The sequence below is a fragment of the Bos javanicus genome, chromosome 25 (genome assembly GCF_032452875.1).
Source record: "Bos javanicus breed banteng chromosome 25, ARS-OSU_banteng_1.0, whole genome shotgun sequence".
Classification (NCBI taxonomy): Eukaryota; Metazoa; Chordata; class Mammalia; order Artiodactyla; family Bovidae; genus Bos; species Bos javanicus.
The window spans coordinates 16,850,455-16,918,222 of NC_083892.1; the positions used below are offsets into that span (position 1 = coordinate 16,850,455).

General features: G+C 44.6%; 2 protein-coding genes across 5 annotated transcripts; both read right to left on the reverse strand.

Annotated features, from left to right (window-relative positions):
• Nucleotides 1-1,653: 1,653 nt before the first annotated feature.
• ITPRIPL2 (ITPRIP like 2) lies at nt 1,654-8,610 on the reverse strand. Its single transcript, XM_061401256.1, has one exon. It carries the CDS (start codon nt 7,869-7,871, stop codon nt 6,273-6,275), a length of 1,599 nt encoding a protein of 532 aa, XP_061257240.1. The 5' UTR covers nt 7,872-8,610; the 3' UTR covers nt 1,654-6,272.
• A 35,378-nt stretch (nt 8,611-43,988) lies between these two features.
• On the reverse strand, nt 43,989-57,653 carry COQ7 (coenzyme Q7, hydroxylase). Of its 4 annotated transcripts, none has more exons than XM_061401257.1 (6): nt 57,509-57,653; nt 50,468-50,646; nt 49,224-49,338; nt 48,245-48,384; nt 47,519-47,587; nt 43,989-44,209 (listed from the first exon to the last, which is right to left on the reverse strand). In XM_061401257.1, the coding sequence occupies exons 1-6, from the start codon at nt 57,579-57,581 to the stop codon at nt 44,132-44,134; spliced, it is 654 nt and encodes a 217-aa protein (XP_061257241.1). In that variant the 5' UTR covers nt 57,582-57,653; the 3' UTR covers nt 43,989-44,131. The 4 variants fall into 4 exon arrangements, with proteins under 4 accessions (XP_061257241.1, XP_061257242.1, XP_061257244.1 ...); XM_061401258.1 differs by lacking the exon at nt 57,509-57,653 and adding an exon at nt 57,317-57,415; XM_061401260.1 differs by lacking the exon at nt 57,509-57,653 and adding an exon at nt 57,224-57,415.
• Nucleotides 57,654-67,768: the final 10,115 nt, after the last annotated feature.

Genomic DNA, 67,768 nt, shown 5'->3' on the forward strand with positions numbered 1-67,768 from the left:
GTTCTATTACTAATACCATTTTACAGATGAGGGAATTGAGGTTCAGACAGGATTGGATAACTTGCAGACACACAGAGGAGAAGAACAAGACGCAAGACTTGAAGACAGGCCTCTTGAAGATAAAGCCCTGGCCTGAACGTGACACTGGTCTGTCTTCAGAATAACTTGTGTCTCTGTCCCCACCCTTCTGCCTGGCTTGGACCGCTGCAGCATCGGATGACTTCCAGCCAGCGTTTTTTGTAAGAGGCCAGAGAGTGATTCTTTTCAGTGCTGTGCTGCAATTACTCAACCCTGCTGATGGAGAATGGAAGCAGCCAGAGACGGTATGTACATGAATGTGTATGGCCGTGTTCCCATAAAACTTATTTATAAAAACGGATGAATTGCCACCCTCTTCATTCTCTGCCTTGCAATTCAGAGTGAGTCAAACTCAAATGTGACCCTGCCATTCCTTCCTAAGGTGGATTGCCAGTATCTTGGGGGTCAGTCCAGACTTTCAGTGTGGTTTCCGACCTTGCAATCAAAGTGCAGTGCCTGCATCAGCAGCTTAGCCATCATCTGTGAGGAAAGTGGGCTTTCAGGTTGCACCCAGACCTGTGGAATTAAGAACTTACATTCAAACAAGATGCTCAGGTGGTTTGCACAATGCAGTTTGAGAAGCTCAGGCTTCCGGAGCCCCTGTGCCCTGGTGCCTTCCTACCTCTCCCACCTCATCCTTTGCCCCTGGAGCCCCCTTGCTCCCACCCACCCTCACTTTCCAGCCAAACTGACTGCTCCTGTCACCTCTGTGTCTGAAGCTTTGCTCTCCAGCCCAACTCCCTTTAATCAGCGAATTCCTGTCTATCTTTGGATCTCAACTGCAAATCGCTTCGTTCAAGCAGCCCTCCCTGAAACTTCTTCTGTGCACCCAGGCCCTCCTCCCACCTAGCACCCACCACACTGCATGGAAATGACTTCTTTAAGTGACTGCCTCTCACGGCGTCTTGTGAATTCATGAGAGAGACCCTGTTACCTCTGTATGTCCTCACCCCCTGGGGACAGGAGCCACCCAAGAACTAACTGCTGAAAACTAATCAAAACACACCCCTTTCCCTTAGGCAAGTGTTCTACACAACCACTGTTTAACTAGCCAACTTCCACCTGGTTCTAAAGACTTTGAAGAGTCCTAGTGGCCTCTGAGATTCCATCTCTCACAAAGCCTGGTGGTTTTTCTTATTAGCTAATGTTTACCATTTGGAGAGGGCCTGGGGTGGGGTGGGGGGGCGCTAAGAAATTTCTGGGCAAAATTCTTAAGCTACAAATTAGCCACAGGCCAAGACTTGAGTTGTGTTTGGTGTGTGAGAGGCGAACTGAGGGTAGAGGCGGGTGGAGGTGGGAGGCAGAGAGGAGGGACAGGGCCAGAAGCTTCTTGCTAAAAAAGTTACTTGAAGGCCAGACCCCACGCTGCCCACAGAGCCATGAACTGGCATCCTTCCCCACCTGTGCACGATGTCAATTCTGTACAATGTCCCAGCTTTGCTATGTGGAAAAGCGTCCCATACACCCACTCGCTGAAAGCAGGTGGCCTGTGTAAGGAATCACAAGCCATTATAGCCACACGCTACCCTCCCGGAATATGAGAACTCTCTCTAAATCTGATATTCAGTCCAGAGGTTTCTATAAGTTCCTTTATTAATAAAGCAAAGTATGAAAGAACAAGGTCCCCAATGACCCATATGATTAAAAGTGCAAATTTACTTCAACCTGAAATAGAAAACAAATGGCTGGCCTCGACTGTTTGGACCATGGGAATTTGGTGTGATTAAAGCACCTTTTAATCACACAACTGTAGCAGCTGAACCATATTTGATCACCTCTTTGGTCTCTGTTATTGGAACAAAACATATGCTATGACCGCAGCCGATAGACAGCATCATAATACACAGTTTAGGGTCAAAATCCACACTAAAAATAACAATAAAATAAGAGGAATGTTTTAAAGTCAAGTGACTGAATCAAGGCACTTAAAAAAAAAAGTAAACGGTGCTCACAATATTCCTGAATATCTGATACTTAAAAAACGAGATTACATGTGATTTAGCTGCACGTTTTAGTCCATTCTCTCTGTACAGATGATCACATATATCTTCATCCTCTCCCAACGTATACTTGCTCTATTCCCACTGAATCATGTGCTATGAAAGTATAAAAAAAATTAACAGTAGTGTCTAGGAAACAGACAAGCAATTAAAAAAAAAAAATTAACAAATGCCACAATGATAACACTGAACTTTTTTCCCTCCCAAGGGATAATGGAAATGTCCACGAAGTTTATTTTTTCCACCACTGGGGAGGGATAATAATAATCTTCCTCCCCATGTATATGATCAATTAAATCATCATCAAGGTCAAAAGCCACATTTTATAGAAAAAGTGACTGACTTCTTGAGGCTAAAGGAAACACTTTGGAAAGCTATTAGTTTAATTCCTCCAGCTAGGATGTCACTTTTAGTGGGAGCCATTGAGTCCGAAAGAGATAGGAACATCTGATCAGAACAGTGCTCTTAACAGTGGGGCTGGTAACAAGCCTAAGAAGCTTGGCAGGGAGGCCCTGGCATGCTTCTCTGGTGTTCACTGCCACCAACTATCATCCCAAAGGCTAGGAAACGACTAAAAAACAAAACTTAAAAATAAGAATAACACACAAATAAAGAAGAAACAAGTTATTCTACAATCCTTCCTGATTACTCATCTGCAGACTCTGATAGAGCCAAGGAATTCAGGCCCAACTCACCACGAAGGAAATGCCAAGAGCTGGTCCCCAGGGGCCTGATATCCAGTCTGACTCTTTCGGCTCTAGGATGGAGAATCCTCCTGGGAATTTTAAGTTAAGTGTTACCTGTGGCAGTGTTAATTTGGGGGATTTGTTTCTACAATAAAGCTTAGTTCTGAGAGAGAAAGTAGACTTGAAATATCACCCCCAACCACATAGTACAACATCATACCCATAACAATAAATATAACCTTATTCATACTTGAGGGGTTAACTGTGTAAGGCAGGGATCGCAAACTGGTAGCCCCCAGGCTCATCCAAATGTATTTTTGGCCCACATGTGTTTTGGATTTTTTAAAATTATGTTGTTTAAAAATCAGAAAGCTTCCTTTTTAAAAAACAATCCTGACTTTTTTTATTTCCAGCCGCACCCTACCCTCTTCCCTGCATAGAACTGAGCAATGTGCCCCATGAAGATGGGCAGAGTACCCCCCCACCCCTCCCCTATTTACCTCCCTGTCTTGCTTCTGCAGGCTGCTGAGTTTGCGACCCCTGGTTTGAAATAGCACATATCTAAACAACATGTTTCCTAACCCAAACCTCTCTCACACCCTCATGTGATTTCACCCCATGGAGTGAATTCTTCTGCCCAGCTCTTCCTTTCACATCCATCTTAAGTCCTCCTTCCTGAAATCTTCAGATTTCTCTTCGTTCGCTCACATTTTCCCTTCTTTCAGCTTCAGTTTCATTTTGCAAAAAAAAAAAAAATCTCCGTCTCTCAGCCCACAAGCGTTTCGACATGGCTCCCAAGACTGGTCAGTGGGAGTTACTAAAGTGTGTCTTACGGCAAAAAGGCTGAGTCATCTCCCCAAAATATTTTCTTCAGACACTGGCTGGACAGTTAATCTTTTTTTTCAGAGCATGAACAATTTTGAGCCTTCTGGAATGAGAATATTTGCATTTATGAATCTCCAGTACCAAGTATACACCAAAAATGTATATATTTCAGATCAAGGACATGATGGAGCCCTAATAAAATAGAGAATTGAGCTTAATTTAAGTGCCATGGGCAACCATCACACCTGGCTAACATGCCATATTATTTCGTTTGTACACAGTACATGTTTTGGATTACTAAACATTGATCAAAATTGATCGAAACCTCCAAGTTTTTGGTTACCATGTACAGAGAACAATTGTTCAGCATGGCATTTAAATAAAACATTAATAGTTTAAAAATTCACAAACACAATGCCCCATTAATTAAAAAAAATAAAATTTAAAAATCTTGAGGATGGATGAGGCTTTGGGTAATTAACCTAAAAAAAAAAAACAAAACAAAGAAACTACAAGAACAGTAAGTGTGTTACTAGATTCAAACATCAAAATGCTATTCAAAAAAGGAACCTATCAACTTAACTAGAAATATTTGGAAAATTCAGCTTTTAAAGCTTTATAATACCCCCCCCCAATAGCCTCGCTTTCCCCTATTCCAACTACAGGGGAAATTGTAGCTGAGTATGGAAACATTATAAATATATATTTATATAAAGATCTACTTACTCTTGAAATTTATTTAAAAAGTAATTAAAAAAAAAAAAAAAACACTGTGCAGTTTATATCTTTGCAGGAAGTTGGTAGACTGATTCCTTTGCTAAATGCAGTACCTTACGACCTAACACTGACCTCAAAAACTAGGAATGACTTTGTGGTATCCAGGGGAAATGTCCCCAGCGCAACCCCAAAGAGACAGCACAACATTTGCAACTGTTTCTCTTGTAGTCCAAGGTTGCAAAGGACTAAGAAATCTCTGCAGTTCTGATGAGAAGGATTCCCTATAAGTCATCTATTCACAACGATTTCCCCACAGTGGCCAAGTAGGGCCCCTAAAAAGTTTTAAAAGTTCCCTCCAAATAGCTCAGAAATTAAACAATGGCCCAATTCACGTGACTACTTCTGTCTTCCAAGTTTTACGTTTAAAAGTCTCTGTTAAATAAAGAAAAAGTTAAAAAACCTAAAGTGTATCACTGGAACTGGTTGTATTTTCTATTCAGCAGATGATGGCCCATTCTAAACGTCAAGTGAGTTTCACGTTGACTGATGCAATTGAGAGCTATTAGAAAATTGGGAGGACAGAGGGATTTCAGAATGGACGGCCTGCAAAATACACTCAGCCTGGTGATGTTTATGCTCAAAGAGAAGAAAGAGGGTACAGCTGACAAGGGCTGTCTCCCTCCATCTCCCCTTAGCTTGCCCTCCCCTGCTGTCTTTCTCCTGTTGACGGACTGAGAAATAACTGATCTTCAAGCACAGAGCCCAGAGATGCTGAACTCTAAGTGAAATGCATCGCAAGACCTGTGCTGAACCAACTGCTTCTCAAAGGTGGCCTTTGGGCCGCTAAAAGGCTGCTTAGGCAATCAGAGCAAAACGTCCCAACCACGAAGGATCACTGAGATTGGCTGAGAGCAGGCACTGCCTCTTCACTATCTCATTAAACTCAGAAAGAAAAGGAGTTTGCTAAAAAGACTTTAAAACAAAAATGAACAAACAAAAACAGGTTTCTCCCTCTAGCCAGCAGCAAGCCCTGGCGAGTCACCTTGCTAGGCAGAGTGAACTTCATCTTTTTCGAGACTCAACATGTTTTCTGCCCTCACCAGTGCTGTCTGAAGCATTGTCACTCCGCCCTGAGCATGGCTCACAGCAGGGGCTGATGAGCGCTCATCCCAGCGCCTGCCTGGAGCTGTGTTGAGCAAGCCTGCTTTTCAAGACTGCACCTCCCTTCATAGCAAATGTAACTGGCCTCCCTTTCCAATGCCACACGTGGCACTAGCAATTACCCCAAAATGAAAGAACTGATCGATAAAGTGCTGTTTGCTCTGAAAGTTTCGCTAACCAGCTCTTGACTTCGGCTCAACACCTGTGACTTAATCCTTCACAATCCTGTCAAACACCCTTGATGGAACCCTTTAAAAAGACCTTAATATTTATCTGAACAGTGGAAACTACCTCAGAACATGAATTACAGTTCCAGTTGTAGAGAAAGGTCCAGATTTTTAAAAAGACAACCAGGAAACCAGGACCTACCAAGTAGTTATGTAAAAAACAAAACAAAAACAAAAACCATTAGCTTCTTTAAACTGGGGGGCAAGAGAGATCTTCTAAATAACTGGCAGAGGGAACTTTTTCTGCAGCTAGTTCTTGCTTTATTGAACCTCCCTTAAAGCTAAATCCTTCTACAGAATCATTCCACACAAACCAACATTTGGACCAACTCTCAGTTGCGGATGGTGGCTGTCTTTCCATAGCTCGTCCAGGACACTCTGGTGGGTGTGAAGATGCCATGATTATCTGGATGGTGGAGCCGGGGTGATGTTTAAGCTGCCAGATGCCACTGCTCTGAATATTCCAACCCCTTCTGCAGGTCATCTTCCTTGACTTAAACAGGCTTCACTGCCATCCCCGCCCCACCTGTGGAGTGGGGCTGCAGGAGCACTGGGCCAGGTGGGGGCTCTAACAGGGTTTATGGTTCATCTTCAGGGAACCCTTGGGTGCGCTGACTCCGGGGTGGCGGACACCTGACGAGGTAGCGGGGACCGCCATAAGCGCGGAGAAGCTGGGGCAGCCTTCGCCACGTGGACAGCAACCGCGCCGCTGCGAGTTCCCGAACCTGCCGGTCGAAAGCCGCCAGGAGGTCAACTGGGGCAGCTTCACGCAGTACCTTGGGTAGCGGGCCCACCTCGGTGGCCGCCCCTCCAGGGCCCAGGACGCAGTGGAAGAGCGTCCGGCGTCGCAGCAGGCAGTCCCTGAGGAACTGCACTAATTCCTCCAGGCGGTCGCCCAGGTGCGCCTCGTCCCAGCCTGGTGCCGGAGCCCCCTCGCGCTGCAGCACCGCCAGCAGCGCCGACTTGAGCACGTATGAGGAGAGGATGCGTCCCCACTGCGCGGCGGCCGTCGGGTCCAGCCCGCGGGCGCCCAGGTCTCGCAGAGCTTTAAGCAACTGCAGGCACTTGAGGTAGCAGGCACCTGGAGGGGCCCTTTCCTGCAGCCAACTCAGCAGCTTCTGCTCCTGGCGCGCTGTGTTCAGCCCCCACAGGGCATCGGCACGCAGGCCTTCCGGGAGCTCCGACAGGGGCCCGGCAGGTGAGGGTGGCGGTGGTGGCGCCACCAGGAAGACGCTGTCGCCCAAATGGACGGCAGGGATGAGTCGCACGGCCATGGAAAGGCGGCAGCAGCCGTAATCGGTGCGGCAGGGCAAGATGTGTAGGGTGGGCGGCTGCTCCAGACCGCCCGGGGTCAGGCTGACCCGACAACGCCCCTCCAGGCTGTAGCGCACGGTGGCCAGGGAGCGCTGCAGGTGCGCCTGGAACCAGCGCAGTACCAGCGTGGCCGAGAGGAGGCGCCGCCCGCGGACATCCACGCAGAAGCCGTCGGAGAAGGGTTTGCAGTCCCGGAGCCAGTGTCCGCCGGAAGCCCCTGGCGGCGCCTTGAGTGCACACACGAAGCAGCCGTGGAAGGCTGGAGCCAGCTCGGGCTCTGAGCCCAGGCTCCGAGGCTCCAGCGCCACCAGGGGAGGGAGGCGCAGCGGCACGAGCACGTCGAAGCCGTCGGGCCGGCGGATTTTATGCTGCTCGTAGGCGCTCCCTACCTGGATGAAGTCTCCGCGGAAGGCCAAGGCCAGCGCTCCCCCAGGTATGGGGCCTGGGGACCCTCGGGCACGGCCAGCCCGCACCAACTCGCCCACAATGCGGCTCACGTGTGCCTTGCTGTGGCCCAGCACGTGCGGCGACAGGCGCACCTCGTGTTCGTAGTAACTCTCCAGCAAGATGTCTAGGCTGGGCTCGGGGAAGTGTTTAGCCGAGAAGGTGGAGTGGCCCCCCATGCGGGGAGGCCCGGGCAGAAAGCGCTGTCGGACAGCGTGGCGACAGCGCAGGAGGATGTAGCCAAGGAGGAGGAGGACCGCCACCTTGAGCAGCGGGAAGCCGCCGTCCGCGCCGTCTGGGGGCTCGGTTCGGGCACCCGCGTTTCCCCGCAGAACATGGTAGAGGCACACAAGGGCGGTGCACAGGCCGGTCACCAGGGGCCAGAAGACGCGCAGATTGAGGGTGTAGTGCACCGACATGCCGGGCGCGGGGGGCAGCGACGGCGGAGCAGCCCAGGGCGCGAGCCCCGGCGGCGCCCCCGGCCCAGCATGCGCGCAGCGCCCGGGCAACCCCACTGTCCCGGTCTCCTTCGCCTCCGCGGCGGCTCCCCCGTCGCCGGGCCGGGGAAAGCCGCCCTCCAGCTCGGCCTCCTCTCCCAGCTCAAGCGCTCCTTCCAGCAGCGGCCGGCCCCGCCCGCCCCGGCTCCCGGCCGCGCCCTGTGCCGACTGTGCGCGGCGTCCGGCCCGGCGGCCCTCCCCGCCCCGCCCGCGGCCAGCTTCTGGTCCCGCCGCGCTCGCCGCCTACCCGGGGCTGCCCGCCCGGAGCTGCGGGGCACCGGCTCAGAGGTCCCTCGCCGCTCCCCTCCGCGCTCGTTCCCGTTACTCGGCCCCAGGAGTTTCCTCTTCCGAGGGGAGGCGAGACCACGCCAGCTAGCGGGGAGGAAATGCCGGAGTCTGGAAACCGCGCGCCGAGCCGGCGGGCGGGGTCGGCCCCCTCCGGGGCCTCCGCCTTCAAGCGACGCGGGACGGCGGGAGGGACTTCGGGACGCGCTGGCGGCTGGCCTCCCCAGTCCTCCCTGCCCGAAGGCAGATAGGAAGGCTCTGATTGCGGGGCGGTCGCCTGTCCGGGGAGCTTTCTGGAGTTGTGTTCACACAGAGTTGCACTGAGACGTTGAAAGGAAGGAGGTGGAGACGGCGCAGAGGAGCCCGTCCACCCCCCGCCCTCCCCCCGAAACCGCCCCCCTCACCCCAGCAAGCTGCGGCGGCGGGGTGTTGGTGGCGTGGCAGGTCCTGGAGCGGAAGCGGCCCCTGCCAGCGTGCCGCCGTCCTTTATTCAAACCGGTACCTCCTGAGCACCTACTGTGTGCCCGGCAGACCAGGGGCTGGTGAAACAGCAGTTGGCGAAATAGATTAGGCTAATGATGCCCTTCCTAAAGCTTAACGGCCTTTTTTTAAAGAGGAAAACAAAAAAAAAAAAAAAAAAGGAGGCGTCCCACAGCAGAAAAATGCTCTGAAAAGGAATAAAACTGTGTGAGGGAGTGACAAGGTGGGGGCTGCCCCGCGGAAGCTGGAGGCTCTCTGTGGGGGGTGACGGTGGGTTCCCCAGAGCCGGAATTGAGGAGGAGCCAGCCTTGGAGGGACAATCACAGCCTTTACACAGGTCACACACGCTGGCTCCTCATGTCCTCCTGTGAAAGGGGCACTATTATTTCCCGCATTTTTCAGATGAGGAAACTAGGGCACAGACAAAGTTCAGCCCTTGCCCAGGGTCACACAGCTTTTAGCAGAGCTGTGCTTTGAATATCAGCACCTGGCTCCAGGGAAGCAGGACCTGGGAGGCCGTGCCTTCCTGAGAAGAGTCCTTTGTCAGGGCCTACGCTGGCCCCCCAGCCCAGGAATCCTTCTTTTGTTTCATAACAGGGAGCACTCCCTGAAGTTATCAGCATTTATTTAATTATCTGAACTTATAATTTTTAAACAACTTATTTACACTCATTGCACCTTCCTTGTTTCCACCACCAGTAAAGGAGAGCAAGGGTAGATATATTAAAAATGTCAGAACTCAAAAGTCATCTGGGAATCAGGACTCAGAGGATGGCTCCTGACTTAAGCCCCAAGATTCCTCCCAGGAAAGCCTCTCAGAGCTAAGCAGAACTGTACTCAGATACCTGTCTCCACCTCCTATTAACTTTAACCATGAGATCAAAGTCTATTAAGTCAGGAGTCTTTGAGTTGCAAGTGACAGACATGCAGCTTTAAAAGCATTTATTGTCAGGTTAATTGAGACGTCCTTTAAGATCCTAGAATACTTCAGTATGGCTGGATCTAGGTTTTCTCAAACCACTCCTTAGCTCTGCTTTCTTCTAAGTGGGCTGCACTCTCTGCCAATCTGTCTGGAGAGGCCCCTGGCTGCTCTAATTTGACCTTTTCCTCATCGCAAAGGAAAAGAAGATTTTGGTTGCCTGAAAGTTGCAGCAAATGTCATGCCTAGGGAATAACCCTGAGTCCCATGCTAGAAGTGACCAAGCAAGAGAATGCAGTGGTAAAGAATCCGCCTGCCAAGGAGATGCCAGAGATGCAGGTTCAATCTCTTGGACCGGAAGACCCCCTGGAGGAGGAAATGGCAACCCAGTCCAGTATTCTTGCCTGGAAACGTCCATGGACAGAGGAGCCTGGTGGGCTGCAGTCCATGAGGTTGCTAGAGTCAGACACCACTGTGCGATTGTGCACACGCACAGAAGAGAATGCAATGATTAACCTGGACTGGGGTGGTGCCATAGACTGAAATGTGTGTCCTCAAAATTCACGTGTTGAAGCCCCTTTGTCCCTAAATTAAGTGCATATTCACAGGTTTCAGGGTTAGGATGTGGACAAGTCTTTTGGGGGAGCCACCCTCAGTAAATGATGTACTGTATTACTCTGTGTGTGTGTGTGTTAAGTTACTTGGTCATGTCTGACTCCTTGTGACCCTATAGACTGTAGCCCACCAGGGTCCTTGGTCCATGGGATTTAACTGGAGTGGGTTTCCATTTCCTCCTCCAGGGGATCTTCCCACATACAGAGATTGAACCCATGTCTCCCTCGTCTCCTGCGTTGTAGAATATTACCATTACTATCATCTTTTCTGCCTATAATCAGTTTCCATAGCTCATTTCCTCCAGAGAGTTCAAGGTACAGACTTCGGAAATTTGCCCTTGGAAAAATCTACTGCATGTTTCAGATCAAATACAAATTCATTTTTTCCTTAATTTATTACCCAACATACAATGTGCCAGGCAGAAGGGGACATGCAGTAAAAGAGTAGGGGCTCTCTACTTACGGACTAATGCTACATGGTGTGGGTAGATTCAGAAAACTGCCACTGTTTCATCAACTTTTGACCATTATTTCATTAAAAATCTTTAATGTTTAATTTTTGACAAAGGCCGCTCTTTTTTTTTTTCTAATGCTCAGCAAATATATATACACAGCCCTCCCAACATTTCTGATTCCCTAGAGGTGTGTCCTGTGAAGAAAGAATGGCAGTGACTCACTTCCCAGGGAGGGCCCAGGGAAGGCGCCTGGAGTGGGGAGGAGGGTGACACCCCATCAGGCTTTGGTGGCTGGGAAAGGACAGTGTGTTTGATAATATGTCTGGTGTTTCTGCTGCAGACATTTTCACTGCATACCTAATTGGCCTTCAGGCAATGTTGCTGAAAAAGATAAAATAGTGAAAAATAAAAAAGGGGCATTAAAGGAAATAATGAAACATGAGAAATAAATAACAAAATTTAAAAGACTTTATGGCAAAATACAAATGTATTTGAATACATTTAAAATGTGTGTCAATTTATGGCAATACTTCACAGATAATTGATTCTATTTTGTAGATTGTACCTAAAATCACTGCAGATGGTGACTGCAGCCATGAAATTAAACGACACTTGCTCCTTGGAAGAAAAGTTATGACCAACCTAGACAGCATATTAAAAAGTAGACACATTACTTTGCTAACAAAGGTCCATCTAGTCAAAGCTATGGTTTTTCCAGTAGTCATGTATGGATGTGAGAGTTGGACTATAAAGAAAGCTGAGCACCGAAGAATTGATGCTTTTGAACTGTGGTGTTGGAGAAGACTCTTGAGAGTCCCCTGGACAGCAAGGAGATCAACCCAGTCAATCCTAAAGGAAATCAATTTGAATATTCATTGGAAGGACTAATGCTGAAGCTGAAACTCCAAAAATTTGGTCATCTGATGTGAAGAACTGACTCATTTGAAAAGAGCCTGATGCTGGGAAAGATTAAAGGTGGGAGGGGAAAGGGATGACGGAGGATGAGATGGTTGGATGGCATCACCAACTCAATGGACATGAGTTTGAATAAACCCTGGGAGTTGGTGATAGACAGGGAGGCCTGGCATGCTGCAGTCCATGGGGTCGCAAAGAGTCGGACATGACTGAGTGACTGAACTGAGCTGAAGCATGTGTCCTCCAAGTCTTTTGTTCTTAGTATTTTAAAGGTTTCTTTTGCTTTTGTCTCACCTGCCTGTTCAGCTTTGCTTTTTCTCTAAAATTTCTTTTGTCTTTAAGAGAGGCATCAGCTTCCAAATACTAGGATGCATATTTGTACCTGAGCTTTGTGTTGTGTTAGGAAAGCTGTTTGTTATTGGCAGGTTGTCACATGTCCCCTGATAGATGTTCCAAAGTTCTGCGGAAGGTGTGGGTTCAACTCTGTGTCTTCAAATCACCAAAGGATCTGCAGACTGACATGTTATCATGTTCTAGTGCAGTCTGGTGGTTTAGTCGCTAAGTCGTGTCCGACTCTTGAGACCCCATGGACTGTAGCCTGCCAGGCTCCTCTGTCCATGGGATTTCCCAGACAAGATTATAAGAGTGGGTTGCCATTTCCTTCAGGGGATCTTCCCAGGGATCGAACCTGGGTCTCCTACATTGCAGGCCAAGTCTTTACCAACTGAGCCATACAGTACATGCTCTGACTTACTCTCTTACTTCACACTTGCAGTAAATTTTATCACCATATTTTCTATCAAGTCCATATACATAGTTGTCATCATCCTCTATTTTAAGACCGCCACGCCTGCTCGTCCCTGTACAGATCATCATGAGGGCTGAGATTGACGGGATGGAAGGACAGTTCTGTGTCAATGGAGAAATGAAACCAAACTGTCAACCAGTTGAAAGCCGCCAGTCAAACCCAACTGTCAACCAGTTATTTTATCTTTTACAGCAAGATTGCCTCATGACCAATTAATTTTGCAGTGAAAATGCTTGTGGAAAAGATGTCTATGCAAAGATGCTTGAGGTTCGAGTACCCAGAGCCCTTCGATAAATACCATGTGCCTCCTGGACTCGGCTCTTGCCCTGTGGTTTCTGCAGAGAAGCTCAGAACCAGCCCAGCTATCAATGCCATTTCACATATGGGCAGAGCAAGGCAGCGACAGGATAAGAAAGTCACACCACTGGTAAGGCTGACTCTGGAGCTGGACTCTGAACCCCTCTGCTTCACTCCCTTTCACATTACAAAAGGTTTTATAGGCACACCTTTTATGGCACTTTGCTTTACTTTGCCTCATGGATATTGGGGGTTTTTTTGTTTTTTTAAACAAATTGAATGTTTATGGTCACTCTGTGAGCAAGTTTATCAGTGCCTTTTTTTTTCAACAGCATTTCCTCACTTGGTATCTCTGTCACATGTTGGTAATTATCTTAATATCTCAAGCTGTATTATTACTGTTATATTTGTTATGGTGATCTGTGATCCTAAATTTGATGTTACTCCTTTGACTTACTGAAGGCTAGGATCATGATCAGCAATAAAGTATTTTTAAGTTACGGTGTATACATTGTTTATTTAGACCTAATGTCATCGCACACTTAATAGGCTACAGTATAGTGTGAACATAACTTTTATGTGCACTGGGAAAGCAAAAATAGTTTTGTGACTCACTTTATTGTGATATTTGCTTTATTGCAGTGGGTTGGAACTGAGCCTGCAATATCTCTCGGGTGTGTCTGTGTAGCACAGAAAGGGCACATTCTGGGAAGGCAGGTTAATTTATGGTTGTCTCCAGTTGCCAAGTGCTGACCAGGTTCTGCTGTGTGGCTTCAAAACCTTTTCTGGAAGTTGAGCTCAGAGCCCTTTCCTGCAACTTTTCCAGTGATTCTCAGAGTATCTGTGATAAATGATCTATTGTTGTTTTTCTAAAGCGCTCCTGGGGGTTCTCCCGGGTACTGGACACAGCTCACGGCACACAGCTCAGAATACCCACACGAGAGAGAGACACCTATCAGTCACTTTGGTGAACATCACAGCAAAGTCAAGTTGATGCAAATGTGTCTGAACACTTACTCTCAAGTGACTGGGCCAGGGCAGCCGTAACATGGGGGCCTGACACCCAGCTTTGCCAACAGTGTCCCCCCCAGTACTTGATGGTGACCCAGGGACCCAAACCTATCTTCTCTCTTGGGGAGTCTGAATGGGACACAGAAGCCATGAGGAAGCAGAGTTCAGAATTAAGCTGAAGCCATGTGTAAGTGGGCTTCCCTTGTGGCTCAGCTGGTAAAGAATCGCCTGCAATATGGGAGACCTGGGTTTGACCCGTGGGTTGGGAAGATCCCCTGGAGAAGGGAAAGGCTACCCACTCCAGTATTCTGGCCTGGAGAATTCCATGGACCATATAGTCCATGGGGTAGCAAAAAGTCGGACATGACTGAGCGACATTCACTTCACTTCACTTTGTGTATAAGCAGAAGGATGGAACAGGCAGAGGCCTTAAGGAAACAGAAACCATTTCAGTTCCGAGGAGGGTAAGAAGAAGTCAGGAGAGAGTGCAGCTGACCCAAGAATGGTGGGTATCAGAGTTGATACAGGGGAATTAGAGCTGCCCAGATAAAATTCCAGGCCCCCTTCCTGTTTTAGGAGCAGCTGCCTCAGTTCCCATGAGTCTGATAATACTCCCCACTTGTGAAATACTTGCTATCCCCACTGGGCTCTGAGATCATATGAGTGTGTCTGTTCCCTGCAACCCAGACTCAGGGGTGGAGAGGAGTTTTACCCTGGTTCCCTGAAAAACAGAATCTAAGAGTATAGCTTGCATATGAATGTGTTACTGGGAGTGCAAAACCTAGGAAGCAAGAGTGAGGGCAAAGGGGAAGTGAAGCAGGGAAGGAAGGGGAACAGAGTACGAGGCATACAGAGCTGGTCACAGCACTGCTGCAAACACAACAGGCTCCTCAGCCACCAACGAGGCTGCACAGAGCCCCTTCACAATATCTTCAGTTCAGTTCAGTCCAGTCGCTCAGTCATGTCCGACTCTTTGTGACCCCGGGGACTGCAGCACACCAGGCCTCCCTGTCCATCGCCAACTCCCAGAGTTTACTCAAACTCATGTCCATTGAGTTGGTGATGCCATCTAACTATCTCATCCTCTGTTGTCCCCTTCTCCTCCTGCCTTCAATCTTTCCCAGCATCAGGGTCTTTTCAAACGAGTCAGTTCTTCACATCAGGTGGCCAAAGTATTAGAGTTTCAGCTTCAGCATCAGTCCTTCCAATAAATATTCAGGACTGATGGACTGGTTGGATCTCCTTGGGAGGAAAAAGTCAGACAATTGAAGGGATGGCTCCTTCCCATTACCTGCCCCTCATCTGTGAGAGTATGCCCGTGGGGCACTAGCCACACTTCCCCACCGTGTCATGGGGCTGTTAGGGCAGCCAGGGTCTCTGTGGGTCTTGCCTAATCTGAGCACAGGTGGGCAGTCTTTCCTCAGTCGGCACCGTGCAAAGGAAGTCCGTGGTTGGTGGCAGTGACAGGAACCAGTTCTTTCCAACAGTGAGGATGGAGTGAGTCGTGGCAAGGGCTGTTCTGGGCAAGAAGCGAGGCTGAGGCCCAGGTGTGCAGACAGGGCTGAATGAATCTGGGGAAACTGGGGTCTAGTAAGAAGTCTCCTTGGGGGAAGCATCTGCTAAGCTGATTCTGGAGGATGAATTGATCATTGCCTGATAAAGGGATGGAGGAAGCCAACGGCGCAGAAGTCCCTTCATGTATGGAATCCTGCAGAAATGAAAGCAGGATTTTGATTCCACTAAGTCTGAAGTTTGGGGCTGAGAAGAGAAATGTTGAGAGATAAGACTGGAGAGCTGGTCACAGCCTTGTGTACCAGCCTATTTGGTTAAAATGTCCTTGGTTACTGGTAACAGAAGACCCCAATTCAGTTGATTTATTCATAAATATCTAGGGAGAAAAGGGGGCAGACAATTGAAGGGATGGCTCTTTCCCATCTCTTGCCCCTCTTCTGTGAGAGTGTGCCCACAGGGCACTACCTGGCCACACTTCCCCACTGGCTGATAGAGCGTTGGGTCCCCATGGGTTGGCAAGGACGTGTTACCCCCTCACAAACTGGAAGTCTGAAGGTGGAATGGCTCTAGGCTCACGTAGTTTACTGACTCAGTCATGCCATCAGATTCCTTCCAGCTACAGGCTAGCTCTCCTCCTGGTTACTAAATAACTGCCACAGATCCAAGAATCATAACCAGATACAATAGCATCCATCAAAAGACGGACCTAACACCCTGCCTGGTACTTTATAGAGGTGGCCGTCTCCCTTGGATCTCTATTTTAGAACAAGGAAAATTTCACAGAAATCCCCCAGGAGAACTTTTGGCAATTTACATGGCCTAGAATTGCATCTTGTCAAGGCCAAGAATTACATCTTGTCCAGGCCCATTGCCCTGATTGGTTTATATTAACAAGGATTTACCTCTGAGTTAGGGGTACAGTCATCTGTGTTAAGAGTTGATACTTGAATAAATTTGGGGCTCTCTTAATAAGGAAGAAGGGGACTGGGTGATAGATCAATGTATTAGGATGTAAGTTCTGCTGGTGTCACAGAAAAACCTGAAATGACCGTGCCTGAAGCAAAATAGCAGTTTGTCTCTCCTGAAACAGTCACGGGGTTGGGAGCCAGACTGCCTCCATCTCACTGACCCACCGCACCCAGGCGCTACCCTGACTGCTCTGTGCACCCCCGCCTGTATTCCAGCCCACGGGAAAGAGCAGAAGGACAAAGAGAGGGCATGCTCTTCCTTTTAAGAGCATGACATAAAATTGCACGTGCTGCTTCTGCACATTACCTTGGCCAGGACTTAGACACATGTGTGATATTGTGACTTAGAATAAGAAATATATATTTGGGCTTCATCTCTGGCACAGAGCTCCTAAAATCCTTGGAATATCCTAAGTGATGGAAGCGGCAAAGGTGTCCCGTGTTGTCAGTGAGGCGACTTTTAGAAGCACCTGAGTATGGGAGCTGGTTGCCAGAACCGACCACCTGGTTAGAGCCATGGAACGTTTGGTCCCCCCCCCTTGACCTCCACGGAAAGGAGGGGGCTGGAGATTGAGCTCAACCACTAGCGGCCAATGATTCAATCAATTGTGCCTATGTAATGGTTCAGTTCAGTTCAGTCACTCAGTCATGTCTGACTCTTTGCAGTCCCATGGACTGCAGCACACCAGGTCTCCCTGTCCATCACCAACTCCCAGAGCCTACTCAAACTCATGTCCATTGAGTCGGTGATGCCATCCAACCATCTCATCCTCTGTCGTCCCCTTCTTCTCCCGCCTTCAATCTTTCCCAGCACCAGGGCCTGTGTAATCAGGTCTTCATAAAAACTCAAAAGGATGGGGTTTAGAGTTTCCAGCTGAGGAACACATGGAGGTGCAGAGAGCATGGTGTGCTGGGAGGGGGCATGGGAGCTCCGGCCCACACACCCTGCCCTGTGCATCCCTTCCATCTAGCTGTCCTAGAGTTACCGCCTTTTAAATAAGGCACTTGTGGTGAGTAAAAGCTTTCTCTGAGTTCCATGAATTGCTCTAGGAAGCTGACCAAACCCAAAATGGGGATGGGAGTTGTTGGAACATCCGATCTATAGCCAGTCAGTCAGAAGCACAGGTGATAACTTGGACTTGCAACTGGTATCTGATGGGGGAGAAGCAGGGGAAAACTGAGTCCTTAACCTGTGGGATCCAACACTGTCTCCAGGCAGGTGTCAGAACTGAGTTGAATTGTAGGACACCCAACTGGTGTCTCAAAATTTCTTACAAGTGTGTGTGTCGGGGGGGAAGTCCCTCCACACATTGAAATTGGTCCCAGGAAATTCACTGGTGGTCCAGTGGCTAAGACTCCAAGCTCCCAATGCAGGGGACCCAGGTTCGATCCCTGGTCAGGGAACAAATCCTGCATGCCATAACTAAGACCTGGTGCAGCCAAATAAATAAATATTTTTAAAAAAATAAATTAGTTCCAGAATTGTACATGGCCACATATAGCAGCAGAGGAGGCTGGGAAATGTTGTCATTATCATAGAAAGCATCTTGCTAAAAATAAATGTTTCATTATTATGGAAAAGAAAGACTAAATGCTCCGAGACAGTCATCAGACTTTGCCATAGTAGGCAAGCAACAGTATCTGATCAATGGGCTCCATCCTAATTGTGATTCACTATTTGTGTGATTACGCATTACATGTTTATATTTCTAAATATATCCTGAGGTTTTTTTGTGAGCAGGTACTACATCTGTCCAGTTCACTGCCCAGTACTGACACTGAAAACAAGTCAATCTATTTCAGAAGTGCGGCAAAGGAATTCCATACTGATAAAAAGCTTTTCACCAGAAAATGTTCTTTCCTGATCTCCATTTTCAAAGCCTCTGTTGATATAAGAGTCGTGAATAATGAAACCAACATCCATCAAAGGGAAGCTTCCGTCTTGCAGAGATGAAGGGCTAGGAGAGAGCTATTGAGTGTGTAATACAATTTGGTGCCAATAAAATGGTGCAATATTAAATTCAAGGCCGTCGGATTTACACTATAAATCCCACCCAATTAGAGAGCAAGCAACCAACCCCCACCTGCCACAGTTCCTCTAGTTTGAGTCATTTTACGAACACAGACTTCCCTGGACATTGCCTGGTGATGTCATAGAGAGAATTTTGACAGTCATTACATTTCTGGCTGGAGGGCCAAGGAGGCCAAGGAGACTCGGAGCTGAGTGGAACATAAAATGACTGGGTTCAAAAGGCACAAAGTCAATTGTCTATAAAGTTAATGAGTTGGCTGCAGGCCTCTCGTCCCTGCTGCCTGCTTGCAGGGTGGTGATGAGGGTCAGCCTGTCCTGAGAGTTCACCCTGCAGCAGGGGATGTTCTCATTAGGACTTTGCATGATTTAACCCCATTCAGCCTCCACCACACAGAACAACCTGATGAGAGACGGTCTATTTTTACCCACAGTCCCTGGGGAAACTGAGGCCTAGCCATAGGATACATACTTTGCCCAAGGTCATAGAGCTGCTGCTGCTGCTGCTAAGTCGCTTCAGTCGTGTCCGACTCTGTGCGACCCCATAGATGGCAGCCCACCAGGCTCCCCCATCCCTGGGATTCTCCAGGCAAGAACACTGGAGTGGGTTGCCATTTCCTTCTCCAATGCATCAAAGTGAAAAGTGAAAGTGAAGTCGCTTAGTCGTGTCCGACTCTTAGCGACCCCACGGACTGCAGCCCACCAGGCTCTTCCGTCCATGGGATTTTCCAGCCGAGAGTACTGGAGTGGGCTGCCATAGGTCATAGAGCTAGAAAGTAGCAAAGATGAGATTCAAACCCACGCTTCCTGTGCTGGTATTTTTGCCCACCCTACCACCCCCATATGCAAACTGCCTCTTGTTTTCAAATGGGCATGTTTTCCTGGGTCTGGGGCAACAGAGCAAAATAAGACATATGGAGGGAATTTTTCATAAAGCTCAATTCACAGGGGACTCTCAACTCACAGGGTAGGGACATTTGAAAATCAGCACACGGCAAAAGAAAGTCAAATTTAGTTCAAAGTAGATCGGCATAGGGGCTCGGATCACACTTGCATCAAAATTCATTAAGTGATCCTCTTCAAATTTGGGCATTTCGCTGTATCTAAATTTTGCCTCCAAGAAATCACATACACACACATCAGATTCTAGTAAGTGATACACCTGCTGAAGTGTGCTGCCTCAGCAATTGCCTTTGAAATGTAACAAAAATAAGACGGGGACCTCCCCGGCAGTCCAGTGGTTGATACTCCGAGCCTCCAATGCAAGGGGCACGCATGGCTTCGGTTCCTGATTGGGGACTACGGTCCCCCATGCTGGGTGGTACAGCACCCAATTTTTTTTCTCAAAAAGCTGAAAAAAATAAGATAGATGGAGAGAGGGATGGAGGAATATACAAATGTGAGGAAGCCATCAAGCTAAACAGTAATGGTAGGACAGAAAAACGGAGAAGGCAATGGCACCCCACTCCAGTACCCTTGCCTGGAAAATCCATGGATGGAGGAGCCTGGTAGGCTGCAGTCCGTGGGGTCGCTAAGAGTCAGACACAACTGAGCAACTTCACTTTCACTTTTCACTTTCATGCACTGGAGAAGGAAATGGCAACCCACTCCAGTGTTCTTGCCTGGAGAATCCCAGGGACAGGGGAGCCTGGTAGGGTCGCTAAGAATCAGACATGACTGAAGTGACTTAGCAGCAGCAGCAGCAGAACAGAAGAAGTGGGTATATCAGTGTTCTTTGTACAGTTCTCTCAATTTCTCTATGTATTTGAAGATATTTTTAGTATAATATTTTTAATATAATGTTGAGAGAGAAAAGGAATATTTGAAAATCTGTTAGGAGGTTGCTGTTGTGGAAACTGATACTCTGTCCCGTGTTGGCCATCACAGTCAGAGTTTTCTCCAGCATTAAAAACCAAATTTTAGTGGTTGAGCAACTGATTAAGCGGTTGGTTTGAGTTTATGGGCCAAGTTGTGGCAATCATATGTATCTTTGGGCACTCGGCTTGAAGTAAAGTGATGAACAGGACAGTCCATGCTATTTAAAGAACTTTCTGCCACACCCTGAAGCATTTTTACGTAGCTGTGAACTAAAATTCATATTGTACTGCAAGACAGGAAAAACTTAACATAAAAGTTTTCTCTGCCCTTTGGCCTCCTCTCTGCCCGCACTGTGCATTGTATATCTGCGTTATTCATCGACCAAACCTCCCCATTGGCAGAAACACCTACTCAGTTCTAAAGAGCAGTATTCTCCCAACATCAACAGGACAACTCCCGAGGAGATAACTTCCCTTCTTGATCCTGTAAGGCGCCATGATGACCCAAGACCCACTACTGTACTGCTAAATTGTGAAGCTGTTGTTATCATTGAAGGTACTTCCCTCTGTCTCAAAAACTTTTATAACCGTGCTTGACCTCCAACCAAGAGAACAATTCTTGGAGTTTTCTGAGAGGCTGTTCCTAGGTTATAATCCTCAATCTGGCTCAAATAAAACTTTCCATTTCTTTTTTTTTCTTTTTAATTATTGTCTTTATTTTTTTAAATATAAATTCATTTATTTTAATTGGAGGCTAATTACTTTACAATATTGTATGTTTTCCCATACATCAACATGAATCCACCACAGGTGTACACATGTTCCCCATCCTGAACCAGCCCCCCACCTCCCCCCCCCCCTCCTCTGGGTCATCCCAGTGCACCAGCCCTGAGCATCCTGTATCATGCATTGAACCTGGACTGGCAATTCATTTCACATATGATTTTATACATGTTTCAATTTCTTTCTTATATCAGCTGATTGATTTTTTTGGTCATAGCTGAATCCCAACAATTTAAATTTTCATATGATATGGTTCTAATACATTTAAAAAGTCTGTCCTTTAAGAGTATGTCCTTCCACTCTGTTCCAGGTTTAAGTAGCCATTTTCTTCTGAGGAGAAATGGATAGAAATGATATTCACAAGAAGGATTTCTTTCTTGAAGTGCTAAGAGCAAAGTGAAAACTCAGCGATCCCAGGCCTCTCAAATGTGGGCACGGCTTTTATCTGCTTCATGCCCCGTTATCTTCCCAGTGCCTGGCACAAGAATCACTCACTGAATAAATATTTGTTGAATTCACTTCACAGGCCTGTGAAATCTGAAGGGCTGGGGAGAATAAAAGCCTGCAGCAAGATACGAGAAGTCCTTACTGACCCCATGGACTGCATGGTACCCGGCCCCAAACAGGTGTCCTGTGATCATCTGCTCAGGACACAGTTGTCAAGGCATTCCCACCAACAGGAGCTGATGGCAACCTGGCAGGGATGCCCCAGGGTCATCCCCCGCTCCGTAAACTTCACTTGGGACATCTTCCCCACAAGGACGGAAAGCATGTGATGCCCCTCGAAAGCCAAGAGGACCTGTGTGTTTTGACCCCCAAGGGAGGGACGCTGTGGATTTGCATCTCTGTTGGATGAGGAAAAAAAGACACCAAAAAGAAACAAAGCAGAGAGGAGCCCAGAACTGCCAAGGGTACAGGGTCTTTCAGAAAAAACATCAAGGGTGCTGTAGCTACTGACTTAATGATGAGCCGGTCTGGTGGAACCTTCTGACCTGGAAAAGATGCCCGGTTTTGAATACTGGTCTCTTTTTGGTGGTATCTTAACCCCTCCACAGGCATCCAAATCTCTACCATTTAGTTTTCTTATCAGAGTTGAACAGCAAAGCCCCATCCCTAAACTGAACCTCACAAGGCTTAGAATTTGGCCATTTGTACCTCTAAGATGGTTCAGGAGAATGTACTTGGAAATGAAGTTAGGATATATGGAAATGGGTGGAAACTGTTCAGATCTGGAATACAGTTGGAGTGTTTTTAATTTATGTGAATTTTGCAGTTAACCTGCCCATCTATGCTTGAGTCTGGAGTACATGCCCCCATCTTGGTGCGTATGAGATGGAAGCTGGTAATCTGCTGTCCCCTTCAACATGGCCCCAAGAAACAACCCCTTACAGTGCTCAACCAGAGAACACAGTGGTGGGATCCAGCTTTGGAAAAAATAAGCTAGGTGTACAGAGAGACTGTACAGGCTTCTCAGGTGGCTCAGTGGTAAAGAATCCGCCTGCAATGCAGGAGACACAGGAGACGCAGGTTCGATCCCTGGGTGGGAAGATCCCTTGGAGGAGGAAATGGCAACCAACTCTAGTGTTCTTGCCTGGGAAATCCCACGGACAGAGGAACCCCAGACGGCCACAGTCCATGGGTTTGCAAAGAGTCAGACACAACTTACTGACTGAGCACATGCAGACAATACAGTGCTGTATATTCCAGGAATTTAAGAAACTAGTCCAAAGGTATCTTTGCCAGTACGTGGATTTCATCGTTCCTGCTGATGCCGGAACCTGCCCTATTGCATCCCCACACGGGAAAGGATGGGGAGAATGAACACACAGCCCATTTTCTGTGAAACTTGCAGCAACTCTCATCCTCTGGGACGTTTTGGTCAATTGCAGCTTGGGGTGCTCTTGTTGGTGGGTCTGGTGGTCTTTGTCTGACCCTGTGAACACACCATAGGCGTACATGTGATTTCTGAGTCTTTGAAAGCTGGCATCACCAGTGACCTTGGGAGCAGCCTTCCCAAATGCCTCCTCGGCTCAGTCTGCTGGTGCCGGGGATGGGCATGAAAGGATGCCCCCCGTACTTCCCGCTGTCGGGCCCTCCCCGACCACACCGGGCTGCCCTGAGCCTGGGCAGCAGCTTGTTTGTGGCAGGGCACTCTGGCCATCAGCTTCACAAAATGCCGAGCTGCTTTTGTGCTCCTTCCACAGAAACAGAGGCCCTTCACTTTCCTCCTTTGTTAAAGGCGCCTGGAGAGGAAAGCAACAGTGAATTAGGCCATCTTTTTATAGCCTCTCCAAAGGTCAGGCTTTCTTCTGTGGCTGAAAGTGGCCCATGACACACTGCGGGCATCAAAGGGATGGATTATCAGCCTGGCCTTCATGTCAGGGCTGTGCTGAGCACATACTCTACCTCGCTTTTCTTTGGCCAAGCCACCCAGGGCTCAGTTTGATGTGTTTCATTTCTGCTCCTGCGTGACACAGCCCACCAACACCCCCAGCCTGTAGGAGGCCTTGAACAATACTCACGCCCTTCCTCTGGGGCGAGCCATCAGGACCATGCCAGATGTGAAGTGGGTGATTCAGTCCCATGAATCAGGTCCCAAATCCAAACTGGGTCCAGCTTGTCACAGCACAGAGAGGGACCAAGAGCCCGGCATCCATGCATGTCCAGTCATTTTACAGGACAGTCCTCATGCTGCTGTGTGGCTTTTGATCACGTGCAGGTGGGTTACTGATGATTCACTTACCATCCATTGACTCAGAACAGACTTATTGACCACCTACTATGTGCCATGCTCTTCTGTAAGTGCCAGAGATGCACTCAGTGGACAAAACACAGATCTCAGCCATCCTGGGCTGACATTGTAGAGAAGATCCTGGAATTTATTGACTCAGACACTCTTGAGGGAAAATGTTGCCACAGATAAGTAGGCAGGGCAACAGGCACTGACCAGGGCATCCTGGCAAACCACAGGGGACATATGCGGTGTTATAAGAGCTTGCTTGTAGTGGACACAGTCAGGTGCTCCTATAGTGGGAAGAACAGGCATTCTGGAGGTAAGCCGTGCTGGGTTTCAGTCCCCACTCGGCGACTTTCTCACTGGGTCTCATCAACTCTGTGTCTCTTGTTTTCTGGTCTTCAGGTTCCCTGGGTAGTAGGATTAAGTGAAGAAACACATGGAGGGCACTTTGCACATGGGTTGGAGTTTAGAATCTATTGGTTTCCCCTAACTCAATTCAATGCCACCCACCCCCCAAACACACACACAACACACCTACACACACGTATAAATCTAATAAGTTACTCTTGAAAACCTAAAGTAGTTTACTTAGATTTGCATGAAACTTTGTTTCTGCTAGAGGAAAAGGAGGATAAGATCAGTGAGAAAATCATAATAAGCACTATATTCATTGAAGGTTTTCTACAAATGCTAAGTCGTTTTCATGTTCATTGTGTTTCATAATCCTTACAATCTCTGTGAAGCAGGTCATGTTTTTGTTGACCCATTTTAAAGATAAGGACAGTAAGGTCTACATCAGGGGTCAGCAAATATTTTCTGTAAAGGGCCAGCCAGAGAGTTAAGTATTTTGGGTTTTGAGGGTCCAACTATTCATTTTGCATGGTACCAAGAAAGCAGTCATGTTTAACTTATATGCAGAGTACATCATGAGAAATGCTGGGCTGGATGAGGCACAAGATGAAATCGAGATTTCCGGGAAATATCAATAACCTCAGATGTGCAGATGACACCACCCTTACAGCAGAAAGTGAAGAAGAACTAAAGAGCCTCTTGATGAAAGTGAAAGAGGAGAGTGGAAAAGTTGGCTTAAAACTCAACATTCAGAAAACTAAGATCATGGTACCTGGTCCCATCACTTCATGGCAAATAGATGGGAAAGCAAGGGAAACAAAATCACTGAAGATGGTGACTGCAGCCATGAAATTAAAAGACACTTGCTCCTTGGAATAAAAGTTATGACCAACCTAGACCGCATATTAAAAAGCAGAGACATTACCTTGCTAACAAAGGTCCATCTAGTCAAAGCTTTGGTTTTTCCAGTAGTCATGTATGGATGTGAGAGTTGGACTATAAAGAAAGCTGAGCACTGAAGAATTGGTGCTTTTGAACTGTGGTGTTGGAGAAGACTCTTGAGAGTCTCTTGGACTGCAAGGAGATCTAACCAGTCCATCCTAAAGGAAATCAGTCCTGAATATTCATTGGAAGAACTGATGTTGAAGATGAAACTCCAGTACTTTGGCCACCTGATGTGAATAACTGACTCATTGGAAAAGACCCTGATGCTGGGAAAGATTGAAGGCAGGAGAAGGGGACAACAGAGGATGAGATGGTTGGGTGGCATCACCAACTCAATGGACGTGAAATTGAGTGAACTCCGGGAGCTGGTGATGGACAGGGAGGCCTCCATGGGTTTGCAAAGAGTCAGACACGACTGAGCGACTGAACTGAACTGAACTGAACTGAAGCAAAAGGTGTGACTGGACTGTGATCCAATAAAACTTTATTTATAACAACAGCTACTCCAGCTCAAGATGGCGGTATAGAAGGATGTGGGCTCATCTCCTCCTGCAAGAGCACAAAAATTGCAGCTAGCTATTGAACAACCATCGACAGGAGGATGCTGGAACCCACCAGAAAAAGATACCGCACATCCAAAGACAAAGAAGAAGCTGCAGCAAGATGGTAGGAGGGGTGCAATCATGATAAAATCAAATCCTATACCCACCAGGTGGGTGACCTGCAGACTGAAGAACAATAATACCAAAGAAATTCTCACACTATTGTGAAGGTTCTGAACCCCATGTCAGGCTTCCCAGCCTGGAGATTTGACAAAGAGACTGGGATTCTCCAGGGAATCTGGCCTTGAGGGCCAGGGGGATTTGATTGTAGGACTTCCAGAAGACTGGGGGAAACAGAGAGTTTTGTCTTGGAGGGTGCAAACAAAATTTTGCACACACCAAGACCCAGAGAAGAAGAGCAGTGACCTCACAGAAGACTGAATCAAAACTACCTGCTAGTGTTGGAGGGCTTCCTGCTGAGGCATGGGTGGGCAGGGGCTCACCACAGAGACAGGCACTTGGCATAAACCCTCTTGGAGTTCACCATTAACCCTACTATAGAGCCTGTAGACCCTAGGGCTGGGTTGCCTCAGGCCAAACAACTACCAGGGAGGGAGAGCAACCCCACTCATCAGCAGATAATTGGATTAAAGCTTTACTGAGCAAGGACCTGCCCACCAGAGCAAGACCCAGTTTTCCCCAGTTACTCCCACTGGGCTTCCCCAGTGGCTCAGCGGTAAAGAATCTGCCTGCAGTGTAGGAGATGCAGTAGAATCAGGTTCGATCCCTGGGTTGGGAAGATCCCTAGAGAAGGAAATGGCAACCTACTCCAGTATTCTTGCCTGGAAAATCCCATGGACAGAGGAGCCTGGTGGGCTACAGTCCATAGGGTGGCGAAGAGTCGGACATGACTGAAGCGACTTAGCATGCACGCATGCAGTCACTCCCATCAAGAACCTTACACAAGCCTCTTAGCCTCAGCCGTCAGAGGGCATACAGAAGGAGCAAAGAGAAGCATAGTCTCACAACGGCTAAAACAAAAACCATATTACAGAAAGTTAATCACGATGAAAAGCAGAAAGTTATATCCCAGATGAAAGGACAAGATAAAACCCCAGAAAAACAACTAAATGTGGTGATAGGCAATCTTCCAGAAAAGGAGTTCAGAATAATGATAGTGAAGATGATCCAGGATCTCAGGAAAAGAATGGAGGCAAAGACTGAGAAGATGCAAGAAATGTTTACCAAAGACTTACAAGAACTAAAGAACGAACAAACAGAGATGAATAATACACTAGAAGATATCAATAGCAGAATAACTGAGGCAGAAGAACAGATAAATGACCTGGAGGATAGAATGGTGGGAATCACTGCTGCAGAACAGAATATAGAAAAAAGAATTAAAAGAAATGAAGACAGCCTAAGAGACCTCTGGGACAACATTAAATACACCAACATTTGCATTATAGGGGTCCCAGAAGGAGAAGAGAGAGAGACAACCTGAGAAAATATTCAAAGAGATAATAGCCGAAAACTTCCCTATCATGGGAAAGGAAATAGTCAACCAAGTCTAGGAAGCACAGAGAGTGCCAGGCAGGATAAAGCCAAGGAGGAACACACTGAGACACATAGTAATCAAACTAACAAAAATTAAAGACAAAGATAAAATGTTAAAAGCATCAAGGGAAGAAGGACAAATAACACAAGGGAACTCCTGTTAGGCTGTTCAGAGGATTTATCAACAGAAATGCTACAAGGCAGAAGGCATTGGCATGAAATATTTAAAGTGATGAAAGGGAAGAACCTGCAACCAAGAACACTCTACTCAGAAAGACTCCCCTTAAGATTTGATAGAGAAATCAAAAGCTTTCCAGACAAGCAAAAATAAAGAGAATTCAGCACCACCAAACTAGCTTTACAGAAAATGCTAAAGGGACTTCTCTAGGTGGAAACACAAGAGAAAGAAAAGACCTACAGAAAATAAACCCAAAAAAATTATGAAAACAAATGGTAATAGGATCATACATATCAATCACTATTTTAAATGTAAATGGATTAAATGCACCTATCAAAATACACAGACTGCCTGAGTGGGTGAAAATTTGTGCATGTATGCACTTCCACTTACCACATCACTCTGCCTAAACCCCCAAATTGTATGTAATTATTTTATATTTTAAGTCAATCATGTTCCCATTATGGCTTGCAATTATAAATATATTTTTTAAGTTTATATTTATATATTTATATTTTATTTTTATTTTATATTTATATTTTATACTTTTGATTGTAAAAACTGATAAACATCTTTTACTATTGTGATTATAGAGCTATTACTCACTTAATACCATTGTATCATGACTGGTCAACAGAAAAATAATAGAATTCCATATCACCAAAACTAGGATCTAATAGAAAAACCTGCAATCATTTCTTAAAATCCAGATGTATATCATAATTATCTTAGAATCTTTTGAGAAATACAAATGCCCAGGTATTGTTTTTTTTTTCTCCAGCACTCCAGTATGTTTCTAATGAACAGTCATGTTGAGAAACAACTGGACTATATGATGATCTTTTATTTTTATCTAGTTTGTTTCTCTTTTTCTATTTCATATTCAGTGCTCCCATTTCATTTAGGTCATGTTCAATTTCTCCATCTCTTCCTTTTTTTATTTTTGATGTTCTTCCTCAAGGTTTATCAAGCATTGTAGAAAAGCTTCTGTATACATATATATATATATATATATATATAATACATTTTACAAAACATGAATTTTTGCCTAACTAAAAAAATTATGACATTTGGATTCTATTTGTTTGACAGTATGAATAGAATGCTGCTGCTGCTAAGTCGCTTCAGTCGTGCCTGACTCTGTGTGACCCCAGAGACGGAAGCCCACCAGGTTCCCCCGTCCCTGGGATTCTCCAGGCAAGAACACTGAAGTGCGTTGCCATCTCCTTCTCCAATGCATGAAAGTGAAAAATGAAAGGGAAGTCGTTCAGTCGTGTCCGACTCTTAGCGACCCCATGGACCACAGCCTACCAGGCTCCTCCATCCATGGGATTTTCCAGGCAAGAGTACTGGAGTGGGGTGCCATTGCCTTCTCTGGGACAGAATGCTAGATTTCTAATTAAAAATAGATATGCAACAAGCAACAATGGTTTACTGTATAGCATAGGGAACTACATTCAATATCTTGTAATAACTTATGATGGAAAATAATTTCAAAAATAATATATGTGTATTTGTATAACTGAATTACCTTGCTGTGTACTTGAAGCATTGTAAGTCAACTATACTTCAATAAATTACATATATATTAAAAAAAAAAAGCTAGATCTGGCTTTTTGGCCATAGTTTGTGGAAACCTTTGACCTACAGATGTGACTTCCAGCTCAAGCTCGTCAGGCTGGTGGAGGATGAACAACATTGATACACACTGTTCTGCGTCTTGGTTTTGCTCCACTACTGTGTTTTTTGGGATATGTTTCCATATCACATTAAACAGCCATCTCATTCTTTTTAATTGCTGCAGAGCAATCCCTGGCAGTTAAATCATGGTTTGTTTAGTTGATCCTCTTCTAATCAATGGATGAAGTTCTACCTTCTGGTCTGGAGGTAGGTTACATTTTTTGCTAACACAAATATGATGACACAAATCTTTCACAAAGTCATTTTGCTCCAGGGGAACTGTATCTTCAGAGTAGATTTCTAGGAGGGGGATTGGGGCTTCCAGCTTCTAAGACATGTTGCAGGAAACTAGACTCTTGTGAAGAAGCCGTGTGAAGACGGGCGATCCAAGAACTGTAGAACCTTCCTTCATCCCATGCTTAGCTTGCTGAGCTCCCATGCTGGCAAGCACCAAACACCATGATTAGCCTCCAGATAAAGGTAACTCTAGGAGTCAATGATTTACTAAATTACTATACTGGGACAGGTGAACTTTTATCAATTCTGCCTTCTTGATCTTGAAACTAATTTCTTCACAAATGGCAACCCACTCCAGTATTTTGCCTGGAGAATCCCATGGACAGAGGAGCCTGGCGGGCTACAGTCCACAGGGTCACAAAGAGTTGGACACGACTGAGTGACTTCACACACACACATTCATCTAAAGCAGAAATCTAAACTGTGAGCTTCCTGAGAAAAGAGACTGTCTTAGTCCACAGTGAGTGCCTGATTCATCCATTCATTCACAGATATGTATCAAGTACCCACAATGGGTCCTATGCTGTGCTAGATCAGGGACTACAGTGATAACAGGAGAGACAAGGTCCCTGGTCTTGGGAGGCTAAAGCCTGGTGGGGCTTGGAGACAAGGCTGTGATAAGCGCTTTGACATAGGACAGATAGAGCATTACAGGAACCCATAGAAGGGAATTCAGGTGGAGGGTTGGCAATCAGAGAAAGCCTTCTTGAAAAAGGAGGTCTACCCTAAGACTTGAAGCCATTCACTAAAAGTGTCAGTTAGGGTTGATAACTTTTGGCTGCTATTAGCAGAAACCAAAAGTAACAATGGCTTAAACATGATAAGCCATGTTTATAAGCCTGAAAGTCCACCTTTCAGGTCAGAAGGTGGACTGTCCAGAAATGGTGGTGGCAGTATTGTGGTCACCGGGGATCTAGAAGTCTTCTATCTTTTGGGGTTGTCATCCTTAGCCAGGGCTTTCATCCCCAACAATGCCTCATAGTTCACAATAACTTCTGGAGTAAGCCATCATATCCATATTCCAGGCTGGAAGCAAGAGTTAGGAGCAGGTAAAAAGGACCAGGTCCAGCTGTCTGCTCCATTCCTAAGGAGCTTTCTGAAAGTCTCACCTAAGAACTTCTGTTTATATTTCACTGACCTCTGCATAGACCCTGGGCACATCCAGGTGCACTGTAGAGAGAGACAACATCCTTTGCGTTGAGCCCATCAAAGAGACAGTGACATCAGGTAAGAGATGATGGTGGCCACTCCTTGTGAAGAGGTGATGGTGGTGCAGAGAAAATGGAATGGTTTTGCATTTTTTAAAACCTGATAAAACTTCCAGATAATCTCCAGCTTTGCTCAAGTCTACTTAGGAATCAATACCAAAGGCAGAGTCTCCTTTTTAGAGTGATTAATTCCCTCCCTTATCTCTGTTTAGAAGACAAAGAAGGAAATGGAGAAGAGGAAGACAAGACTTCCTGCCACTGGAGAATGGATGACCCCAATCGCTGACCCAAGGTGATTTAACAGTCTGAATGCCCCCCCGGGCTCCTAGGGATGGGTAAACATGATGCTCTACGGAACTGCAAGGAGGCAACCATGGCCCAAGTTGTCCCTTCTTCGAGTGGCTTTCTTAAGATCCCCTTCCCTCAGATGGGAATAAAACATGAGGTAGGGAGTGACCCTTAGGAGTCAGGACTCAGCCTTAGCTGATTCCAGGATGGGTGTCTTTTTCTCCCTGTCTGAAGAGGCTTTCTCTCCCCTTCCCATCTTTTCTATACTTTAGGCCCTGCTTTGCTTAATGGCATTATACTGGAAAATGTAGATAATTTTCCCTTGAATACTATCTTATCCTCCCCAATAAACACTTAACACTGTTAGTATTTAGCACCCTTATCCCCTTGACTTGCTTGGGACTGCAAAAATACTTTATGTCGTACACCTTGATCAATACCAATAACTTTCTATTTTCTAATTTCATATACAGTAACTCTTCAAATACCTCAAATATTTCCATGGTCCTCCTGAACCTTAAATCGTTATTAAATGTCGTGGATTTTAAAAAGATGGGTGAAAGTGAAGCTGAAAGTGTTAGTTGTTCAGTCGTGTCCAACTCTTTGTGACCCCATGGACTGTAGCCGGCCAGGCTCCTCTGTCCATATAATCCTCCAGGCAAGAGTACTGGAGCAGGGTGCCACGCCCTTCTCCAGGGAACCTCCTTGACCCAGGGATGGAACCTGTGTCTCCTGTGGTTCCCGCATTGGCAGGCAGGTTCTTTACCATCGAGAACCACCAGGGGATGGTGATTCCAATGAGAGGCCTCTCCACCTGCCAAGGAAAGGGAGCCAAGAGCAATTTGAGGAGGTTAAATTATACATCTTGAGATTCATTCCATGCTGAGGCTGAGGCTGAAGACAGAGGCAAGGACAGATTTGGCCTCTGATTTTGGCAACTGGTGGAGCTTTTAATCTCCAACAACTGTCACTTTATCTGGCACAGGGCAGACGCTGAATTCGTATTTGTGAATGAAAGAAAACTTCACAAACCAGTCTCTTCCTTGATTTGATTTCCTTATTTTTGTCCTATATTCTGATTGGTTTCCTAGTCATCCAGCCCGAAACTCCCCACTGACTTATCTTTCTTTTCGGTTCTGTGTTAGTCAGGGTTCTCCAGGGAAGCAGAACCAAGAGGACACATAGCGAGACAGGAAGAGACTCATGTGATTGGGGAGGCTGACGAGGGCCAGGATCTGCAGATAGCAAGTCAGAGACCCAGGAGAGCCAATGGCGCGGTTCTCTGTCGAGTCTGATGACCCCAGACCCAAGAAGGGCCAGTGTTTCCATCTGAGTCCAAAGGCAGAAGGTTGCTGTCCCAGCTCAGCAGCCAGGCAGGAGGAGTCTCCTCCTTCATTTGGGAGGGTCAGCCTGTTGTTCTAATCAGGCTTTCAGCTGATTGGATGAAGCCCACACACAGGAGGGTGGGCACCTGCTTCACTCATCCAAGCGTTAATCTCAACCAAAAGACCCCTCACAGACACACCCAGAATCACATCTGACCAAATGTCTGGGCACCCCGAGACCCAGTCAAGTGGGCACATAAAGTTGACCATCAAGAATCCTTTCTGATTAGCCAACAAGTCCTGCCCTTCTTCTTTCCACGCCGTCAGTATCCTGCCAGGAAAGAGAGGCACACATATCGGTGGGGTGACAGAAGGGACTGAACGACGGGACTGTTCAGAAAAGTGAGGACCAGACGAAGGGAATTCAGGATGGTGATGCGCCAGGGACCCGGGAGCGTCAGAGTTGCCATGACCTCTGGGATTGTGCCGGTAGAGCAGGTGTGACTGGAACTGCTCAAAACATGTGACACGTATTATCTTTAAAAACCTCCATGGTTGCTTTTATTCACATACCATACAATTCACAGATAAAAGATGTACAATTCACTGCCTTTTGGTAGACTCACAGTTGTACAACCATCACCATGATCAATTTTAGAATATTTTCATTACCCGCACTCCCCCCAGCCCCAAGCAATCATGAATCTACCTTCTGTCTTTGTAAACACGCCTATTCTGGACATTTCATGTAAGTGGATCCCATATTCTGTGGCCTTTGCGATTGGTTCCTTCCACTTAGCATATTGTTTTCGTATTTATCCATGATACCCCCAGTGCCATCTTTTACAAGGGGGAAATTAAGGCCCAGAGAGGTTAGGTAACACTTGGTAAGTGGCAGAGCCAGAATTCAGACCCGGGTGGTGCAGACCAGCTTTCTAGGCCACCTGGCACCCCAGAGCCCTGACCCAGGTCCTCGTTCACCGTCAAGGGGAGGTTATCATGTCCCCTGGGTCTCAGCCTTCCACCGCATCTGGAACCCTCTGCCCCACTTGCATCCACTCAAGACCTGTCTCCATCACAACTTCCTGGGCTCAGGGGACATGAGGCCTTTTTGTCTGCCCATATCTGTTCTCCCTTCTGGTGAGGGGACTCTGGTTTCCTTTGGGGGAACCACCTTACCCACTCTTGACCCACGTGGCTTGGCTGGAATTGTCGCCACTCCACTTGCTGCAGGAGCAAGCGTGTAACCAGGCATGGCCAATGAGATTAGTCACAATCCCCCAGGCCAGGTTGAGGGCCAGGAATGTGATCTGATTGGAGAGAAATGAAGCTAGAGGTGGGGGAGGGCTATGCTTTAGATTCTGGGAAAACAAAAATTTCTCCCTCTTCTGCAGAAGCTAGAGGAACAGACCCTCATCCTTCTTTTGGATCGAAAAGTGTTAGGAGGTGATGTATGAAAGTGCTCATGATAACAATGTGATCATACTTGAAGAAGACCCCAGGGGCTGCTCTGTCTAATGTCAACACTGTGGAAGCAGAGACAGGAGAGAGAGAAGACAAGTACTTGGTTTGAGCTCCTGGATCAAACCATACCTGAACAAAACATGCTATGGATTTTCCATTTAGCAGAACAAACAACTTCCTACTAAAGCAAATGTGAGATGTTTTGTGTCTCTTCTAAATAATATAAAAACGGAGTATGAATTTCATATCCTAAATTTAGGATATTCCACAGCACTTAGAATAATATGCTACCTTAAAGTATCCAGATAACTGAGATAATTATTCTTTTTAATGCCCATGTTGTCTTATTTAAACGCACATACAGAGAGCGTCAGGAGGTCAGTGTAACAGGTGGCATCTCCATGCAATTTTTTCAGACTGTTTCAATAAAGCCAGCTGGGAGTTAGACATGGAAAATACCACACAAATGCCACTCACCCAGCAGAACAGGGAGCACGGCTGCTCAGCATTGTTCCCACCTGATGAGGACAACTTGATCTAGAATGTGTTTCCAACTGTCATGGCACTGAATGGGCTGGAGAATACTGCAATTACAAGTCACATCTTAGCAGAAGGCAGTGCAGGAGAAGTGGGACAGAGTAGAAATCCTGAAGCAGCCCAGAAAAGGAGGATGGAAAACGCAGGGAAAGCCCCCTTTGGAGGCAGGTTTAAAATAAAGTCCTTGTGGAATCAAACCACTGATCCTTAACCACGGCTGAGAATCAGAGCCCCTGTATGAATTTTAAAATTATATTTCTCCCTTAGGCCCTTGGAGTGGAAAGTGACAACCCACTCTGGTGTTCTGGTCTAGAAAGTCCCATGGACAGAGGAGCCTGGTCGGCTCTAGTCCACAGGGTCACAGTCAGACGTGACTGAGCACACACACATTTAGGCCCAGCCCAGAAGTTTCTGCTTCAGCCCAGTTTTCTGCTTCTGGGCAGAGCAGGAACATTTGTAGATTTTTTTTTTTTTTAATCTCAAGAGTTTATTCTGATGCACATGCCCAGTTAAAAACTCCAGGATTAAGAAGTAGGAAATTCTGTACAACCTTGGAAATATTGGAGTTGAACCAAAGGGAAAAAAAAAAGGAAAAATATATAAATGTATCATGAAAAGGACTCCTCAAAAAAAAAAAAAAAAAAAAAGACAGAGGAATGTATAAAAAGCATTTCAAAAGAGTAGAGACATGGTCACGCATTAAATGTTTGCCAGGTTTTGGGGTGCAGATGGACAAGAATACTGACAAAAGGGCACTCACTCATAAGCTTGGCCCTCCCTCCCTGTTTCACACTTTCATCCAGAAGTTTCTAGGTGTGTGCATATTGAGATCAGGAGGCTCATTTGTCAATCCTTGTAATTGCTTTTGTTCCATTCCATATGCTTGTTAAAGTTTAGATTAGCTTATCAAAAACATTGACTGAGGGCAAGCTAAACTTCAGGTGTTGGGGTAGCCCTTGACTTTGGGGAGCTCGTGCCAGCTTGGAGAGATGGTAGGGAAGCATTAACGCTGGGGTGCAAGAAGCTGAGGGGCTGGGATGGGAGAGGCCCTGAGGGATGATTTCACCTACGAGATGCAGATGCGGGTTTAGAAGGGCAAACAGCCTTCATCAGGGAAAGCGCTGAGCGTGTGGACCGAAGGGAGGCTTGCGTCCAGCAAGCAGCACTAACTAATGAATAAATAGTCATGACACCCCTGGGACATTGCTTGACGCTTGAAGCCGGTTTCATCGTGTGTTTCCCCTAGAGAGAGGATAATCGACCACCCCTGTGTTTTCCTCTCTCTCTTTTCTGAAACAGAAATTGCATCCTCCTGGTTAAGGACGCTCCCCTCGCAGACCGCAGTGGCCAGGTGTGTCAGCCCACACCTCGCAGTGTGTGAAAGAGACGTGCCACTCCCGTCTGACAGCGGAGTTCACGAGGCCGGATTATCACCATCCGTAGCAAAGACCTGGGAAAGACTGAAGGCAGGAGGAGAAGGGACGACAGAGGATGAGATGGCTGGATGGCATCACCGACTCGATGGACCTGGATTTGAGTAAGCTCCGGGAGTTGGTGATGGACAGGGAGGCCTGGTGTGCTGCAGTCCTTGAGGTCGCAAAGAGTTGGACACGACTGAGCGACTGAGCTGAACTGTGGCAATGACCTGGCCTTGCCCGCCGGGCGTGTCCCGAGACTTCAGGCAGGGCCCGGCGGGCTGGCGGACTCGGATCGCCGGGGCGAGGGCGCCCTCTGGCGGCGGCAGGTGGCGCGCGCCCTTGCTCGCCCTTGGCGCGCCCAGCGGATCGTCCTCGGCGATCCGGATCAAAGGACCCGTGGCTCAGGCAGAGCCCTGCAGGGCTGCCATTTCGGGAACTGGAGTGGGAGGGATCACGTCCTCGAAGGCAAAAGGAGCCTTTTAAACCTTTGGAAACATTCAGTAGAAAAGTGCTTTGTGTTCCCGTAGAGCCGGAAAGAACGATTTTTGAGGGAAGGTTTCTTTTGTTCCTCGCGATGGGGAAAGGTCATGTTTTCTCAAATCACCCGGATTGACAGGCCTAAAGGAGGCACAGGGGTGAGGGTCCAGAGCTTTTATCATCTTGGCAAAGAAGTCTGGGGTCTCCAGAAGGCTTAAGGACGCCAAGGTCCCTCCTCTGGAAATTCCAGAGACTTGTGTTCAGGGGTGGTCCCCGCAGGAAAAGTCCCCCAATTCTGTGTTAATAACCCAGATGCCCCCCGCTGGCGGAAGCTAGGACCTAAGAGGTCTCGGGGAAGAGAGAACAGAAGAGACCTAAGTGGTTAAGTTCCAGCCTCCCCTGCACGGAGCGTCTCCTCCTCTGCTGAGCGGGGATGCGGAGCGTAGTGCAGGCTGCAGGGCGCGTGGTGGCGGTGGCCCTGCTGGGAACTAGCAGCCAGCTGGAGGGATGAGGTGGACCCGTAGGCTGGATCCACAGATTGGAAAGGCAGATATCCCTCACGAAGTCAAAAATGTACACATCAGATCAGGATGCACAGTTTATTATTCCGTTTGAGGAACAACAAACCCCAAGCTGTACAAATATGGATAGATTTTTTGAGTCTGGAAATGAAGGCAGTGAACCAGTAACAGTGGTTACTTTTAGGTAATGGAGCGCTTCCCTGGTGGCTCAGACTATAAAGAATCTGCCTGCAATGGTGAACACGTGGTTTCACTCCCTGGCTCAGGAAAATCACCTGGAGAAGGAAATGGCTACCCACTCCAGGATTCTTGCCTGGAGAACTCCATGGACAGATGAGACTGGCGGGCTATATAGTCCATGGGGTTGCAGAGATTAAGACATGACTGAGCATGTATTATCCTTCATAGTTGCTGAGAGTCGGGTGTGACTCAGCCCGGTGGTTCTGGCTCTCAGCCTCTCATGAGGTTGCAGTCAGGATGTTGGCTTGACTGAGACTGAGGATTCCCTTTAGAGATGTTTCACAACATGACTGTTGGCAGGGGCCTCAGTTCTTGGCCATGTAACCCACTCCACAGGTTAACTGTTCTCACCACAAGGCAGCTGGCTTCCTGGAGAGGGAGAGAGCGATCCTAGAGAGAAACGTGGAGCCTGCAAGGTCTTTTATGACTTAGCAGCCTTGCAGGTCACACTTCACCACTTCTGCCACACTATTTGTTATAAAAAAGTCACTAAGGACAGCCCATACTCAAGACAAGGAGAATTAGGCTCCACCAAACAGAGAAATGGGCTTCCCTGGTAGCTTAGCTGGTAAAGAATCCTCGTGCAATGCAGGAGACCCTGGTTTGATTCCTGGGTTGGGAAGATCTCCTGGAGAAAGGAATGGCAACCCACTCCAGTAGTCTGGCCTGGAGAATTCCACGGACTGTATATAGTCCATGGGGTCGCAAGGAGTTGGACAGGACTGAGTGACTTTCACTTTCACTTTTCAAATGAACACTTGGACTTTCCAGGTGGCTCAGTGGTAAAGAATCCGCCTGCCAGTGTAGGAGCTGAGGGTTTAATCCCTGGGTCAGGAAGATCCCCTGGAGAGGGAAATGGCAACCCACTCCAGTGTTCTTGCCTGGAAAATCCCATGGACAGAGGAGCCTGATGGGCTACAGTCCAAGGGGTCACAAAGAGTTGGACAAACTGAGCGACTAAAACAACCAACAACAAAACAGAGAAATATCAAGGAATCTGCAGACATACTTTAAAACCACCAAATCTTGTTAAAATGCAGATTCTGATTAGGCAGGTCCTGGGAGGATTCCCCAAATTCTGCATTTCTAACAAGTTCGCAGGTTACCACTGCTACTGGTCTGTGGACCACTTCTGAGTAGAGAAGGAATCAAAAACACGCAAATAACTATAGCTCAGATGACATCTTTGGGAAGTGGACTGCTTGCAAGAATAATATCCTTCGTCATCCTGGCATCATCTTTGGATGGTGCCCAAATCTAAAGTCACATTTCCCCTGAAAGGTCAGAGCAGTAAAGTAAGAGAAAGACAAGATTACCTTGTTAGTACAGAGGACAAGCTGTAATGGAATTAAAACAATCAAAGGGGGATTCGGCCAAGCTCTCTAGCCTTATATTCAAGAAGCTCTCAGAAAGCACAAAACGTCAGCCATCAATTCTGAAGGGGATGCTAAACAAACAGTAGCAAATCTGGGCTTCCAATAAGGATTGTACAAAATGCCTTCATAGGACTAAGACTACTGACTGCAGTACTTACAAAATTCACTTTGATACAGGAAGGCAAGAAGCAGCATCAGCATCTCAGAAGATCAAGACTTCCACATGCTCTGCTGGCTTGAAGGCTTGTACGTTAAATAAATCATTTCCCATTCAATTGCCTGGACTGAAATTTGCTTTCAAATATAGCATAAAATTGCTATGTGACTCAGATGTAAAGAATCTGCCTGCAAAACAGAAGACTTGGGTTCGATCCCTGGGTCAGGAAGATCCCCTGGAGAAAGTAATGGCTACCCACTCCAGTATTTTTGCCTGGAGAATTCCATGAACAGAGGGGCCTGGTGAGCTACAGTCCATAGGGTCACAAAGAATAGGACACGACTGAGCAACTAACACACACAGCATAAAACTACAAATCCTGTATTTTTTTTAATTGCTATGATTCATACCATAAAATTCACCTTTTTAAAAACCACCTTTCAGTGGTTTTTAGCATGTTCATAGGTTATGCAACCATCACCACCATCTAATTCTAGAACATTCATCACCCCCAAAAAGAAACCCTAAATCCATTAGCAGCAACTCCCCATTCCATCTCTTGTAGTCCTAGGCAACTAGCAAGCTATTCTTTGTCTCTAGATTTGCCTGTTCTGCACATTTCATATAAGTGAGCTCAAAAATTATTGCTGTAAAATATATGTAACCATTTACCATCTTAACCATTTCCATGTGCAGAGTTCAGCGGTATTAAGCATTTTCATATTGTTGTGCAACTATTACCACCATCCCTCTCCAGATCTGTTTTCATCTTCCCATACTTAAACCCTGTAACCAAACATCAAGTTTGTAAGTTTCCCCAATGCTACAACAGGCATCAGTACTTCCTTCCTTTTTACAGGTGACTAACAGAGTCCCTTGGACTGCAAGGAGACCCAACCAGTCCATTCTAAAGGAGATCAGCCCTGGGATTTCTTTGGAAAGAATGATGCTAAAGCTGAAACTCCAGTACTTTGGCCACCTCATGTGAAGAGTTGACTCATTGGAAAAGACTCTGATGCTGGGAGGGATTGGGGGCAAGAGGAGAAGGGGACGACAGAGGATGAGATGGCTGGATGGCATCACTGACTTGATGGATGTGAGTCTGAGTGAACTCGGGGAGTTGGTGATGGACAGGGAGGCCTGGCGTGCTGTGATTCATGGGGTCGCAAAGAGTCAGACACGACTGAGTGACTGATCTGATCTGATCTGAACCCACTCCAGCGCTCAAAATTCTCCAAGCCAGGCTTCAGCAATACATGAACTGTAAACTTCCAGAAGTTCAAGCTGGTTTTAGAAAAGGCAGAGGAACCAGAGATCAAATGGCCAACATCCACTGGATCATCGAAAAAGCAAGAGAGTTCCAGAAAAACATCTATTTATACTTTATGGACTATGCCAAAGCCTTTGACTGTGTAGATCACAATAAACTGTGGAAAATTCTGAGAGATGGGAATACCAGAACACCTGACCTGCCTCTTGAGAAACCTATACGCAGGTCAGGAAGCAACAGTTAGAACTGGACATGGAACAACAGACTGGTTCCAAATAGGAAAAGGAGTACGTCAAGGCTATATATTGTCACCCTGCTTATTTAACTTCTATGCAGAGTACATCATGAGAAATGCTGGGCTGGAGGAAGCACAAGGTGGAATCAAGATTGCCGGGATAAATATCAATAACCTCAGATATGCAGATGACACCACCCTTATGGCAGAAAGTGAAGAGGAACTAAAAAGCCTCTTGATGAAAGTGAAAGAGGAGAGTGAAAAAGTTGACTTAAAGCTCAACATTCAGAAAACTAAGATCATGGCATCTGGTCCCACCACTTCATAGGAAATAGATGGGGAAACAGTGAAAAGAGTGTCAGACTTTATTTTTTTTGGGCTCCAAAATCACTGCAGATGGTGATTGCAGCCATGAAATTAAAAGATGCTTACTCCTTGGAAGGAAAGTTATGACCAACCTAGATAGCATATTGAAAAGCAGAGACATTACTTTGCCAACAAAGGTCCGTCTAGTCAAGGCTATAGATTTTCCAGCAGTCATGTATGGATGTGAGAGTTGGACTGTGAAGAAAGCTGAGCGCCAAAGAATTGATGCTTTTGAACTGTGGTGTTGGAGAAGACTCTTGAGATTCCATCCTCGGACTGCAAGGAGATCCAACCAGTCCATTCTGAAGGAGATCAGCCCTGGGATTTCTTTGGAAGGAATGATGCTAAAGCTGAAACTCCAGTACTTTGGCCACCTCATGCGAAGAGTTGACTCATTGGAAAAGACTCTGATGCTGGGAGCGATTGGGGGCAGGAGGAGAAGGGGACGACAGAGGATGAGATGGCTGAATGGCATCACCGACTCTATGGACGTGAGTTTGAGTGAACTCCGGAAGTTGGTGATGGACAGGGAGGCCTGGCGTGCGGCAATTCATGGGGTCGCAGAGAGTCGGACACGACTGAAGCGACTTAGCAGCAGCAGCAGCAGCATTCCATTGTATAGATATACCGCATTTAGTTTATCCATTTATCAGCTGATGGACACTTGGGTTGTTTCTACTTTCTGGCTATCACAATGTTATTAATACTATGAATACAATGTTATTAATACTATGTATATTCATATCCAATTACTTATTTGAATACCTTTTCACTTCTTTTAAGTTTATACCTGGGAGAGGAGTTACTGTAGCACAGTAATTCTATGTATAACTACCTGAGGAGATGTCAGACTGTTTTCCAAAGGGGCTGCACCATTCTACAGTCCCACCAGCCCTGTGAGAGGGTTACAATTTCTCCACATCCTCACCAACACTTTTTATTCTCCATGTTTTTGATTGTAGCCATCCTAGTGGGTGTGAAGGGGTATCTCGTGGTTTTCTATAATGACGAATGATGTGGGGCCTTTCTATTCCCCAAATGCTAATTGGCCCTTTGTATATCTTCTTTGGAGACATGTTTGCCTATTTTTAATTAATTTGTCTTAGAGTTGTAAGAGTTCTTCATATTCTAGATACAAATCCCTTGTCAGATACACGATTCGCAACTATTTTCTCCCATTCTGTTGGTTGTCTTCTCACTTTCATGATAGAGTTCTTCCAAGAACAAAAGTTTGTATTTTGATGAAGTTCAGTTTATCTATGTTTTTCTTTCATTGCTTGTGCTTTTGGTGTCATAATTAGACAACTGTTGGCCTAATCCAAAGTCACACAGATTTACTCTTATGTTTTCTTCTAAGAGCTTTAGAAATTTAGCAGTGTGTTTTGAGTTAATTTTTTTATGTGCTGTTAAGTACAGATCTAAATTCATTCTTTTGTATGTGAATTCATAGCCAAAACTCCAGTCTGTGTTTTTTTAAATCATCAGCAAGAAACACAGACGAGGGCCTTCCTTTGGTTTCCCGGTACCATCTCCCTATCCCCACCTTCTCCGCATCCGCTGGCTGAAAGATTTTGAGTTTTACAGCAAAACAATTTGTACAGACCAGGGCCAGGGGCCCAGTGCAGTTTGGTAGAATCTTTTCAATAAATCTCCACTGAATTTTGCTGGGATGCAAACAGGAGTAGTTCTGATTTACCAGTTATCTGAAAATAACTTCTAATAAGGGAGAACAATTTCCTCATCCAATTCCATCAACTAGTTACGTGTTAGTGATTAAAACAAAGATTTCTACCCTATAGAGCTTATATTCTTGCAGGGAGAAAACAGACAAGAAACAGAAGAAGTAAGTACCTTATATAATATGCTAAAGGGTAGTAGTGCTCTGGGGGGAAGTGCAGAACAGAGCAAGAGGCATGAGGTTATGTGGTGGGGTGGGCTCTGCAACCTTTTGGAAAGAGGTGTTCAGAGTTGGTGTCCTTTCAAAACTGACATTTGAACAACAAAACCTTAGGACTTGGTGAGGGATTTGACCATGGAGATATCTGGGGGAAAGGATTCCGGGCCGAGAGAATAGCCATTGCAAAGGCCACAAGGCAAAAATATGCCTCAGCATTTCAAGCAATAGGAAGGGAGCCAGTGTGACTAGAAGAGTGAGGAAAGGGAAGCTGTCACGGAGGCGAGATTATGTAGGTCTCATAAGCCATCTTGGGGACCATGACCTTTAACCTGTGATAACTGGGAAAAGCCACAGTGAGGTTCTGAGCTGAGCAATAGTACTGGGATCTGACTGACATTTCAAAGTACGCTCTGGCTGCTGGGTTGAGAAGGGATTGTGGGCAGGAGTAAGGCAGGAAGAATAGTTAAAAGGCTTCTAAAATAGCCTCGGTGAGAGATGGGGGGAAGGGGGAGAGAGACTTGAGTGACGGCCGTTGAGACAGTGAAGAGGATCTGGTAGAGCCCAAAGGATGTCCTGGTTGATGGGAGTGTAACAGAGGCAGGTGTCAAAAGGGACTGTAGAGCTTTTGGCCTGAGAACCAGAAAGGAGTTGCCATTCCCTGTGACGGGGAGGCCACTGGGGAAGCAAGACTAGGGGTGGGAGGGCAGGGAGCTCAGCTTGGGGTGTGTGGAACTTGGGACTTTCTTGACTTCCAAGTGGAGGATCTTGTAGGCAGATAGCTATTTGAAAATGAGAAATCCAGGCTGGAGATATAAATGTGAAGGAGTCATCCTCAAGGCAGGATGAGATACCAAGAAGAAAATGATGGACAGAACAGGGCCAGGGATGGTACCCTGGGCACCTCTGGCACTGAGATCCAGAGGAGATGAAGAACACCCACGGAGGCCGTTGTCCTAGCAGTTTGGTAGCTACTTAAGTACATTTTGTCCCTCCCTTCCTTTTCTAATCTCCTTTCCTCCCCTCCCTTTTAATGGGCACCTACTGTGTACTAGGAACTAGAAAAGATGTTTAGCCCTCAATAAACTCATTGTCTTTACAGGAAATAAAATGCTTATTTATAAGATAATGGAGACGTGCAACAACTGAGTAGAAACTTGGCCTTTCAACAGACATCTGTTTGTAACCTAGTTCAAGAATTTAGAATTCAGTTGTCTTCAACCCTTCTCTCCCATGTTTAATTTATTGCAACTGGAACCAGAAGACTGATTCACTTGCTCACATAAGATTAAATGCATGTTCAGTTTAGGAAAAAAGAGAGGTTATAGAAGACTAATCCAAACTATCCCAGTGTTGCTGTCCTTCAAAACAGGACGCCCTGAAGCAAGGCGGCGATTAAACACAGGGCGCTAGGCAGGAGGCAAAGACCCAAGGACGTGATTCTTCACCACAAGAAGCGGACAATCTAGTACTCAGCCTAGAATCACCTGGGAGCTTTTGAAACCATTGTGATCCTGGGCTCCCCGCTAATTAAGTCAGAATTTTTGGTTCACAATCTGAAAAATTCTAAAAGGCTCTTTAGGGACCCTAATGTGCAGCCAGAGAAGAGAACCACTAATCTAGGTTTTTTTTTCCACAAATTATTTTAAAATTTGTAAATCATAAAGGATTTCAACAAAGTATGAGAATTCTAGTTCATTTGGTCCATTCTTTAGGGAACAGACCTAAAGGAAATGATTATAATTCAAATTCACACATAATCCACAATTTAGTATATTCTCTGATGGGAGTAACCTGCTCTCAAACCACATTTCACAATAAAAAGAATGTCAGTCTTCTGCTTACCTGATGGGCTAGACAGTCTTGCTTTGTCAATTTTAAACATCACTGTTTTAAATTACTTTGTGATACCGGTAAACTCATTTTTTTTTCTCTCAAAGATATGTTATCTTTCTTAATGATTCATACTTGTTGCTTTAGAAAAAAATGTAGAGACCAAATGAGAACCAGTTTCATTTGCTGTCATCTGAACACACCTGGTAAACCGTCAGCCTTATGGCCATAAAGCAGCACAGAGAACAACCAACACTGGAGAATTTTATTAACGAAAAAACCTCTCATAATTTATTAACAAAGTCACAGAACAATAACTGTACATTTCCTTCTCTGCCACTGTCACCTGTTAAATTACTATTATCTTTACACACAAGGAAAAGTGGACATACTTTAAAGTCTTTCTGATAAATATATCGCCACTTTGCATCCTGCCTGGATAACGCTCTTCAGAACGACATATGCTGGAGCCTGTTTAAAAAAAACAACGGTAAGCAAACCAAAGAAATCTGTTCTATATTCACTTTCCATTGTAAGGCACAAGTCTAGCATGGCAGGGTTGGGACTTCTCTGGATAAATAATAAGATATAAGAAATGATTTTAACAGGGGGAAAAAAAAATACTTTTCAAAAGATTAGAATGCCTTTGCTACTGCCAAAACATCTGACCCAACCAGCTTCTCACCGGAAACAGCGAATGTGCTGGGGAAAAGGATAAGGAAGCAAGAAATGATTCCCAGCTGGGAGCAAGGCTTTTGCTTGCTTTCTGTCAAGCAGTTCTATTAATGCTCACTTGTGAATGCAACTGGTGATGGAACTAAAGTCGAATGCTGTAAAGAACAATCTTGCATAGGAACCTGGAAAGCTAGGTCCATGAATCAAGGTAAATGGGAAGCAGTCAAACAGGAGATGGCATTTAGGAATCAGTGAACTAAAATGGACCGGAATGGGCGAATTTAACTCAGATGACCATTATATCTATTACTGTGGGCAAGAATCCCTTAGAAAAAATGGAGTAGCCCTCATAGTCAACAAAAGCGTCTGAAACGTAGTACTTGGGTGCAATCTCAAAAACGACAGAATGATCTCTGTTCATTTCCAAGGCAAACCATTCAATATCGGAGTAATCCAAGCCTTTGCCCCAATCACTAATGCATAAGAATCTGAAGTTGAATGGTTCTATGAAGACCTACAAGACTTTGTAGAACTAACACCAAAAAAAGATGGCTTCTTTATCACAAGGGATTGGAATGCAAAAGTAGGAAGTCAAGAGATACCTAGAGTAACAGGCAAATTTGGCCTTGGAGTACAAAATGAAGCAGGGCAAAGGCTAACAGAGTTTTGCCAAGAGAACACACTGGTCATAGCAAACACTCTCTTCCAACAACACAAGAGACAACTCTACACATGGACATCACCAGATGGTCAACACCGAAATCAGACTGATTATAGTCTTTGCAGCCAAAGATGGAGAAGCTCTACACAGTCAGCAAAAATAAGACTGGGAGCTGACTGTGGGTCAGATCATGAACTCCTTATTGCCAAATTCAGACTTAAATTGAAGAAAGCAGGGAAAACTACTAGACCATTCAGGTATGACCTAAATCAAATCTCTTATGATTACACAGTGGAAGTGACAAACAGATTCAAGGGATTAGATCTGATAGACAGAGTGCCTGAAGAACTATGGACGGAGGTTCGTGACATTGTACAGGAGGCAGTGATCAAGACCATCCCCAAGAAAAAGAAATGCAAAAAGGCAAAATAGTTGTCTGAGGATGCCTCACAAATAGCTTAGAAAAGAAGAGAAGTGAAAGGCAAAGGAGAAAAGGAAAGATATTCCCATCTGAATGCAGAATTCCAAAGAATAGCAAGGAGAGATAAGAAAGGCTTTCTCAGTGATCAATGAAAAGAAATAAAGGAAAACAATAGGATGGGAAAGACTAGAGATCTCTTCAAGAAAATCAGAGATACCAAGGGAATATTTCATGCAAAGATGGGCACAATAAAGGACAGAAACGGTATGGATCTAACTGATGCAGAAGATATTAAGAAGAGGTGGCAAGAAGAACTATACACAGAACTATACAAAAAAGATCTTCACGACCCAGATAACCACGACGGTGTGATCACTCACCTAGATCCAGACACCCTGGAATGCGAAGTCAAGTGGGCCTTAGGATACATCACTATGAACAAAGTTAGTGGAGGTGATGGAATTCCAGTTGAGCTATTTCAAATCCTAAAAGATGATGCTTTTAAAGTGCTGTACTCAACATGCCAGCAAATTTGGATAACTCAGCAGTGGCCACAGGACTGGAAAAGGTTAGTTTTCATTCCAATCTCAAAGAAACACAATACCAAAGAATGCTCAAACTACCACACAATTGGATTTATCTCACATACTAGCAAAGTGATGCTCAAAATTCACCAAGCCAGGCTTCAACAGTACATGAACCGAGAACTTCCAGATGTTCAAGCTGGATTAAGAAAAGGCAGAGGAACCAAAGATCAAATTGCCAACAGCCACTGGATCATCGAAAAAGCAAAAGAATTCCAGAAAAACATCTATTTCTGCTTTACTGACTATGCCAAAGCCTTTGGCTGTGTAGATCACAATAAACTGTGGAAAATTCTTTAAGAGATGGGAATACCAGACCACCTGACCTGCCTCCTAAGAAATCTGTATGCAGGTCAGGAAGCAACAGTTAGAACTGGACATAGAACACAGACTGGTTCCAGTTTGGGAAAGGAGTACATCAAGGCTGTATATTGTTACCCTGCTTATTTAACTTATATACAGAGTACATCATGTGAAACGCCAGGCTGAATGAAGCACAAGCTGGAATCAAGATTGCTGGGAGAAATATCAATAACCTCAGATATGCAGATGACACCACCCTTATGGCAGAAAACAAAGAAGAACTAAACAGCCTCTTGATGAAAGTGAAAGAGGACAGTGAAAAAGCTGGCTTAAAACTCAAGATTCAGAAAACTAAAATCATGGCACCCGGTCCTATCCTGTCATGGCAAATAGATGGGGAAACAATGGAAACAGTGACAGAGTTTATTTTGGGGGGCTCCAAAATCAATGCAGATGGGCAGTGCAGCCGTGAAATTAAAAGATGCTTGTTCCTTGGAAGAAAAGCTATGACCAACCTAAGTAGCATATTAAAAAGTAGAGACAGTACTTTGCCAACAAAGGTCCATCTGGTCAAAGCTATGGTTTTTCCAGTAGTCATGTACGGATGTGAGAGTTGGACTATAAAGAAAGCTGAGCATTGAAGAATTGATGCTTTTGAACTGTGGTGTTGGAGAAGACTCTTGAGAGTCCCTTGGACCGCAAAGAGATGCAACCAGTCCATCCTAAAGGAAATCAGTACTGAATATTCATTGGAAGGACTGACGCTGAAGCTGAAACTCCAATACTTTGGCTACCTGATGTGAAGAATAACTCTTTGGAAAAGACCCTGATGCTTGATGATGATTGAAGGTGAGAGGAGAAGTGGACGACAGAGGGTGAGATGACTGGATGCCATCACGGCCTGGACATCAATGGACCTGAGCTGAGCACGCTCCAGGAGCTGGTGATGGACAGGGAGGCTGCAGTCCATGGGGTCGCAAAGAGTGGGCACAACTGAGCGACTGAACTGAACTGACCGATATGGGTTCTCTTTCTCTGACGGTGGTTTTATAACTTTCTGGAAACAGAAATGTTCCTGTGCCTCAACCTTCCAAATAAAGTACCACTACAAGCAAACAGTAAAGATGGGTCCCTACCAGTTCTGCGTCATGTTCGAGGCCTATGTCATGGTGCTCAAGTTCTTCATCCCGAAATTTCTTGATCACCTGGTTAAATAAAAAGAAACTGAAACAAGTCAGCCTTCCAACTTCCCACTGTTCAAACTTACTCTGGTGGCCAAAGCCTCATGTTGCCGTCTAAGACACGGGTAGGCAGACTTTTCCTGCAAAGGGCCAGAGGCAGTACTTCAGGTTTCTCGGGCTATAAGGTCCCTGTCACAATGACTCAACTCTGCCACCCTAGAGGGGACAACAGCCATGGACACACAGACAAATGAGTGCAGCTGTGTTCCAGAAAAACTTATTTACAGAGACAGGTGGGTGGCCACTGACTTAGACTTAAAAAAAAAATTAAACAGTTCCCTTATTTTCTGTAGAAAATTTCTGAGGATATTCACTTATTATTCTGAGTACATTCGTTTATTTAATCTGAAGGATCTGTGCTCGTGGCCTTCGCTCAGGATCCAACAATGACCTAGAGGCAGAGAGAATACAGGTGTGGGCTCAGGAAACGCGGGTTTCAGTCCCAGCTCCGCCCGAGCACATGACAGGGCCCATAGCTTCAGTGTGCACGCCCTTCAAATGAGGTGCTGCCCCAAGTTTCTAAGGCAGTGCTAGTCCCTAACATTCTATTTTGTTCCTCTTACCAAACTGCGTTATCTGCCCTTTCCCCCTGGCAGTCCCTTCCAGAGCGTGGTCCGATACCTGCAGAAGCTCCTCGTATTTTTCAGGCTCCTTCTCCATCAGCGTCCTGATCTGGTTGTTGTAGTGGTGTGCGATGGACTCTTCCACGGCCACCGTGCAGGCCATGGCGCCCTCCTTCCCAAGCAGGGCAGTTCCGGCGCCTGGAATGGTCAGATCCAGAAGGTAAAGGATGGGGTTGACACCACTGGGGATGGAGACCAGGTCACGGTTTGTCGCCTGGCACCCTGGGGCTGGGCAATTCCTTGTTGTGGGGGAGTGTCCTGAACGTGGTAGGATGCTTAGCGGGATCCCTGACCTTTACCCACTAGGTGCCAGTGGCATCCCCAGTTGCAACAACCAAAACTGTCTCTAGATGTTGCCAAGTGTCCTCAGGAGCAACCTGCCATCCTTGAAAACCACGGTGCCAGATGACAGTGTCAAACCCTGTAAGGATGTTCTTTGAGTGCTTTTTCTAACCTTCTGATAATGGCAGGAGCGAGTCTTCACTGGGGTTCTTGGGTTCTTCTGTATCACTGACTCTCCCTTTTTATTTTTGTGTTTTTTTTTTTTTTCTTTTGGCTGTGCCTCAGGGCTTGTGGGATCTTCGTTCCCCAACCAGGGCTGGAACCTGGGCCCTCAGCAATGAAAGCGCTGAGTCCTAACCACTGAACTGCCAGGGAGTTCCCTGACTCTCTTTTTAAGAGTGAGCAGATCCCAAGTTTAGAACCTTCATCAGGGAACTTCATCTGGCCAAATTACTCTAGCCTTTTCCCTCTCTGTTGTAGTTATTTTCAATGTATCTTCTATTTATAAAAGTACTGATTTTAAGGTTCTATCTTAAATAAATTTAAGCAAAAAAAAAATCAATTTAACTTTAGAAAAATATTAAGTAAATGAAAAGGTTGTAAGGGGACACAGCAAGAATTGTAGAGGGGTTATTTAGTGATTCAGCCATCCCAGATCCCTAAGCTCACACGGGCTCTCCGAGATAGACACGTACCCAGTGCAAACCCCACCACGTTCCAAAAGGGCATGAGGACGGTAGGCCGCACCCTGAATGCAACCATCAGCTCATTGAACTTTTTCAAGTGGTCCTTTTCTTGGTCCCACATTTTCTGTAAGAAACATAAAAACAAAGACATTTCAGAGAGACCACCTGCTACATAATAAGGAAGCCACATGCTGTGTTCATGTGGGTAAAGGAAGCACAATGGGGAGAATGATGGGAACTGCTACTTCCCCCAGTCCCCTTGAATCATCGAAGGAAAAGCCCTAAACATCAGATTACGGGGAAGAGAGACAGCAAACCAAGAGAAATGTCCGTTATCTCCATTCCAGACAAGCAGAGTCTGAACCACAGAGCTGGCAGAAGCTGCTCAGATCCACAGTGCGCCTATTCAAGGACAAGGGGCCACACCCCAAAGACATGAGATGCGTAGCCCATTTCAAAATTTAGGAGGGCAGAATATTACCCTTTATATGATTTCCTTTCAGACAGCCAGAAATGTATCATTTACATCAAAGGAAAAAGGAAGAATGATCGTAAGAGCTAACACGTAAGAGTATGTCCCATAGCCAGGTACTGTCAAATAGCTTTGTGAAGGACCAACTATTATTATCCTCACTATACAGATGAAGGAAGTGAGGCACAGAGAGGTTAGGTAATTTGCCCGAGTACTCAGAGCAGGCCATTTAACTTGTGCTAAGTGGCTACTACATGCCAGGCATGGTATTCGCTGCTCTACACCAGCTCGTTTATTCTTCACCAAAACTGAATGACGTTTTGTCAGCTCATTTTGCAGACACGGAACACGTCATGGGACTTCCTCAAGCTCACAGAGGTAGGAGGTGGGACAGAGCTGGAATGGGAACTTCGCTCTGTGTGACTATGAAGCCCAGGCCTGTCCGATCTGCCCCTCAATATAAAATATAAAATATCTCCACTGGACTCCACTAGGGGTGGGACCACAAGGTCTTACAACTGGTGTTTTGAGTTGATGCAGTGACTCTTAGTCCTTTTTTATTGCTCCCCGCCACAAAATTTTAATACTACAGCTAGAGTGTGTATTTGTTTATGTACTATAAATCTGATTATATCTGTCTGCGGTTTATAAAAAAGAATATGCTTTTTACTCCTCCACCCCCACCCCACAACCAATTTTTCCTCTCTTGGGGACAACAGTACCTCCCTTGACAACGCATGACCCGATGTGATTCATCACTGAGAGATCAAGAGGTGCCCACCTGAATGACCGGCCCGATGCTTGTCCGACCCAGGACGGCCATCTGCCCTGCATAGATGCGGTTCGCTCCATATTCACCTGCATGATCCACCCGGATTATCCGATCCACAGCTTCCCTGTTGATATTGTCTAAGGTCATTCCCGAACTGCAAAATCTGACACTGATTCTTCTTCCATAAGCTGCAATGCAAGTGTTTATTCTCCGTTACTCTCAGGTAAAATTGAGATGATTCCTTTCGTAGAAGAAAGAGGTATCTTACAGCAAAGGTCACAAATAAGCTCCCCATAGGTTGGGGAAGCCTACAAGTGGACTCTGTTTAACCTGCAGTGATTTGTGGCTTTGTTTTTTAAACTTCTTATTTTGTATTGGGGTATAGCTAATTATCAAAAAAATGTGATAGTTTCAGGTGAACAGGGAAGGGACTCAGCCATGCATACACGTGTACCCATTCTCCCCCAAACACCCCTCCATCCAGGCTGCCACATAACACTGAGCAGAATTCCATGTGCTATACAGTAGGTCCTTGAGAGTTATCCATTTTAAATATAGCAGTGTGCAGTTTTCTTTTTTTTAAAGTAAATTAATTGCCAGTATTTAAAACATAGAAGATTTAACTAAAGATCTGGAGCCTGGCTTCAGTTGAAGTGTATGTCCATCTAGAAATACTGACGGTGTCTTCTCACCAGACGGCGAACACGGCAGCTGTCTCTGGATGGGCATGTTTCCCCACTTCATACACCTGCTTCTTTTCCAACTCTGGCTGCACACAACCCCTAGGGGGCTCTCAGAATCATGGATGCTTCTCCCCAGTTGATCCCTGGGAGATGATGCTTTTAAAAAGTTCTGTGCACAAATGTTCTCTGCAGCCAAGGTTAAGAACTGTAGATTTAATTTCTCTTATTGAAAGTTATCTGTGCCAGTGAGCATCTGACTTTGAGAATTTAGCCTAGCGCTTACGTTTCATCTCATTCTGGTACTTGATTCAACTGAACTCTTCTTGCTTTCAAAATGTAAATTCTTCAGGATAGATTAGATTTTGTCTTTTAAAAAAAATCTCCAAATAGTTAACACCTTGACTATAATCTCTGAGGCTTGTATTAGAGCATTCCCAAAGTTCTCTCCCCAAGAGAAGAGTTTTATAACACGTTTAGATGTATAAGGTGTTAACTCATTTTGCAGATATGGAAGTAAAGACTTAGACCATTTAGTTGGTAATGTGAACTCTGACTGTACTGATATCATCTTGAGATGTGTTTCAGGGCTCTTATTATGACTACCATCTGTTTAATAGATACCTTTCATTTAGGCGAAGGAAAACCCACAAAATGTGTAGAAAGTTTCATTCTGATACATCTATAGCCTTTTTTTTTTTTTTTTTTCCCATTAAAAAAGGCTTGAGTGCTTTGGACACAAAGTGATGGGGTAGGCCTGATGAAATCTGAGATGTGCATTTGAACTTTTCAGGCTGAGGATTTTAAATGCCTCACTCTAGACAAAGGAGCAGTGGATATGGGGGTCTGAAGCATGGTGTCCCAGCTTTGAGACATTCTTCCACAGAACCTGCTCCATCTCACTGAGCATGCCTGACTTAACTGGGTGGATTCCAAGTTCTGCCAGGTGTAAGGTACCACTCAGATCTATGTCATCAGACAGCAGGTCACTGTGGTCCACGGCCTTTTGCTTTGTTTTGGCCACGCTGCATGCAGGATCTTAGTTCCCCTACTAGGCTTCGAACCTGCGCCCCCTGCAGTGGAAGTGCAGAGTCTTAACTGCAGGACTGCCAGGGAAGTCCCTCCATGACCATTCCATGTGGAGAACAATTTGAGACATTTGACAAAGTCAAGGTAACCTGTCCCAAGTTTTTCCTCCAAGTCCAAGGCCTGGCCTCCTTGTAGACAGATGTGGTCCAAAAGTTAAAATTAAAAATGATGAGATGGGACTTTCCCTGGCGGTCCAGTGGAAGAATCCGTCTGCCAATGCAGGGGACATGGGTTCGATCTCTGGTTCTGGAAAACCCCACACACCACAGGGCAACTAAGCCTGTGCATCACAACTACTGAGCCTGTGCTCTAGAGCCTACAAGTCACAGTACTGAAGCCCACCTGCCTACAGCTTGTGTCCACAGCACGAGAAGCCACTGCAGCGAGAAGCCCTCAAACTGCGATGAAGAGCAGCCCCCGCGCTGCGGTGAGAGGAAGCCTGTGCAAAGCAACAGAGACCCAGTGCAGCCACGAATAAATAAATAATGAGATGACTCGACTTCTTAAAATAACCTTGTTCTCTCATTTTGTTACTCCCACCACAAAATGTGTTAATAAGAAAGAACTTTTAAAACAACACAATACTCCTTTCTTTTTTTTGGCCAAGCTGAGTGGCTTGTGGGATCTTAATTCCCAGACCAGGGACTGAACCATTGAACTGGGCCCTCACCAGTGAAAGTGCAAAGTTCTAACCACTGAACCATTGGGAAATTCCTCAATATTAATTTTTAAGAAATCATTTACTGAGAAATAGCAAGGGGTTAAGTGCATGAGTTCAAACACACAGCTGACTTTTGATGGGTAGAGTTATAATTCCTATTAAAAACATATTTGACTTTTCCCTAACACTGCAACACTTTTCCAGATTTAGGCACCTAATAAATGCCTTTTTTGAGGTATATGTGGAGGGTGAGGTATGGTAATATTTGCCATCCCTATCTTGTCACAACTTCTGCAAGGTGGCTTTAAAAAGTATTGGATGGATGCTTTTTAGATTGCAAAGATATCATTTAAATGGCCATACTATCCAAAGTAATCTACAGATTTAATGTGACTCCTATCAAATTACCCATGACATTTTTCACAGAACTAGAAAAAATAATCATGAAATTTGTATGGAACCATAAAGACTTAGAATTGCCAAAGCAAGTCTGAGAAAAAAGAACAAAGCTGGAAGAATAATCCTCCTGGATTTCAGACAATACTCCAAAGCTACAGTAATCAAAAAAATGTGGCACTGGCACAAAAAGAGACAAATGGATCAACTGAACAGAACAGAGAGCCCAGAAATAAACCCACACACCTAGCCAGTTAATCTTTGATAAAGGAGGCAAGACTAGACAATGAGAAAAAAACAGTCTCTCCAGCAAGTGGTGTGGGGAAAGCTGGACAGCCACATATAAATCAAGTTAGAACATGCTCTCATAGCATACACAAAAATAACTCAAAATGTAAGTTATAAATAAATAAGACAGGACACCACAAAACTTGTAAAAGAGAAAATAGGCAAAACATTCTCTGATATAAACAGTACCAATGTTTTCTTAGATGAGTCTCCCAAGGCAATAGAAATGAAAGCAAAAACAAATAGGACCTAATCAAACTTATAAGCTTTTGCACAGCAAAGGAAAATGCAAAGACAACCTTCAGACAGAAAATATTTGCAAACAATGCAGCCAACAAGGGCTTAATTTCCAAATTATACAAACAATTCATACAACTCAAAAAAAACCACACACACACACAAAAAACCCAAACAACCCACTAAAAAAAACAGGTAAAAGATCTAAATAGACATTTCTCTGAAGAAGATCTACAAATAGCCAATAGACACATGAAAAGACGCTCAACACTGCTAATTAGAAAAACGCAAATCAAAACTACAATGAGGTACTACCTCACACCAGTCAGTCAGAATGGCCATCATTAAAAAGTCTACAAATAACAAATGCTGGAGAGGGTGTGGAAAAAAGGGAACCCTGGTACATTGTTGGTTAAGAATGTAAACTGGTGGAGCCACTATGGAGAACAGTATGCTGGTTCCTCAAAAAACTAAAAACAGTTGCCATATGATCCAGTAATACCACTTCTGGGCATATACCTGGACAAAACTATAACTGGAAAAGACACACGCACCCCAATGCTCATAGCAGACTATTCACAACAGGCAAGAGATGGAAGCAAACTAAACGTCCACTGACAGATGAATGGACAAAGAAGATGTGGTCTGTCTACACACACTCACACACACACACACAATGGAACACTGCTCACTCCTAAAGAGTGAAATAATGCCATTTGCAGCAACATGCATGGATCTAGAGATTATCATACTAAATGAAGGCCGAGAAACACAAATACCAGGTGATACCACTTATGTGTGGAATCTAAAATGAGAACTAAGAAATTTACAAAAGAACTTATTTAAGAAACAGACTCACGTAGAAAACAAACTTTTGGTTACCAAAGGGGAGATGGGGTGGGGGAAGGATAAATTAGGAATCTGGAATTAACAGATACAAGCTACTCTCTATAAAATAGATAAGGGCCTTCCCTGGTGGGCCAGTGGTTAAAACTCTGCCTTCCAGTGCAGGGGTGTGGGTTTGAACTCTGGTCAGGGATTTAAGATCTCACATTCCTTCCGCCAAAAACCAAAACATAAGACAGAAACAATATTGCAACAAATTCAATAAAGATGTAAAAAATGGTCCACACTAAAAAGAATAGATAAACAAGGTCCTACTATATAGCACAGGAAACTATATTCAATATCTAGTAATAAATTATAATGGAAAAAAAAAAAGTATGAGATGGACCATAGACAGGGCACAGAACTAGAATCAGAAAATACCTATCTTGTCTCTAACACAGACTTTTGACAATTCCGAATTGCCATTTCTTACATATAAAATTGGGAACAATCTGGTTATTTTCTTTTTTGGGGAAACACAATAATAATATCTGTCTTACTGAGTTATCATAAAGATAAAAAGATACAGGACACAAGTAACTACAAGTGAAAAAGAATGAAAGAGCATTAAAATTCATCTTCAACAATCCTGAGTTTTGCCTGCATTGTCACACACTTTAAAACTGAGAAATAATAAAATTGAGGCCCAGTGCTAAAAGCTCTGAAGTGCATCATTTTCTATTTGTGATTTCCTAAAATGTGAAACATATACCAGTGATGACACCTACTACATTTCAATTTGTATGTGAAAAGATCTTAAGTTGCTATGATTCTCTTCCATACACATATAGAAACCTATATGCAGGTCAAGAAGCAACAGTTAGAACTGGACATGGAATAACAGACTGGTTCCAAATTGGGAAAGAAGTATGTCAAGGCTGTATATTGTCACTCTGCTCATTTAACTTAAATGCAGAGTACATTACGCGAAATGCCAGGATGGATGAAGCACAAGCTGGAATCAAGATTGCCAGGAGAAATATCAATAAACTCAGATACACAGACGACACCACCCTTATGGCAGAAAGCAAAGAACTAAAGAGCCTCATGATGAAAGTGAAAGAGAAGAGTGAAAAAGCTGGCTTAAAACTCAACATTCAGAAAACTAAGATCATGGTTTCTGGTCCCATCACTTCATGGCAAACAGATGTGGAAACAATGGAAACACTGAAGGACTTTATTTTCATGGGCTCCAAAATCACTGCAGATGGTGACTGCAGCCATGAAATTAAAAGACACTTGCTCCTTGGAAGGAAAGCTATGACCAACCTAGACAGCATATTAAAAAGCAGAGAAGTTACCCTGCCAACAAAGGTCTGTCTAGTCAAAGGTATGGTTCTTCCAGTAGTCATGTATGGATGTGAGAGTTGGACCATAAAGAAAGCTGAGCGCTGAAGAATTGATGCTTTTGAACTGTGGTGTTGGAGAAGACTTTTGAGAGTCCCTTGGATTGCAAGGAGATCCAACCAGTCCATCCTAAAGGAAATCAGTAGTGAATATTCATTGGAAGGACAGATGCTGAAGCTGAAACTCCACAATACTTTGGCCACATGATGTGAAGAACTGATTCACTGGAAAGGACCCTGACGCTGGGAAAGACTGAAGGCAGAAGGGGAGGACAGAGGATGAGATGGTTGGATAACATCACTGACTCAATGGACATGAGTCTAAGCAATCTCCCGGAGTTGGTGATGGACAGGGGAAGCTTGGTGTGCTGCAGTCCATGGGGTCGCAAAGAGTCGCACACACGACTGAGCAACTTAACTGATTCTCTTCCAACTCTTTTGATTTTATCAAGGAGACTGTCTCAGTTTACAGCTGACATATCTTAAAATCTTCCTAACACTTGTTAATTTTCCTTTCTTTCGAGAAAAAAGATGGGCTTGAGTTCAAACCTTGGTAGACAACAGTATCTAATACAATAACTTGTTTTCAGCGTACTTTTATGATTTTTTTCTTGGGACAAGAAATACTGGTTTTCCGTTTACCTAGGGATCTAGTTTCCAGTGTTCTGATTTTAAAAAGGAATATGGTCTAGGGAAATTAAAAAAAAAAAAAACTCTAGTAATATCAGTGGTAAAATATCAATGGTACAGTTATTAAGCAAAAATCCTGAAGGTGGTACACGCATGGTTTAACTTTGAGAAAATGACCTCACAATTTTCTGAGGCAGCTCAGATAAATGAGGAAAAGACGAGTCAGAATCCAAGCCCAAGTCTCCCTACTCCAATTCGATGCTCCTTCCAACATTCCGGTGCTTCTCTAACTTGCAAATGCACACGAGTCATTCCAAGGTCTTGTTAAGATCCGGTAGGTTAGAGGAGCGATCTGAGAATCTGCGTTTCTAACCGGCTCCGGAGTGGGGCGGGCGTACGGGAGGAAACCCACTCTGCCGGTCGTAGGGCCACCTACAAGGTCATAAGCGAAAGCTACGAGGATCACCGCCCCCCCCCCCGCCCCCCCCCGCCCTAGGAAACTAAACTTTCAAGGTTGCCAACTCTCCTCAGTTCGGAACGCCTACCACACCTGCAGTGACGTCACAGAACAGGCGCGAAATTGCGTCATCCCCCAAACGCACGGACGCCGAACGGGCTCGCCAGAAAACTGAGGAAAACCCACCCCCTTTCCGTCCGGCGGGCTCCGCGGCCGACTGCAGGCCTCGCGCCGCTTTTCCGGCCGCGCAGTCGCCCTCCGTCGCAGCCCTGTGACGTATGAACGTCTGCCCCCCGTGACCTCTACGACCTAAGCCTAAGGCGAAAATTCCTGGGCTTCTCAGCCCCGCGCGCAGTCGCGCTCAGGCTTCCCCTTTACCTGAGAGGGGCTGCAGGGCGCCTGTGCGCAGCCGCCACAGGCAGCAAGCCGCCAACGCCCGGGCACAACTCATTGCCGCGGAAGCAGCACTACTTCTCCTTAAACGGAGGGGGGTCAACGGTACCCTTGGCGTAGACTGATGACGCACGGCCTACGGAAGGCAGATGCGGTTGGCTCTCGAACCGGTGGAAACGCCCCTAATCCCCCGCTTCCACTCGATTGGTTGGAAATGTCAAATGAAAAGACTCTAGTGGATGCGGTCGCTATCAATCACTACGTAAAGAGTTGCCATAGAGACGAGAATGCTAACTTGCTCTTTCAAAAATCCAAACAGGTAAAATATTACTCACCTCAATTCCTGAGGAAAAGGACAATGAGGGAATTGTTTACCGGCATAGCCATTGTATTTTGTGCTTTGCCAATACAGGAAATTTCTATCTGTAGGCTCTTTAAAATAGTAGAAATTACAGTCTGAAATTCAATTCACCACGTGAAAAGTGTTGACTCTAGTTATTGGGATTGACAAACTAAATTTCTTCCTACTCCTTTTCTTTATTTTTAGATTTTCTACAAAGAACATTTATTATTGCTATCCTTATTTGTCCTTTACTGTTAGTGAGAGAGTGTGTTAATCCCTCAGTTGTGCGGGACACTTTGTGACCCCCATGGGCTGTAGTGTGCCAGGCTCCTCTGTCCATAGAATTCTCCAGGCAAGAATATTGGAGTAGGTAGCGATTCACTTCTCCAGGGGATCTTCCCCAGCCAGGGATCCAATGTGGGTCTCCTTGAGGGGAAGGTTGGGATGAGTAGATTTAGCAACATATTCCATACTTTTGAGTCTGTATCCAGTCTGTCAGGGCAGACTCATTAATTGTAACAAATCGCTGTTCGGGAGGCTGTGTATGTGTGGAGGCATGTTTAATAATGGTAACTTCAGAGTTGAAATTGTGAGAAGGTGACTTTCATTTTTTACTTTACATTCTTGGATTATATATCTTTTATCCATCACTTTTATCCATATTTAAGATAGACTGCTATTGTAAAATAATTTTGCTAGTTGTTTTAAAATTTAACACACTTTTTTGCTGAAAGTTTTACTTTTAGGTTGGAAGGACTCATTAACAAAAGAAACCACATGGTATTACATACATAAACAATATCAAATTTTTATGAAAGATTATTTGACAATTTCAACATACAGTAATTAAAAGAAGAGAAATAGAAACAATAGAGAGAATTAACAACACATACACCACCAAATTGGTGGTGTCTACATCTAGACTACATCTAGTCTACATTTAGACTTGAACAGGCTGGAAGTCCCTTGTTAACAGCAATCTGGAGTCTCTACTGGGAAAGGGTCCTGGGCTGTGTATCCACCCCAAGGGTGAGACTTCATATTGCAGTTTCAGGGGCTCTTGTTTATAATCCTAGACTGCAGACTGGTATCATTAACAGTTTGCATGAAGAAATGCAGCTCTGTTTTCACTTTCACCTTTTTACAATGCTGTTTGTTTCACTTTGTGAGCCATAGGATTTCGTTGACCCTGCGGGGTTGGCCAGATCTCCAGGGGCTCAAGAATTCTAAGACCCACTCCTTTTCTTATTTAAAGTGCTGCCTGACTTGCTGTGCTTACACACACAGAGTCTGGGTGGTGTCAAGGCTGGTCCAAAGCAGATCAGAGGCCTGCTCTCCTGCTTCTGAAGCCTGAACAAGACTTCCTTCATTTTACTTTCCCTAAAAGCTGGGCTCAGGATTGTTTAGGCTGAAATGCATAGGAATAAGGCAAGATAACACAAGTAGGCTTCTTCATTCTATAAGTCACATAACAATTCCAGATAGTCAATAGAAATAAAGTGATCAAAGAAACAAGTAATGGGTTAAGCAATGCAGGAAATACTTTTTGAGCAGTAGGGGACTTAGTAAAGAAGAAGTTCCACCATGAATGAGAAGTATATTTTGGTAAATCAACTCCTACATCCATTAACTTATTGGTAGCAATAGTAGTAACAACAGAATGTTCTATCAAGGTCTGATTACCTGTATCTATGAAATTTTGTAACTCTTTCAGTTCAGTTCAGTGACTCAGTCGTGTCCAACTCTTTGTGATCCCATGAACTGCAGCACGCCAGGCCTCCCTGTCCATCACCAGTTCCTGGAGTTTACTCAAACTTATGTCCATTGAGTCGGTGATGCCATCCAACCATCTCATCCTGTCGTCCCTTTCTCCTCCCACCTTCAATCTTTCCCAGCATCAGGGTCTTTTCAAAGGAGTCAGCTCTTTGCATCAGGTGGCCAAAGTATTGGAGTTTCAGCTTCAGTATCAGTCCTTCCAATGAATATTCAGGACTGATTTCCTTTAGGATTGACTGGTTGGATCTCCTTGCAGTCCAGGGGACTCTTAAGAGTCTTCTCCAACACCACAGTTCAAAAAGTGTCAATTCTTTGGTGCTCAGCTTTCGTCACAGTCCAACTCTCACATCCATACATGACTACTGGAAAAACCATAGCTTTGACTAGATGGACCTTTGTTGGCAAAGTAATGTCTCTGCTTTTTAATATGCTGTCTAGGTTGATCATAACTTTTCTTCCAAGGAGCAAGCATCTTTTAATTTCATGGCTGAAACCCCATGGACTATATATATATATATATATATATATATATATATATATATATATACAGTGCATGGAATTCTCCAGGCCAGAATATTGGAGTGGGTAGCTTTCCCCTTCTCCAGGAGATCTTCCCAACCCAGGGATCGAACCCAGGTCTCCCGCATTGCAGGTGGATCCTTTACCAGATGAGCCACAAGGGAAGCCCGTATAACTCTTTGGTTCCTTGCAAAATCTTTCATAAGGGTTCTAAGGGAAAGCTAATATTGGGAACAGAAAGAATATGGAATAACATTCGAGTCCACAATACCTGAGTTCTCATGGGGAAAGTAATAGGTGGTCCCCTTCCAATATAAATGATTAACATGTGTTAGGCATCTGGAAAAAGGGGTTCCTAACTGATACATGGAAATTGTTTCTACATAATGGGTTACACTACATACAAATTGAGGGCAATCTGAAAAACATACTTCAGGATTTAGGGAAGATAGTCCATTCACAATAGTTAATAGAGTTCTCCAATAAGCAGGATTCCCAAATGCCAGATGTTGGTCCACATAGCAGTCCTTTGGTAGCCTTTCCACAGTTGTATCAGTAAGTGGGTATGATTATTCAAGTCCAAATAATTTCCAGTAAAATGTGGTAATCAATACTCTTCCCCAAATACAATGGGTAACACACGAAGCTGGTATAATCTAGCAGACAGATAAATTTTATCCATAGAAAGTCAAAGTTAAGAAAGGCCAGAACTTGTTTGCAGGGCAGGTGAAATTATCTTGAGTTCAGATCTGTTTCACATTTCTCTAGCTGAAGGTTCTCTGATGATTTCCAATGGCCAGGGGTTGAGGCAGGGATGACAATCCACATTATGGTCAAACTTCCAAGAAAAATCTATTCTCAAGAATGACAGTGAGTTAATGGCACGTATTTCCATTTTTCCTGTCTGGTGATCATTACTAATATGGTATTACCCTTCCCCTGCACAGTGACATCAGCAGGTATGGGAGGACCGTTAGCCTCCTTCACCCAGACTTCAGCTCCAATTGCATGTATTTCATTTGTGGATCCAAACCCTCCATCACCTCTATCTGTTAATCAGGTGGGAGGTTCTCCTTTCTGTACTTTGTCAGTTACACACGGATGAATCAGCAATTTGGCAATTCAGTCGTTTATTAATAAATAATTATCTTTTCCTTCATTTTGTAGAATTACTTGATTTCTCCTTGGTAGTCTGGGTCTATAACTCCCCCACAAACACAGATCCCTTTTAATGCTAAACTGGAGTATTCTTTGATTAATCCAAAGTGTCCAGAAGGCATTTTAATTCCAATACCAGTTAAAACAGTACATATCGATCTTTTAGTAAGTCTGTGTTCAGATACAGAGTACAAATTCAGTCCAGCAGCCTCAGGAGGAGCTCCGAAAGGAGCTAGTGCTCCTGGGCTAATTTCCCAATACTCAGTTGTTTAAAGATGGAAGTTGATGTTATGAATTTGTAAATTTGGCATAGTCATTCTCATCAAAGAAATTTCTGATTCTCCTGTAGGTCTGTTATTTGAAATATTCAGGACAGTATTAAAGTTAGTTCTCCAGTTTTTAAGAGTCCTTTCCAAGTTATTAATTGCTGTTTAAGCAGACCATTCATTCTCTCAAACAGCAGCTTGAGATAAGGAATATGAAAGGTCCATTGTACATTATGTTCTGGGGTAAACTCTTGTATTAACTTAGCTTTAAAATGTGACCCATTGTCACTCGGACTTTGAAGTGGAACATCATATTAGTTATCTTCAATGTTTTAATAGTATTAGTCTGATCAGATCTGGCTTTCCTGAAGAGAATGGGCACTAAGTATCCAGAATACGTGTCCACAGCAGTACTCACATATTGGCATCCTTTGTTTCAAATTAATGGATGAATATAATCAATTTGTCATATTTTCCTAGGCAGCTTGCCACATGCCAATTGTCCTTTGACTAGCTGTGGCAAGATTCTGGGCTTCCCTGATAGCTCACTTGGTAAAGAATCCACCTGCAATGCAGGAGACCCTGGTTTGATTCCTGGGTCAGGAAGATCCGCTGGAGAAGGGATAGGCTACACACTCAACTATTCTTGGGCTTCCCTTGTGGCTCAGCTGGTAAAGAATCTGCCTGCAATGCAGGAGACCTGGGTTCAATCCCTGGGTTGGGAAGATTCCCCTGGAGAAGTGAAAAGCTACCCACTCCAGTATTCTGGCCTGGAGAATTACATGGACTGTCCATGGGGTCGCAAAGCATCAGACAGGGCAAGCTTCTGTGCTTAATATGTTGACAAGCTGGACACTAAAACAACAGTTTTAATGACATCCATAGTTAAGGAAATAGCTCAGTCCTGAGCCCACCTGTACTTTGCGTTTCCTCCCAGGTGGCTACATTTTTCATGTACCCACAAAGTCAAACCTTTTATGTCACAGGAGTCTGGATCGACTTCTGCTTGGATTTGTGTTTGTTCCTTTGTAATAGGTGGCACAGTGATAAAGAACCCACCTGCCAATGCAGGAGTCATGAGAGACATGGGTTTGATCCCTGGGTCGGGAAGATACCTTGGAGTAGAAAATGGTAAGCCACTCCAGTATTGTTGCCTGGAGAATTCTATGGGCAGAGGAGCCTGGTGGGCTAGTCCATGGGGTCACAAAGAGTTGGGCATGACTGAGTGACTAACACACACACACATAATACATATAATTCAGCAAATTGATTACTCTTATAATTTTTTCAGCCTCTGGAAATTTCCTATTCCAGAAACCCAAGGTTACTGTTTTGTTGTTTTCCCCATAAACTCCAATTACCATACAGTTCATTGATAGATACGTGTAATTTTATGATCCCTGGTTGTAGCTAATGGGGTATCTAATCTCTATCCAAATATAGATCACTGAAATAAGCTTTAGAATAATTCAGTTAACTTTTTAGCAATAAACATAATAGTAAGGAACTATCTGGGAAGTTCAGTTCAGTTCAGTCCCTCAGTTGTGTCCAACTCTTTGCAACCCCATGGACTGCAGCATGCCAGGCCTCCCTGTCCATCACCAGTTCCTGGAGTTTACTCAAACTCATGCCCATTGAGTCAGTGATGCCATCCATCATCTCATCCTCTGTCATCCCATTCTCTTCCCACCTTCAATCTTTCCCAGCATCAGGGTCTTTTCAAAGGAGTCAGCTCTTCACATCAGGTGGCCAAAGTTTTGGAGTTTCAACTTCAGTATCCGTCCTTCCAATGAATATTCAGGACTGATTTCCTTTAGGATGGACTGGTTGGATCTCCTTGCAGTCCAAGGGACTCTCAAGAGTATTCTCCAACAGTTCAAAAGCATCAATTCTTCAGCGCTCAGCTTTCTTCATGCTCCAACTCTCACATCCATACATCCACTGGAAAAACCATAGCCTTGATTAGATGGACCTTTGTTGGCAAAGTAACATCTCTGCTTTTTAATATGCTGTCTAGGTTGGTCATAACTTTCCTTCCAAGGAGTAAGTGTCTTTTAATTTCATGGCTGCAGTCACCATCTGCAGTGATTTTGGAGCCCCCTAGAATAAAATCTGCCACTGTTTCCACTGTTACCCCATCTATTTGCCATAAAGTGATGGGACCGGATGCCATATTCTTTGTTTTCTGAATGTTGAGCTTTAAGCCAACTTTTTTACTCCCCTCTTTCACCTTCATCAAGAGGCTCTTTGTTTCTTCTTCACTTTCTGCCATAAGGGTGGTGTCATCTGCATATCTGAGGTTATTGGAATTTCTCTTGGCAGTCTTGATTCCAGCTTGTGCTTCATCCAGCCCAGCGTTTCTCATGATGTACTCTGTCTATAAGTTAGTCTTGGTCAACATCTCAATTAACAAAACCAGAATTTAATATTCAGTGAAACATAAAATTTGTCTGTATGTGTTTGTGTGTGTAAGGGTATTAACCCTGCAGCCAAGGGAGACTTTATCCCATCAAATAAAAAGTGAGGTTTGTAAGGGGACTGGGAAAAGCCAAGTGGCCATCTTGGATTTCCTATAGCCTAGACTGTTTGATTTATAGCTATTTTAAATAGCTATTTTACATTCTTTGATTGAGAAGTAGACTGTGCCTTGTCCTAAGGACATCAGGATAGCAAAAGTCTGACAATGAGGGGTTAATTTTTTGTAGAAGCAGAATGAGTTTTATTTATGTGTGCCACAACCTTCACAGATGACTGTGAAATAATATTTACTTTACCAAAGTAACAAAACCCTTTAAAAACAAATGTAAATCACTTAAAGGCAAAGACATTCACATACTCTGTTATCAGAAGCCACATTCCAAGAAAACTTTGTTATCATCTTAACAGAGAGAGAAAGCCAACTTCTAGTTGGATAATAGCTTACTGTTAATAACAAAATTGGTTTATCTAGTTAATTTTAATGTACTCTTAGGTCCTTTCTGTAAATCTTGACCAGGTGATAGCATCTTTTTTCACAAAGGCATCAGAGTGGAAGCATGAGCTATCCATATGACAAATGGCTTAAGAAGGAAACTTTAAAATCTGATTATATTGCAATTGACAAAGTAACTTGGTTACTGCTGTGACATGTAACATTTAATACAAAAACTAGAATTATGACTGATAACATTTTATCTGGACATACAGATTTTTATGATAAGAAAGGTTTGTGGAAAGTGGACCCTGAGAAAACAGTTTTATGCATGGTAGAAGTTTCCCTGGGATGCTGAAGTGCCTTTGATAATAGACTTAAGTTTATTTACCCTTTAAGTGATCTGTTCTATATTTACCTTTGAATATTTTCTGTATCCATAACTTTATTTTCCCATTCAGAAACAGATACCTGTAAGTCAGACCTTTCCTTTCCCTTAACATACTGCAATTCCATTCCTCATACTTTACTAGAAACACACATTCTACTTTCCTTAAGCAACCATGAACTCTCCTTTAGATTAGCATTCTGTACATTGGTGAACCTAAAATGCCAGTGATAATTTCTAAAAATACTTGCTTTCTTATAGAGAACATCTCAGGATGGTACCAAACATATTCACTAATAGTTCTAAACCTTTTTTCTATAAATAGAAACCAGTGTTTAGTAATTATTTTAGCATTTTATTTGGAAATGGCCTAATTATTTAATAAACTTCCATCATTTAACGTGATTTAGCACAAGCCTAGAAATTAAAGTTACCAAATCTGGAGAAACTATTTTAGGTACACATTGCCCAAGCATAATTATTCCTAATAGAGTTTATCTAAAAGCTCTTACCTCATTTACATTTTCTTTCTGTAAAAGTTTCTTCACATGGAGTTACTCTGTAAAGTGGACTCAGTATCTGGCCCAAATGTGGAATATGCTGTCACCAGAAGCCAAATATCCTTTATGCATTTTTGTGCCTTTTGTCTCAGAAGTTTGAAATTCCATTATTTTTTGTTTAGCCTTAGGTAAAATCTCTTTATGTCCTTTAGCCCGTTGTATTCCCCAAAAGTTTAGAGTCTGGGCAGGTCCCTGAATTTTGGAGGGATTAATCTTCCATCTCAAGCATTAAGGTCCCAGGCTACTCTTGTTTTAGCTATTGCCAGATAAACTTTCTTTTTGTTAACCTGGCTGTACCAACTTCAATATTTAGCTTGTGCAAACTTTACAGTGGCTTTTTTGGCTACTGACTTTAAAGTGGAGACTTAGTCAGCTAAAATGTAGTTTTGACATTGTAACATGGATAATCGTCCTTGCAAATTGCATAACTCTTTCTCCAATTTTAATTTCTCTTCACTAATTTTAATTTAGCTCCATGCACCTTATGGTAGGCAGACAGGATTCAGCTTCTCCTACCAGTGTGGTATATTCTTGTCCTTTCTCAGTTAGCACGAGCCACAAACGTTCAGTAACAAGGTTCAGCTCGCTTTAATTTGAGGTCCCGTTTCACACACAATCCAGTGCATATGCTCCATTCAGTAGCTAACAAGTAATAAGGCAAATCTTCCCATCCAGAAATAAAAACTTGATTAGTTTTAACCTCTTTCTTCTTGAAGGCATTTTGTTTCACGAATCCTGCTCACAGCACCAATTTATGTTTTGCTGAAAGTTTTACTTTCATCTTGGTTTTGAAGGATTCATTTACACAAGAAACCACTTGTTACACACATAAACAATTTCAATTTTTAATAGATTTGACTTAATTTCAATATACAGTCATTAAAAGAAAAAAAATAGGAACAATAGAGAGAAGTTAACAGTTCATACATTGTCAAATTGGGCCAGCCTACATCCAGACTTGAACAGTGCTGGGAAGTTTCTTGTTAACAGCAATCTGGAGTCTCGATTGGGAAAAGATACCGGGCTGTGCATCCACCCCAAGGGTGAGGCTTCAGATTGCAGTTTCAGGGGCTCCTGTTTATAATCCCAGGCCGCAAATAGTATCTCTTTGCATGCAAAAATGCAACTCTGGTTTTACTTTCACCTCTTTACAATGCTGTTTGTTTTACCCTTTGAGCCATAGGATTTTGTTAGACCCTGAGGGGTTGGCTAGACCTCTGGTGACTCAAGAATTCCAAGACCCACTCCTTTTTTATCTAAAGTTCTGCCTGACTTGCTGTGCTGGCAGGCAGGCATAGAATCTGGGCAGTGTCCAGGCAGATCAGAAGCAGGTCAGAGGCCTGCTCTCCTGCTTCTGAAGCCTGAACAGAACTTCCTCCATTTTAATTTCCCTAACAACACTGCAATGATTTAAAATTGTAATTGACTGTTACATACTATTTCTGACTGCACTGGGTCTTCGTTGCTGCTCACGGGCTTTCTCTAGTTGCAGCAAGAGGAGGCTATTCTCCAGCTGCAGTGGCTTCTCTTGTGGAGCACAGGCTCTAGGGCACAGGCTCAGTAACTGCGGTGCATGGGTTAGCTGCTCTGAGTGTGGCATGTGGGATCCTCCCAGACTAGGGATTGAACCTGAATCCCCTGCATTGGCAGGCAGACTCTTAACCACTGGACCACCAGGATAGTCCAGATTTTTAACTCCTAATACTTGGTGAATGTGAAGGTGTGTAACATTCTCACATAAAGCTCCTGAATGTAAACCTTGCTCTCAAAAGCCTTGCAATGTTCTAAACCTTGGCTGTAATCCCATTTCCAGGTCTCTGTTTCAAAAAAAAAGAAAAAAATGTGGACAAAGATTTTTGTGTCTTCATTATTTGTTATCAGGGACATTTAGAAACAAAATGAATGTTGAGCTGCAACAGAATGTTAAAAAAAAGTTGTGATCCATCTGTATGATGTTATGTAGCCCACTGAAATGCTTATAAAGAACTTTGGATACAGTGAAAAAACACTTATGAAAAAGAAATGAGAATTTTTATTTTTCTTCCTTTGGTTCTTGTTGTCCTCCATCCCTCACTCTGTTCTTTCTACCTTACGAGGCATTTTGCCAAGGTTAACAGTGGACGTCCATAAATGTTGCTTATACATGATTCACTTCTTTTTTCTCTATAGCTTTCAAATTTCTATAATAAACACGTATTTTTGTAATGAAAAAACAAAATTTCATAATGAAAAGGCTTCATTCAGTTTAGTCGCTTAGTTGTGTCCAACTCTTTGAGACCCCATGAATCACAGCACGCCAGGCCTCCCTGGCCACCACCAACTCC

Coding starts and splice junctions, on each gene's coding strand:
- COQ7 (XM_061401257.1), bottom strand. CDS start 57,581: ATGAGTTGTGCCCGGGCGTTGGCGGCTTGCTGCCTGTGGCGGCTGCGC. Junction 48,385..49,223: donor CGTGGTGGGGTTTGCACTGG/GTACGTGTCTAT, acceptor TGACCATTCCAG/GCGCCGGAACTGCCCTGCTT. Junction 44,210..47,518: donor TCGAACATGACGCAGAACTG/GTAGGGACCCAT, acceptor TTTTTTAAACAG/GCTCCAGCATATGTCGTTCT.
- ITPRIPL2 (XM_061401256.1), bottom strand. CDS start 7,871: ATGTCGGTGCACTACACCCTCAATCTGCGCGTCTTCTGGCCCCTGGTG.